Source organism: Zea mays, chromosome 1 (assembly GCF_902167145.1).
Source record: "Zea mays cultivar B73 chromosome 1, Zm-B73-REFERENCE-NAM-5.0, whole genome shotgun sequence".
NCBI classification, from domain to species: domain Eukaryota; kingdom Viridiplantae; phylum Streptophyta; class Magnoliopsida; order Poales; family Poaceae; genus Zea; species Zea mays.
In genome coordinates this window covers 252,013,483-252,084,901 of record NC_050096.1, presented here as the reverse complement: position 1 = coordinate 252,084,901, position 71,419 = coordinate 252,013,483, and the positions used below count along the sequence as shown (strand labels likewise).

The window sequence follows — 71,419 nt, the reverse complement described above, 5'->3', positions numbered from 1 at the left end:
GAGAGCACCTAGAGGGGGGGGTGAATAGGTGATCCTGTAAAACTTCAAAACTTAAGCCACAAAAACTTGTTAAGTGTTAGCACAAGTATGGCCAAGTAGCTAGAGAGGAGTCAAAACACAATAACCACAAGAAATCAATCACAGAGATGACACGGTGGTTATCCCGTGGTTCGGCCAAGTACAAAAACTTGCCTACTCCACGTTGTGGCGTCCCAACGGACGAGAGTTGCACTCAACTCCTCTCAAGTGATCCAATGATCAACTTGAATACCACGGTGTTCTTGCTTTTCTTTTCTCAATCCCGTTTGCGAGGAATCTCCACAACTTGGAGCCTCTCGCCCTTACAAAAAAATGTTCACAGAGAATCACAGAGCAAGGGAGGGATTAGCAACTCACACACGACACAAAGATCACAGCGAATACGCACACACAAGACCCAGACTTGAGCTCAAAAGACTAGCACACTAGAACGGAGCTCAAATCACTAGAATGTCGAACAAGTGCGTGAGATTGATGTGTGAGTGATCAAGAGTGCTCAAAGAATGCTTGGTGTACTCCTCCATGCGCCAAGGGGTCCCTTTTATAGCCCCAAGGCAGCTAGGAGCCGTTGGGAACAAATCTGGAAGGCCATCTTTGCCTTCTGTCTCGTGGCGCACCAGACAGTCCGGTGCACACCGGACACTGTCCGGTGCCCGATTTGTTTCCATAAACAGCGCATCCGACCGTTGCTGTCTGAGTCAGATCTGCGCACCGTTGGCGCACCGGACATGTCCGGTGCACACCGGACAGTCCGGTGCCCCTTCTCGACAGTTGGCTCGGCCACGTGTCGCGCGCCGATCGCGCGGCCGACCGTTGGCCCGGCCGACCGTTGGCTCACCGGACAGTCCGGTGAATTTTAGCCGAAGTCGCCGGAGAAAAACCCGAGAGCGGCTGGTTTGCTCCACGCTGGTCTGGCGCACCGGACACTGTCCGGTGCACACCGGACAGTCCGGTGCCCCAGCCCGAAACAGCCTTTGGCTGTACACAGCCACTCTCCACTTCTTTTCTTTTCTTCTTCTTCCTGTTTCTAACACTTAGACAAGATATTAGTACACAAAACCAATGTACTAAGGCTTAGAAACATACCTTTACTTGTGATTTGCACTTTGTTCAACCATGGGCACATTTAAGCACTTGTGTTGACATTCAATCACCAAAATACTTAGAAATGGCCCAAGGGCACATTTCCCTTTCACTTGCCCTTAACAAAGTTGGACAATCTCTTAGGAGGGGCACTAATTTTGACATTGTCTCCCCTTTGGAAGCCAATGCCATCCTTAATGCTCGGGCGTCTCCCATTATAAAGCATGCTACAAGCAAATTTAAATTTCTCATTTTCTAAGTTGTGCTCGGCAATTTTAGCATCTAATTTTGCTATATGATCATTTTGTTGTTTAATTAAAGCCATATGATCATGAATAGCATTAACATCAACATCTCTACATCTAGTACAAATAGATACATGCTCAACAATAGATGTAGAGGGTTTGCAATAATTAAGTTCAACAATCTTAGCATGAAGAATATCATTTTTATCTCTAAGATTGGAAATGGTAGCATTGCAAACATCTAGTTCTTTAGCCTTAGCAATTAAATTTTCATTTTCTACTCTAAGGCTAGCAAGAGAAATGTTTAATTCTTCAATCCTAGCAAGCAAATCATTATTATCTCTAGGATTGGGAATTGAAACATTATAAACATGTGAATCAACCTTAGCATTTAAACTAGCATTTTCATGTCTAAGGTTGTCAATCATCTCACGGCAAGTGCTTAGCTCACTAGATAATTTTTCACATTTCTCAATTTCTAGAGCATAAGCCTTTTTAACCTTAACATGTTTCTTGTTTTCTTTAATTAGACAATCCTCTTGGGAATCCAAAAGATCATCCTTTTCATGAATAGCACTGACTAATTCATTTAATTTTTCCTTTTGAGCTATGTTAAGGTTGGCAAAAAGGGAACGCAAACTATCCTCCTCATCACTAGCATTATCATCACTAGAAGATTCATATTTAGTGGAGGAGTTAGATTTAACCTTTTTCTTTTTGCCGTCCTTTGCCATGAGGCACTTGTGGCCGACGTTGGGGAAGAGAAGTCCCTTGGTGACGGCGATGTTGGCGGCGTCCTCATCGTCGGAGGAGTCACTTGAGCTTTCGTCAGAGTCCCATTCCCGACAAACGTGGGCATCGCCGCCCTTCTTGTAGTATCTCTTCTTCTCCTTTCTTCTCCCCTTCTTGTCGTCGCCTCGGTCACTGTCACTTGATATAGGACATTTAGCAATAAAATGACCGGGCTTACCACATTTGTAGCAAACCTTCTTGGAGCGGGACTTGTAGTCTTTCCCCCTCCTTTGCTTGAGGATTTGGCGGAAGCTCTTGATGACGAGCGCCATTTCCTCATTGTCGAGCTTGGAGGCGTCTATTGGTTGTCGACTTGGTGTAGCCTCCTCCTTCTTTTCTTCCGTCGCCTTGAATGCGACGGGTTGAGCTTCGGATGTGGTGGGTTCGTCAAGCTCGTTGATCTTTCTCGAGCCTTCGATCATGCACTCAAAACTTACAAAATGCCCGATAACTTCCTCGGGGGTCATTTTAGTATATCTAGGATTACCACAAATTAATTGAACTTGAGTATGGTTAAGGAAAATAAGTGATCTTAGAATAACCTTAACCACCTCGTGGTCGTCCCACTTTATGCTCCCGAGGTTGCGCACTTGGTTCACCAAGGTCTTGAGCCGGTTGTACATATGTTGTGGCTCTTCCCCTTTGCGAAGCCGGAACCGACCGAGCTCCCCCTCGATCGTTTCCCGCTTGGTGATCTTTGTGAGCTCATCTCCCTCGTGCGCGGTTTTGAGCACATCCCAAACCTCCTTGGCGCTCTTCAACCCTTGAACTTTGTTATACTCCTCTCTACTTAAAGAGGCGAGGAGTATCGTTGTTGCTTGAGAGTTGAAGTGCTCGATTTGGGCCACCTCATCCTCATCATAATCCTTATCCCCTACCGATGGTACCTGTGCACCAAACTCAACAACATCCCATATACTTTTGTGGAGTGAGGTTAGATGAAATCGCATTAAATCACTCCACCTAGCATAATCTTCACCATCAAAAGTTGGTGGTTTGCCTAATGGGACGGAAAGTAAAGGTGCATGTTTAGAAATGCGAGGGTAGTGTAGGGGGATCTTACTAAACTTCTTACGCTCTTGGCGTTTAGAAGTTACGGAGGGCGCGTCGGAGCCGGAGGTCGATGTTGATGAAGTGTCGGTCTCGTAGTAGACCACCTTCCTCATCCTCTTTTGTTTGTCTCCGCTCCGATGCGGCTTGTGGGAAGAAGATTTTTCCTTCTTCTCTTTGTGGTGAGAAGAAGATTTCTTCTCCTTCCCTTTGTTGGAGGAGCTCTTCTTCTTCTCCCTCCGTTTGGTGCGGGACTCTTCCGATGAAGTGCTCCCGTTGCTTGTAGTGGGCTTTTCGCCGATCTCCATCTCCTTCTTGGCGTGATCTCCCGACATCACTTCGAGCGGTTAGGCTCTAATGAAGCACCGGGCTCTGATACCAATTGATAGTCGCCTAGAGGGGGGGTGAATAGGGCAAAACTGAAATTTACAAATATAAACACAACTACAAGCCGGGTTAGCGTTAGTAATAAAGAAACGAGTCCGCGAGAGAGGGCGCAAAACAAATCCCAAGCGAATAAGCAAGTGAGACACGGAGATTTGTTTTACCGAGGTTCGGTTCTTGCAAACCTACTCCCCGTTGAGGAGGCCACAAAGGCCGGGTCTCTTTCAACCCTTCCCTCTCTCAAACGATCCACGGATCGAGTGAGCTTTCTTTTCTCAATCACTTGGAACACAAAGTTCCCACAAGGATCACCACAAGTTTGGTGTCTCTTGCCTCAATTACAAGTGAGTTTGATTGCAAAGAAATGATCAAGAAAGAAGAAAGCAATCCAAGCGCAAGAGCTCGAAAGAACACAAGCAAATCACTCTCTCTAGTCACTATGGCGTTGTGTGGAATTTGGAGAGGATTTGATCTCTTTGGTGTGTCTAGAATTGAATGCTAGAGCTCTTGTAGTAGTTGGGAAGTGGAAAACTTGGATGCAATGAATGGTGGGGTGGTTGGGGTATTTATAGCCCCAACCACCAAATGTGGCCGTTGGGAACCTGTCTGTTTGATGGCGCACCGGACAGTCCGGTGCACACCGGACAGTCCGGTGCCCCCTGCCACGTCATCACTGCCGTTGGATTCTAGCCGTTGGAGCTTCTGTCTTGTGGGCCCGCCTGGGTGTCCGGTGCACACCGGACATGCACTGTTCCTTGTCCGGTGTGCCGGAGTGGGCGCGCCTGACATCTGCGCGCGCAGAGCGCGCATTAAATGCGCGGCAGAGAGCCGTTGGCGCGGAGATAGCCGTTGCTTCGGAGTCGCACCGGACAGTCCGGTGAATTTTAGCGGACTAGCCGTTGGAGTTTTCCCGAAGCTGGCGAGTTCCTGAGGCTGACCTTCCTTGGCGCACCGGACACTGTCCGGTGTACACCGGACAGTCCGGTGATTTATAGCGGAGTCGCCTCTGAAATTCCCGAAGGTGGCAAGTTGGCGTTGGAGTCCTCTGGTGCACCGGACACTGTCCGGTGTACACCGGACAGTCCGGTGCTCCCAGACCAGAGGGCCTTCGGTTCCCACTTTGCTCCTTTGTTGAATCCAAAACTTGATCTTTCTATTGGCTGAGTGTGAACCTTTTATACCTGTATAATCTATACACTTGGGCAAACTAGTTAGTCCAATAAATTTGTGTTGGGCAATTCAACCACCAAAATTAATTAGGGACTAGGTGTAAGCCTAATTCCCTTTCACTCCCCCTACGACACGGGGCTGGGTCCCACACGTCATACAGGCTGACCCGAAACGGAAGAAGCCAAACCGCCGCACACGGAGCATGTAACCGCCTCGCGGTTACAAGCACTCCTCCATCCTCGCCGAAACCAGCGGTCGAAAGGGCGGACTGCCATGCAGGTGGCGTGCAACCACCGCGGGAGTGCACCCCTTCGGCTTCGTCGCATCCAGCATGGATGCCCAGGCCCATACGTCATGTAACCGGCGCGCCGGTTACTACGTGTAAGAAACCGCACCGCCACTTGCACCAATGTCGCGCCTTCTCGACTGCGGAACCGGTACCGCGAGTCGAGGCAACCCTGCGCATGGCCCAACAGTGCCAATCGAGCACCACGATCACGGGTTAGTCAGCCGCGGGAGGAGGCGTGACGGTCGATATGGCCAAAAGTGGACCGGCAGTAATGGCGGCAGCAGACGAGCGGAAGCAACGGTCAAATCGCCTGCAGGCTCGCGTCCCCTCCTGAAGCGGCAGGGGAGCCCTCTCCCACGGCGTGAAGACGACGCGCCCGTGTTCCGTTCCTCAAACGGCTCGCGCACGCGGCCGCCTCGCGAACCGCCCGTCTCGTCGCATTAACTCCGCGGTAAGGCAAGCAACACCTTTGGCAGGCGAAGCGGGCGTTGTTTCACCTCCGCCATGATGACCGCGTCAAAAAGGTGTGCCATGCCATTTAAATTCATATCCTTTTCCTCTTCCCCTTTCTCTCTCTTGCTACAGGGACCGGGAAAGGGGATATTTCGATAGGGATCCTTCTCCGCGAAGGAAGCGGGCCCCGAGCCCTCCTACTGATGAGGGGTTCGAAGGCTGGCCCCTCGGAAGGGTTCGAAAGCCACCCCAGAGCACTCGGGCTTCAAGCTCATTACTGATCAGGGGTTTGAAGGCTGGCCCCTCGGAAGGGTTCGACAGCCGCCCCAGAGCAATCGGGCTCCACGCCCACTGCTGATCAGGGGTTCGAAGGCTGGCCCCTCGGAAGGGTTCGACAGCCGCCCAGAGCACGCAGAGCGAGGGATGACTCTAGGAATGTCCGTTACACGGCCGAGGCTCGGGCTACGCTCCCGAGGTACCCTAGGACATTTTCGAGACCAACAGGAGCGAATTTGTAACGGAATCCCACCAGAGGGAGGCATCGAGCCCTCGGACCCTATGAAACGGGTCCGAGTCCGGCAAATCACCTGCAGGTACTTTTGGAGCGCGCCTCTGGGCCACTAGCCGACCCTTATCAAACGGGGAACGGGCGTCAACTCGGATCAAACGTTAGCAACTCAATAGAGACACCATGTTCGGCGCCCTCCGAGGGCAACATGGCGCTTTCCCCCCTTCCTCCTTGCGGAAAGGCGACGAAGGGGCATATAATAAAAGTCGAGACATTCTTTGATCGTCCTCTCGCTCCGCGCAGAGGCTCGGGGGCTGCTCCCGCAACCCGGCTACGGCCAAACCGTTAACAGCGTCAACAAACCAGCCTAAAAACTCGGAACCCGACCATACACCCGGGCTACAATCAGGTCGCATGAGGGAACAACCAGGCCGACCAAGGCATCACGAAAGGCATTAAGACCTCAGAGGAGTCAAACCACTCCTCCGAGGCCTCGGGAGCAACACCCGGCGGGTGCGCTCGCGCGCACCCACCGGAACAAAGTGTAACCGAGAAAGACCGGTCCCCTCGCAAAAAAGTGCGGCAAAGCCTCCAAGCGAGTACCAACACTCCCTTTGAGGCTCGAGGGCTACTGTCGGGTACCGTAATTAGGGGTACCCCCAACACTCCTATACATGGCTGGTAACCACCATCAGCACAAGCTGCAGAGACTGATGGGCACGATTCAGGTCAAGGCTTCGTCTACCCAAGGGAAGCGATCTCGCCTCGCCCGAGCCCAGCCTCGGGCAGGAACTGAAGTCCCGGACGAAGTTACGTCTCGCCCGAGGGCCTCCTCAGGCAGTGGCCACACCCTCGGCACGCCCGATGCCCAACTCGGGCAGGCTTCGTCGAGAAGCAACCTTGGCCAAATCGCCTCTCCAATCGACCGTGTCGCAGGCGCATTCAATGCGAGGATCGCCTGACACCTTATCCTGACACGCGTGCCTCAGTCGTCAAGGTCGAAGTGACCGCAGTCACTTCGCCCTTTCACTGACCGACCTGACAGGAAAACAGTGTCGCTCGCTCCGCTCCGACTGTTGTGCCACCCACCAGGGTGAGGCTGACAACAGCCAAGTTCAGCCTCAGGCGCAACAGGAAGCTCCGCCTCGCCCGACCTTAGGCCTTGGCCTCGGAAGGAGGTCTCCGCCTCGCCCGACCCCAGGGCTCGGCCTCAACCTCGGCCTCGGAAGGTGGTCTAAACCTCGCCCGACACCAGGACTCGGCCTCAACCTCGGCCTCGGGAGGAATCGCGTCCTCGTCCGACCTCGGCCTCGGCCTCAGGAGGAGTCCCCGCCTCGCCCGACCTAGGGCTCGGACCGACCGCGCCGCGGGGGATACATCATTACCCTACCCCTAGCTAGCTCAGGCTACAGGGGAACAAGACCGGCGTCCCATCTGGCTCGCCCCGGTAACAAGTAATGATGGTTCCCAGCGTGCGTCCATGACGACGACGGTTCTCAGCCCCCTACGGAAGCAGGGAAACATCAGCAAGATCCCAGCAGCACCGACAGTTGTGCTTCTACAGGGCTCAAGCACTTCTCCGACGGCCACGATACCGCGTACACAAGGCTCTAGCACCTCTCCGACAGCCACGTTGGCATGTACACAGGGCCCAGGCACCTCTCTGCCAAACACGTTAGCGCCTAGCTACACCCCCCATTGTACACCTGGACCCTCTCCTTGCATTTATAAAAGGAAGGTCCAGGGCCTTCATGCGAGAGGGTCACGCGGGAGAACGGGCTGACGAACAGGCTCACTCTCTCTCTCTCTCTCTCTCTCTCTCTCGCGAACGCTTGTAACCCCTACTGCAAGCACACACCCCTGGCGCGGGGTAACACGAGCCGCGTTTTCCCCCTTGTGTTCCATCTCGCACCAACCCATCTGGGCTGGGACGCACAGCGACAAATTTACTCGTCGGTCCAGGGACCCCCCGGGTCGAAACGTCGACAGGTTCGTATGGATGGGGATAGGGACCCATTTCTCGTTCTTATTACCCACATACTCGCCCCGTGAACTTCTCTTCATCTAAATTAGACAATTAATATGTTAAGACGATACTAAAAATACATACATAGTTTATTATAAAATAGTAAACTAAATTCTAAAGTAGATATATCTTGTAATTTTAAATTTTGTTTCTATAGGACATCAACAAAATACAATTAAATTCATAAAATATTCTAGTGTGTTGGGGCGAAGGCGAAGACGCCACCCTTCGTTGAATGCTTTCGCCAACCTCGCTGCACCAATGGAGGCAAGACGACTGGCAGATTTACCCTTCGTCCCACGCGTCGCCGGACGAAGACCTGCGACGAGGTCGTCGCATCCTGCGACCTCTTCCAACATGGAGGCCCACGTGTGATCCGGCCCATTGTAACAGGCCCTACGTGGCCGCTGTGCATTATGGGCCTAATTTGTAAAGGTCTCCCTGTAATTACAGTCTGTAACCCTGCTTTATGTGAATATTCCGGGGATAACCTAGGTGCCTGAGGGCACATGCGTCCTTAACACTGGACGCTGCGCACTCAGATACCTATAAATACCCCCGCACAGTGCCCTTGAGAGGCGAGATTAACAGAGCTATTGCCATCTCGAGCAAAAACCCTGTTTATGTTGCTTCACTCCCCCGTTGGATCAACTTGCTCGGGAGAACAAGTTCCAACATTTGGCGCCCACCGTTCGTGCTACGAAAAAACCACCAGCGATGGCACCCAAGAAAGCTAGCTCGAAGGCTGACGAGGCTGCGAAGGCAGCACTGCTGGCCGAGAAAAAGGGCAAGGCCCTCGCCCTCGTCAACACCACCCACCAAGAGGCCACCGAAGACGACGCTCTCAGCAAGAGGCAGCGCAACGAACAACCCACTCTCGAAGGCAGTCTCCGCACCTGCAGCTCTGGAGGACAACCGCAACTTCCCCCAGGCTTCGCTCCACCGGAGGGTGCGGACGTCATCGAGGACGGCGAAGTCATCGGTGTCTCAGCAGAAGAGCAGCTACAACTGCGTGCCTTGCGCATCAAGAACCGCAATCTCCAGAAGCAAAAAGAGATACTTGAGGCCAAGCGCCAACGTGTGTCTGCACAAGCCAAGGTGCGGCAGATGATACGCGACGAAGAGCAGAAGGCTCAAGAGCTCGAACAAGAGATCGCGCTAATGCAGCGCGAAGGCCACCTCGGCCTGCAACACGGCCCACCCCTGCAACAGCACGCACAAGTCGAAGACCTACACTTCCCCCAGCGCGGCCACGCCATCCCACACGCCGCGACATTCCAAGGTGTCAACTACCTCGATAAGCGAAGTCCCCTGGCACCACACCTGCAAGTGACACCTTGGCCCACCAACTTCCGGGCAGGGACCTATCCCAAGTACAACGGCAGCACTGACCCAACACAGTACATCATGAGTTATCAGGTCGCCGTTGCATCTTCCGGAGGGGACGACGCCACAATGGCCAAGTCATTCATCATCGCCCTCGAAGGCCCAGCCCTCACCTGGTACACCAGGTTGCCCCAGTTGTCCATCGACTCCTGGAGAAGCCTCCGGGACAAATTCCTGCTCAACTTCCAAGGGTACCGCCCAGACACCGACGCCTTGGCTGAACTTTCACTCTGCAAGCAGCTGGAAAAAGAGACTCTGCGGGAGTACTACCGCAAGTTTCTGACCCTCAAGTCACAACTGCCTTCGGTCGATGACCAAATCGCCATCCACTACGCCATCAGTGGCCTTCGGGCCGGCGTCCTTTACAGCCACTGCATCAGGGATCCACCCAAGAACCTCCAGGAGTTGTATCAGCTATTTGAAAAATATGCCAGATCTGAAGAGCTCCACCAGCGCAAAGTCGAGTCTCAGAGGAAACCCAAAGACACTCCACAGTCCAGCCGCACGTGGACGAGGCCTTCGCAGCCAGACTCTGGTCGGGACGGCCGCAATCAGCAGCAAGTGCACAACATCACCAACCAGCACCCCGCTGGCGAGGCCCCTCGCCGCCAGGAATATCCCCTTAGGGCCGCGGGAACGGAACTCGTGGTCGGGACCAGGGACGTGCGCAGCAGCCGCGCCGATTTTACTGCCTGTTCCACGGCGAAGACTGTGCCCACCAAACCAGAGACTGCCCAGAGACGAAGGCCACCAGAGACAGGATGGCACGGGCGCAACCAGCCGACAACCCTAGAGTTGTCGCGCACACATATCAGCAACCCCCTCCGCCATACATCCACGGCCCCGCTCCGCATCCACCGCACCACGCATACCAACACCACCAGGAAGTACAAATCGTACCTCCCCCACCCCCACCTCCACACCAGCAACAACAAAACATCCACCACCCCCATGCCCCAAAGCAAGAGGACTTCGCCGATCAGCCGTATCGCGGAGTCATTCATATGATCACTGGGGGGTCCAGCGCCGACTTCGACACGAAGCGGTAGAAGCGGGACCACTACCGCAACATCAACCACGTCGCCATCACCGGTCCGGTCGTACATACGAAGTGGTCCCATGTGTCGCTAACCTTTGACGCACGAGACGTCGATCTGCACAGTGCCCCCCACATCGACGCCATGGTTATCAACTGCAGCGTGGCAGGCTGGGACCTCCACAAAGTCCTAGTCGACAATGGCAGCCAAGCAGACATCATTTTCCTCCATGCCTTCGACCGCATGGGCATAAGCCACAGCCTGCTCAAGCCTTCGGACAACTCACTGTATGGCTTCGGCGGCAAGGGCACGTTTCCCATCGGCAAAATAGAGTTGCCTCTCTCCTTCGGTGTAGCACCCAATGCCCGAAGTGAGCAAGTGACTTTCGACATCGTCGACATGGTGTACTCGTACAACGCCATAATGGGTCGGGGCTCCATCAACAAGTTCGAGGCTGTCATTCATGGACTCTACCTGTGCATGAAGATCCCAGGTCCGCAAGGCGCCATCACAGTCTACGGCAACCAGCAGACTGCGCGCAACATAGAAAGAGACTTTGTTCCCGGGCAAAGGAACGTACACTGCCTCACGGCCCAGCGCGAGGTCCCCGAATCTGCCAGCCCAACCGCCAGAGAACATGACAAAGCACAGCTGCAGAGCAACGACGGAACCAAAACTGTCCCCCTTGACAAGGCGACACCCAAGCAAACGGTCACCATCAGCGAAGACCTCACTTCGCATGACGAGGAGAAACTCCTCTGATGTTTGTCCAAGAACAAAGACGTCTTCGCCTGGTCCGCCCTCGACCTGGTCGGGGTCAGTCGCTCCATCATCGAGCACAGCTTGGGAATCGACCCCTCGGTGAGACCGAAAAAACAGCGGCTCCGCAAAATGTCTGATGAGAAGACAGAAGCCGCCAAGACCGAGGTAAATCGCCTCCTGGAGGCCAAATTTATCGAGCCAGTGACCTACCCCACATGGCTCGCCAACGTTGTGATGGTGCAGAAAAAGAGCGGCAAATGGCGGATGTGCATCGATTTCACCAGTCTCAACAAGGCCTGCCCAAAGGACAACTTCCCGTTGCCTCGGATCGACAAAATAGTCGATAGCGTGGCCGAGTGCGAAGTCATGTCACTCCTCGACTGCTTCTCCGGCTACCATCAAATATACATGAAGGAGGAGGACAAGGCCAGCACCAGCTTCATAACACCCTTCGGCACGTATTGCTTCATCAGAATGCCGGAGGGACTCAAGAACGCCGGGTCCACTTTCTCCCGACTTACCAAAACGGTGCTCGAGGGGCAAGTCGGCAGAAATATATTCACTTATGTGGACGACATCGTCGTAGCCAGCAGAAGCAAGGAGGACCATCTTGCTGACCTCGCCGAAACGTTTGCGAACATGCGGGACACACGACTTCGCCTAAACCCCGAAAAGTGCGTCTTCGGCGTTCGCCAGGGGAAAATATTGGGCTACCTGGTGTCACACCGCGGAATCGAGGCCAACCCAACCAAAATTCAGGCCATCATCAACATGACACCCCCGCAGTCAGCCAGAGACGTCCAACGCCTGACAGGCAGATTGGCCGCCCTCAACAGATTCATCTCCAAATCCGCAGAGCGAAGTCTCCCCTTCCTCAAAACTCTCCGCGGCGCAAAAGACTTCGCTTGGGGACCAGAGCAGGCGGCGGCCTTCGCCTCATTGAAACAGTACCTGTCGGATTGGCGGTTCTTACAAGCCCCGACTCTTCGCTACCCCTGTTGCTCTATGTTGCGGCTTCGCCACATGCGGTCAGCGCGGCACTGGTTCAAGAGCAGACAGTAGAGGGCATGATCAGGCAATGTCCAGTTTATTACATCTCCGAAGTGCTCACACCATCAAAATGTAATATGACGGAACTGGAAAACATTGTCTATGCAGTTGTTATGGCTTCGCGCAAATTGCGCTACTATTTTGAAGCATTCAAGGTCCGGGTCACCTCAGATAGGGGACTCGGCGAATTGTTTAGAAACCCGGAGGCATCAGTCTGGATTGCCAAATGGGTGACCGAACTCTCCGACTACCACATCACATTCGAGCCCAGGACAGCCATCAAGTCACAAGTTCTGGCAGACTTCGTCGTCGACTGGACAGGGCCAATAACACAGCCGGACCCGTCCGCAGAGAAGGTTTGGACAATCCATTGCGACGACGCATGGTGCCACGCGGGGGCAGGCGCTGCTGCAGTCATCACCTCACCCACCAGGGTCAAGCACAGATACGCGGCACGCCTCAACTTTGCTCTGGAATCTGACAGATGCACTAACAACATATCAGAATACGAAGCTGTCATCCTCGGCCTCCGCAAACTAAGGGCCCTTGGTGTCACTACCTGCATTATCAGAACAGACTCCAAGGTAGTCGCCGGCCAAGTCGAGAGAGACTACGCAGCGAAGGACCCTGCACTTATGCAATACCTCGCGGCTATCCGTAGTCTCGAGAGACAATTCAAAGGTTTCACCTTGCAGCATGTGGATCGAGCCAAGAATGAGGAGGCCGATGCATTGGCCAAGGCTGCCGCCAGAGGCGAGTCCCTGCCCTCCGACGTGTTCTACCATGTTATCGGCACACCAGCCGTCCGCAGCCCCGAAGGGCTCCAAATAACCAATGACAGCGAGGGCCACCGCATAGTCAACCTTATTATGACCGAAGACTGGCGGGCACCAATAACCCTGTTTCTACAGGGGTACTACCATCCAACCGACATCAACGAGGCCAAGCGCCTCAAACATCGAAGCCAGGACTTCACACTAATTGAAGGCCAGCTTTACAAGAAGGGGGTCAGTCAACCCATGCTCAAATGTGTCACCGAGACCGAAGGCGTCCAAATCCTACGCGAAGTCCACAGCGGGACTTGCGGCTCTCACGCAGGGCCAAGGGCCCTAGCCGCAAAGGTGATCCGTCAAGGTTTCTACTGGCCCGCAATGATCTGCGCCGCAAATCGGGTCACAAGGTCCTGCGAAGCCTGCCAAAAGTTTTCTCCTCGATCAGGAAGCCCTTCACAATTCACGAAACTAATCGCCCACACATGGCCTCTCCAGCGCTGGGGCCTGGACATTGTCGGGCCCCTGCCCACAGCTCAGGGGAACCTCAAGTTCACCTTCGTCGTTGTCGAGTATTTTACCAAATGGATCGTGGCGAGGGCTGTATCCACAATAACATCAAAGACTGCACAAAAATTCTTCTGGCAAAACATTGTTTGCCGCTTCGGAGTCCCGTCCGAACTCACAGTTGACAACGGCACACAATTTGACAGCCAAGACTTCAAGGATTTCTGTTTCTCCATTGGCACCAAGCTTGCCTTCACCTCAGTATACCACCCGCAGTCCAACGGAGTTGTGGAACACGCAAATGGAAAAATTTTCACAGCTGTCAAGAAGATGCTCCTCGACGATAAAAAGGGCAAGTGGGCCGATTTGTTACCTGAAGCGGTCTGGGCACTAAACACGACTGAGTGCAGGGCGACTGGGTTCACCCCTTTCCGCCTTCTATATGGATCAGAGGCCATGACCCCACAAGAAATAAAACACGGGTCCCCATGGACAGTCTCGTCAGCTGTCCCCGACGTGGACGAGCCCACTTCGAAGGATCTCATCGACGGAGACCGCGTCTTCGCCCTACAGGCTCTAAACAAATACCAAGCCCAAACAAAAGCATGGCGTGACCACACAGTCATCCCGAGGGAATTCAGCGAAGGAGACCTCGTACTCGTCCAGACAGCTCGGACAGAGTCCCGGGGCAAGCTGGAGCCCAAGTGGGAGGACCCTTTTATCGTCAAGACGAAGGCGTCCCCCAGCGCGTACAGGCTCGCAACGCCAGCCAGCAAGGACTTGGAGCATTCTTGGAACATTGATAATCTCCGCAAATTTTTTGTTTGACTCCTCAGGGCCAGCTCGCCCTTGTAATTCGCAAAACAATTTTATTCTGGCCCGCACTCTTTTCCTCCCGGGGGTGAGGTTTTTAACGAGGCAGAGCCATGTAATATACAATCGAAAAATCCCCCGCAAAAATCTACGTCGAAAAAAGACCGCGTCGACGGTCTTCGACATTCGACCAATACAAAGTCATCGCGAGGGGCAGCGCTAGCTACCCTCGCGTGCGACACTCCGCGCAAAAGTCGCCTAAGGGTGCAGCCGGACTAGCACAACAAGTGCGCAAAATCGAAGTCTTCTCCGAAAAACTATCCATGCAAAAGTCGCCTAAGGGTGCAGCCGGACTAGCACAACAAGTGCGCAAAATCGAAGTCTTCTCCGAAAGACTATCCGTGCAAAAGTCGCCTAAGGGTGCATCCGGACTAGCACAACAAGTGCGCAAAATCGAAGTCTTCTCCGAAAGACTATCCGTGCAAAAGTCGTCTAAGGGTGCAGCTGGACTAGCACAACACGTGCGCAAAATCGAAGTCATCCTCAAAAGACTATCCGTGCAAAAGTCGCCTAAGGGTGCAGCCGGATTAATTCAACAAGCGCGCCAAAACGCAAGCGCATTACGTCCATGCACAAGTCTACACCAAGAAACTATCTGCGCACAGACCAGCTACAGGCGCAACCAGACCAACATAATAAATGCGCCCGACCAAGCGCACAACGTCCCTATAGACATAGCCGAATGCGCGAAGGCACACGGCCTCATCATACAAACTATAGTAACATACTTACAGCGAGTGCACCACACCTCACATCGGTTCAACCTTCGGAATGATTCTCATCTCCCTATAGTTAAATAACATTATCCTAAGCTCCTCACACTCAAAAAGACTTCGCAACTCCCCCTCACCTACACTCGCAATGGTCGGCGAGGACAACAATTCCTGCTTGCCAGTCCTGCCCACACGAAGCCGACCGCCATCCACCTCACTCACTCTACGCTTCGCAACCGCCCTTCGCCGCCTACGCCCAGTACTCGGACCAGGCACAACTTCAGCATCCGCAGCACGCGGCGAAGCCTCCGCCGCCGCCACATCCAAGGCCGCAAAGTAATCCAAGTCCTCATCCGACGACTCTTCCGTCCACTCAACCGAACTCCCAGAGTCACCAAAATCAGAAAACTGAGAAGCAGACTCATCCGATTCATTTCCAGCATCCACGGTCGAAGCCGCCACAAAATTAGCAGTAGCGGTTGCGTGCGCAGACCCAAAATCTTGAACCTGCACAGCAACCAAGGTTCAGCAACATAGACAAAATTCTCTAACTACCCACACCCACTAAGCCACCTGCGAAAACCCAGCCGCCGTGGGATCCTCCGCTGCCGGCTCCGTCGCTGTCTTCGGGGGATCCTCAGCCCTCGGCACAGCGGTTGGCGACGAGCCACCACCGGACACAGTAGCCGTAGGGGCAGCGAGGGAGCCTTCGCTGGTTTCCGGGGGCGGCGCCGGGTCGACCTCGGCCTCGGCCGCCACCGGGTTTGCCTCCGCTTCGGGCCGCGCACTGTTCAAAGGTCCGAAGTCCTCCACGTTCTCGGCACGCGCCGCCTACAACACAGCACACCGATTCAGCAAGCCCACGTATAACCCTCATTCAACAACACTAAACAAAAGATAAACATTACCTGATCCCTCGCCCGGTCGGACCGCTCCCTAACCACCTCCCGACCGTAGGGGCCCCACATCCGGTCAAAGAGGGCTCCCGCGGAGTCCTTCACCACAGGGTCCTCGACCTTGTAAATCTCGCGCTCGAAATCTTCATCAGATCGGTCGAAGACCTCATAGTGACTGCACCCTTCGCGGGACAGCGCGTTCATCGCCCCTCCGCAGGTGACGAGGGAGGCAAAGGACATAAATCCCTCCACAATGGTCGGGAGCGCCAACAATTCCTCTTGCAGCCACTCGAGATAGCGAAGGCCTGACTCTCGGTCGGGCACTTCGAAGTCAGCGGTCCGCGCGCCCAGCTCGCGGTATGAGTCCATGAGCTGTTTGCGCGTCCGCTCAACTTCCGAGCGCGTTGAAGCCTCGGCCCTCTCCATGCGGGCCTACAGAGCATTGAACCGCGTCTCCCATTCCTCGGCGCACTGGCTGGCGAGACTACCCTCCACCCGCACCAAATTGGCCTCCGCCTGCGCCGACTGCGCCTTGGCGAGGGCCTGATTAGCCTCCCTCCTCTCCTCCACCAGCTGGCGCCGGAAGTCAGTCCTCTCGCCCTCCAGGGCGGCCACCTTCTCCGCCAGCTTGCGGCACTTGCTATCAGCGGCCGACTTTTCCCGGATGGCGTCAGCATGCTGCGCCCGAAGTCTCTCGACTTCGGCAGACACAACTACTGTAAGGGCCCCCGACGCCACGCGGTCCGCGAAGTCAGCCGCCTAAAAGACACACATAAGACCACAATCCCCACGAAAAGCGGTAAACACCGAAGTCTAGCTCAACTTACCTGACTTAGCCGCTGCGACGCCTCCCTCAGCCGGTGGGACACAGTGCCCGCTTCGTCCTTGATGGCAGTGAGCGCTAAAATCTCAACGCCAGCGCTGAGAGCGCTACTCTTCGCCCCAGGCACCGCGGCAGACACCGTGGTCGCCACCGCAGGCGGAACAACAACAAGTTGCCCCTCGCCCGATCCTGCAACATATAAACAGTCAAAAAAAAACTCAGGCCAACGACTTACCAACGAGATAATCGTCCACACTAATATTGGTGCCGAAATCGGCAACACGTTTCCCCGGCGAAGGCAATTCTCTGGCCTTCGTGGCTCTGGCCGATGCAGACTTGGTTCTGCCGGCGCCGGCTGCCTTCACGACCTCTGGCACCTTGCTGGACCCAGGGGCGGCCGACTTCGCCGCCAGCATCGGCTGGCTACCGCCGGGGGCGGCAGCCTTCGTAGTCCCCCGCGCCCTCTTCGGCCTAGCCTCGGGCAGCCTGATGACCGCCCGACGCTTCTGCGCAGCTTCCTGACGATCCTTGTCCATCACTGCCGACACAACAGCAGCAATATTCCGTCCATAAGGAAACACTCTCAAGTCACGAACCATGCGAGATGTAAAAAAGTCTTCGCTGGCCGCGCGGGGGATAGGAACGTTCTTAGGCCACCAACCCCCGGTAACCTTCAGCATCCGCGACGAAGACTCCCAGAGCTCGGGCGAAGACATCCTTCCCCCGGGGGCCGCGCATGTCCCCATCAACTCCATAGCAAAACTATCGGAGACCCCCAGTCCTCCCATCACAGTACCTAGCTTCCTCTTCTTAGTGGATGGGGCGGCCGCCGGCGCAGGGTCGTCTTCAGTCTCAGCCGCCGGTTTTTTCCCGCGGCGGTCGACAACGTCTTGCCGGGATAACCGCCATATGGCAGACGGTTCAACTCAAAGACCCTATTCAAGCGATCGTTGGATCCGCATATATCCCGACTACGCTGGGCCTCCGTCTTTGGCACGTAGCGACCAACAATCCGCACCGCCCCATCCTCCACCTCATGCACGAATGCGGCGGGATCCCGACCATGCAAATCCAGTGCGAAGGCAGGACTCCGCACTAGCATCCCACCGCGGGAAGGCATCTGGCGAGGGCATACTTCGCCCACCGCCCAGCCACGCGCCAAGGGCCATACTCCATACCCGACAAACTCCTCCACCAGATCGCGTCCGCTACTCATGCGGGCCGCGCACCGAAGGGCCCCTTCATTTTCATCCTCCTCTGCTACCTCAAACTGCGGGTACGCCGAGTAATAATGCGAGCACATCTCGGCCACGGGGAGCCCCGGTTGGTCCTCGACTGTGCCTTCGGCAACGTAGAACCAAAATTCCCACCAGTTGCCCCATTTATTGCGGGCGCAGGGAACCAACTCAACGACTTCCATCGAAGTCTTGCCGGTCTTCGGCGTAAATGTACAAGATCCAAATTGAGCAATCTTATCTCCGATTCTCCTTTTCTGCCAATGCAGACAATAATACTTCGCGAAGACTTCGACCGATGGCTGCCCGCCATACGAAGTCGTTGCCCAGACATATTTTGATAGAGCCACCACGGCATTCGGCGTCAGCTGGTGGACCTGGACATTGAATCTACGCAGAACTTCCCCCACAAATCGATGTGCGGGCAGACGAAGACCAGCGGTGAAAAAAGCCTCGAAGACGACCAACTCGCCTTCCGGCTCGGGGACCTCCTCTGTCCCCGGGACACGTGCCACTCCGCCGCCGAAATAACCAAGTTGTTGCATGTCCTGCACGTGAACCGAGGACATCCGCGACACGCCGTACTCCACTGTGTCGCCGGCGCGCAACTCCTCCGCCGCCACATTGCTCATCGTCTCCTCGGACGACGCGCCGGCCGGCGGCGGCGTATCGATAACAGAAGAGGAAGAGGACGGCATCGCTACGTACCGGCGGCGGCGGCGGGCGGTCTGCTTCACACGGGCCAGATCTCCGACGAGCAAAAGCAAGGAGGGCAGACGAGCAGCGGGCGATTTGAGAAGGAAATTAGGGTTTTCGTGGAGCGCGGAAAGATAAGGTTCAAAACGCGCCGCCCCCGCCCCCTTTTATACACAGGGCGCGGCGCTTCGGGAAACCCGCATTTCAACAGTACGACATCAATCAACGGTCATGTCAAAAACCCCCGCGGAACCACTTCGAGCGAGGGCAGCGTCTCCACCATCTAGCGACGTCTTCGGCACCAGATGACTTAGTCGAACTGGTCCCTCGGAGGGCAAATGTTGGGGCGAAGGCGAAGACGCCACCCTCGCTGAATGCTTTCGCCAACCTCGCTGCACCAACGGAGGCAAGACGACTGACAGATTTACCCTTCGTCCCACGCGTCGCCGGACGAAGACCTGCGATGAGGTCGTCGCATCCTGCGGCCTCGTCCAACATGGAGGCCCACGTGTGATCCGGCCCATTGTAACATGTCCTTCGTGGCCGCTGCGCATTACGGGCCTAATTTGTAAAGGTCTCCATGTAATTACAGTCTGTAACCCTGCTTTATGGGAATATTCCGGGGATAACCTAGGTGCCTGAGGGCACATGCGTCCTTAACACTGGACGCTGCGCACTCAGATACCTATAAATACCCCCGCACAGCGCCCTTGAGAGGCGAGATTAACAGAGCTATTGCCATCTCGAGCAAAAACCCTGTTTACGTTGCTTCACTCCCCCGTTGGATCAACTTGCTCGAGAGAACAAGTTCCAACATAGTGCATATCAAAAATTGCAAATAAGTTTCTTTTCTATAACAAGATAACCTCAAGTCTCCACATAAAAATGATAAAGTGAAGTATTGGTTCCGTTGGAAATTGGATTAGAGTGATTTCACGCTTAACTCACATAACAAGTGGAAGTGAAATAAAAAAAATGACAACAACTTGTGGATTTTATGGTCTAAACATTTTTAGGGTTATATGTAGATATATGTTATGCCTCCGTAAAATTTCATGAATTTCTGAGGCTATATGTAGACATACGTTGCGCTGCCTGAAAGATGTACTTGTTTCTTATTTCTCGAATGTATTTTGTACATGTTTTTCTCCTTTGCGTGTTCAAACTAGCTAGTTTATTTGTCTATATTTCGGCTCTATTTGGTTTCATTAGTCCTAGACTAAAGTTTAGTCGAGGGACTAATCTTTAATCCCTACCATGTTTGGTTCTAGAGACTAAACATAACCTAAACATAGTTAGGCCCTTTTTGGAATTGTAGTTTTTTTTTTGCAGTTTTAAAACAATACTATAGTATTTGATGATACTGTAGTATTGGAGCTCAAAAGGTGTTTGGTTTGCAAAGTCAAAACTCAGTTTTAAATACCATGGTTTACCCAAAACTGTGGTATTTTTGGAGTTTTCGAAACTCCACTCAGGACCTCAGTTTTCTTCTCTTCTCTACATATACTTTGTTTTTTCCAATAGAACCAAACAGATCTCAGTTTTGAGCAATACTGTAGTTTTACTGTGGTAAAGCAATACCGTAGTATTTATGTCATGTACAATTGTAACCTATGGTATTTCAAAACTACAGTATTTCAAAACTGCATTTCCAAACAGATCCTTAATATAGTATACAAAGACCCACCAGGAGGTCATTCTTTACCCACCAACAACATCACATACCTAGCAGTTTACTTAACCTTATCCTTATATTTAAACACCATTATGCGAACAATATACTTCATTCATTATTTTAAATTTATCACGGTTTAGTTTAAAATAAAACAACAAATATTCAAGAACGAAGTTAGTAGTATATAATGTAAAGTAGTGTTTTAGATAACCATATAGCTAAAATGATGGAAAATGTCTCAATAGACAGCGCAACAAGTTCAGATGTAGAGGCGCCTCTTGGGACAGGGATAATTGCTGCCATCATCTCCGTACAAGATACACAGTTCCACACGGCTGAGACTCGGCGGTGGCGGAGGCAACCGTTCCGTGAACCACTCGCGACCGACCTGGCCGCCCGTGATCCACAGGTCCTATCCTGTGCCGGCCGATTCGTGGCTTGTGGACGACACATCACTGCGTACGTCTACGTCCTGCTGCCGGCATCGGCGGCGACCACCGACCGGGGCCTTGCTGCTGCTGGAGTGCTGGCTGCCAATGGTAAAATGCTCGTCTCTGGCGACGGCTACAAAATAGGTGGGGGAAAAAAGGGGCCAATGCCTTGGTTTTCTTCCCGTTTCATACGTGCGGGCGGCTGCGGCTGTTGCTTTTCGTGGAGGTGTTGGCCTTCTTGTTCTCTTCCTGCTGGGAGGAATAGTGGCGTCTAGCTCGCCACCTCGTCGATGGCACTGGAAATCACTGGTTCAAAAGCATACGAACCAGACGCTGGGCTGGAGCTGACGAGGCAGCAGTGACCAACCGGAGAGTATTTATATCCCACACACTCCCACTGTTGTGCTTTTGCTCGCCTCCCGGAAGACGAAGAAGGGAAAAAAGAAGGCCAATCTTTTTTTTTTTCAAAATGGAAACTGGAGCCTGTTAGACGTTTCGGGCCTCCCATCTCCAAATGAGGTCTTCTATGCGGCCTTAGGCCCATATCGGCCCACCACACGAGGGAAGAGAGAGGGAACAGCCTATGTCGTTTTCTTTCCTGCTTCACTATTTATATTTTTCCCGTGTGGTTTATGTGACCAGTCTAGTACTACCAGTTTCGTATTTATTCCAACAAAAATTTTCTCGATAGTTGCATCGACGATTTTTCCACCCAACTCAATGGCATTTTTGTTTAATGTTGTAGCTTTATGGGACCCGCCGGCGGCAGCAGCAGCTGTAGCAAATTTTGGTCTTTTTTTTTTCTTTCTTGGAGACGTCCCTTCACCTTGGCTTGCACGGTACTTGTAGTAGAGTCTGACGTGATGCGATGCGACCCGGCAGCAGCCAGCAGCATTTGTTGCATATATACAGTAGTACCGAAATGGAGAAATGTACACCTTGTCGTCCCTCCGTCGACCTTCACATGTGCCGTTCATACATTCTCTCCTCTCGCAAGTTTCATGTGTGCGTCACGAGACTCGTGTACCACCAGCGTTGGAAAACCTCAAGTTGGAGATGCATGTCAGGTGTGCACACTGCAGAACAGTGAACTTACGTACTCTATGCGGCAAAAAAAGAGGGGGAAAGAATTGCATCCGTCTGCTAATAACCACCGACCGTATCCAGCCTTGCGGTTAAGCCAAGCGCTAGGTGGTGTTCAGTTGGAGGCTGGAACGTGAAGTACTCCGCGGGAACTCAAGTACTGAACTGAACCACATATCCGCAACCACAATGCCGGCGTCCGTACGTCCAGGGCTGATGAAGAGGGTTGGACGAACACAAGCCGACCGAACAGACGAAGTACTCCTCCTCGTGGTGGACTGTTTGATTTATATTTTTTGTGATGAGATTTTCTAGCGGCTGCGGAGAGAATCTAAGTACCATAAAAGTTATTACGTGTAGAGAAATATAAAATGTCTATAGAGTTTAGGAGAAGGTAAAAAATGATATTTTTCTACTATCATGATAATTCGACTGATTCTATATTTACGTTGATTTTGGACTTACTGTTCTCATAGAATAGGAACTTTTAAAAATGAAACATACAACGTCAATGTCGTGCAATCCTCCCTCACCCCCTCATTTAATGGGAATGTGTAGACCGTATTGTGTAGTCATTCATGACTCGTCCCGTTGTCAGCGACTCAGCGCAGCAGACTGCCCTAGATCTATCTACTCCGACGTCGCATTGCAATTTGCACCAGCCAGCCCAGCCGTGCAGTAACGTCGACCTACCCTGCACCTACCCGGGCTGGACGCTAGCTTCACTACTGTTATTACTGCGTTAACGGCCGTCGCAACGAACGTGCCACGAACGCACTGGCCGTACTCCTCTAGTCGGACCTCCGAGAAGAACGGGGAAACCAATAACAGTTTAGAGGTGCATGCGGCAATGGCTAGCGTCATCGGTCGATGATGAATTGATGGATGTGTCACGAGATAATGTCGAACACGTTACTGAGCGGGAACAGGACATGGAGTGGAGGAAATAAGACTGCTGAGAAGCTATCCATCCTAGCTGACGATCGACCTCTAGACTCTAGAGGAAGATGAAGCACTCCATAGCCAGCGCATGACGCGCCACCCACCCCACGTCCATGACGCGCCACCCACCCCACGTCCACGAACGCAGCTGCCCATGACGAACAGCGCATGCCACGAACAGCGCATGCCACGTCCACGAACAGCGCATGCCACGAACAGCGCATGACGAACAGCGCATGCCACGTCCACGAACAGCGCATGCCACGAACGCAGCTGCCCATGACGCGCCACCCACCCCACGTCCCCCCACCCCGGCGCCGCAGTTCGAATGGAAGCGGTGCAAAGCAAACGGAGAGTGGAATGCCGCAGCTAGGAAAGCAATGGTGCTGGTCTGGCCGTCTGGGCGGATGGGAGGTCCGGGTCAATGAGGTGGCGCTCAGCGATCAGTTGAATGCAGGCTGCATACTATGCATCTTCGTCGTGGGGTGGAGTTGGAGAGGATTGGATTGGATCGCAAACGCAAATTGAAGGCCTATAATCTCGGGGTCAACCACCTCGATTCCTCCCTTCTCTCTCCCCTCTCGATGCAGCCACTACACTGTGCTCGACTGCTCCTGCTCGGCTCATTAAACGGAGAGTCAATTCGCCGGCCACTGGCTGATATATCGAGCTGGCGATCCAGCAGCCGCGGCCGCTATCGCTAGCTTTTGGTTGCCTTGCTGCTGGGCCTTGCTTGGACCGCTGCTGCTGCGCTGTTCCCTCTCTATGAGACGAGACATTGGACCAAACTATCAAGTCTGTCCTCTATGTAATGGTTGGAGGTACGACAGCACTCCTAGTGCGGCCTCAAGCAGCTCTACTATCTAACTGCTATCTAACCTTTTATTTCAAACTTCAATTTTATACAATTTATAATACAAAACAGTATTTATACGGCTATTTATACAGTTTGTTGGTCTCACTCTAAGATAATTAGATATACTACTACTTGGTATGTTTCGATAGCTTCATGGTGCAAAGGTGGTCTAAACAAACTATCTAAATTTTGATCATATCTTTGAAATAAAAGCTCTATAATTTATGACAAAAAATATATAGTATGAAAATATCTTTCAACAAAAAAAAAACTAACAACACTTATTTGTTATCATAAATATCCATACTCTTTTATATAAAAACTCAACCAAAATTAAAATGGTTTAACTTAATAATATTATGTTAGAGTTGTGTTCTTTCTAGAATAGAGGCAGTAGCAACTTAAAATAAATACAAGCATGTCATGTGTGTTGCTATAGAATTTATGGATAACTTGGAATAAAATTAGACTACATATAATTACTTATTTAAAAAGAAAGCATTATAAATTAATATTAGTGAATTATATGACACGCTGATGTGGAGAACTAAGAGGATGTTTGGTAGCATTGTTATTTTACCGTTTTTATGTAATACCGTAGTATCGCAAAATACTACATTTTGGGAGGTCTATATGTAGAATATACTCATACCATGGATACATTAGGACGAGACGTCGTCAAAGCACCGGACCAAAAACAGTCTTGTCACATCTGTCCAAGTCATCCTGACCGAGTTGGATCCAACCAGATTACCCTAGCTAGATCGACCCTTAACCTAAAACAGTTCCACCAGGTCAACTCCCCGAACTAGTGAACTGTAATATCCTAGTTAAGAACTAACTATTTTTTAAATGCTCAGAGTTAACAAAAAAAGACATTTTGAACCGTTACTCGGATGGTTGACCGGAGACCGCAGATGCATAAAGCTTGTCGAGACGATTCCAATCGACTACTAGTTTGTCTTGTTTAGAGTCCAGATGAGTTTTTTCGAATGTTGGACGATCTGATTCATTGAATATTAGGGTCGGAAGAGTTTTCTTCTATTTGTACGATCAACAACCCTCATCTCTTCCCTGCTCTCCATCCCATGGTGCCTACGAAGAATTGGAGAGTGGGACATATCTAAATTTTGGCGAAGTGGAGGGAGAGAGGAGATAGCAGAAAAGGAGATCGTAGTCTTTCGGGTGACTAACCTACGTAATCCCTTTTCCTTTTTCGTTTTGATTCAGTTCTTGGTCGGTCAAAGAACCCTACTCGCGAAATCTCGATTTCATTTTCGTTCTCAGAGTGATGTTACAACAAGTTGTTGACGTTTTGATGGTTTCGGTACCTTTCATATGGGTACTTACTTGCATTTTTGTGCATAGGATTGAAGGAGTTATGAGGTTTGAAAGTCATATGTTGTTGCTATCACGTTAATAGCCTACGTCTGTAGTATTTCAGAGCATTTTTGGGGGCCTTTAGAGTCCGAATCAGGGTAAGTCATAATGGAAGAAGTTGTAGATGATCTTTTAAACTTTCTAATGAGTATTTATTTATATTTTTGGACGAGTATCGAGGGAGATATCATCTTCTGAAGTTACCTGTCTCTCGTTCTATCGGATTCGAGTTTCAGGGGTAATGTTCAGTTGTGAGCATCATTTTAAAATTACATAGAGGCCGAATCAGACTTCATTCCAATGGAATATTTTGTAGAAGGTTTGTTGCTCTTTCCACTGGATGCTTAATCACCCAGTTTGATCTAACCATTTCTGAGCTATGGATTTTCTAATACAGCAATGTTGTTCTCGATGACAATGATCATGTACTGAAGAATGGACATAAAAGACGGTGGAATTTGGTCTTTGTTTGAATACAAAAGTTGTATATTATATTTTAAAGATGCTCGTACAATGTTCATTTTCTGTTTTATCCGTTACAAAATTAAAAAATACAATAACTACAAGCTTTAGATGCTGTTTGGGTTTCTTTAGTGTTTTTTCGCTAGTTGCTGAAAAAGACCGTAGGCAGGATAATTAGAGTATCGATTTGTTATCATTGCTATTGTAGTTTTAATAATGGTATTAAAAAAAGCAAGTAATTGTTTTACTGTTTATCGAGTTATGATATTGGTTCGGCCGAATATCGATTTAGCCTTTAGAAGCACTATGTTGATAGTATTTAAATGTTGTATGTAAGTTTAGTCTGTCGAGTTCTATACACTGCCAATGCGTCATGTCTCACGTGTGAGTCAAAAGGTTTTTTCCGTGTACATGTGAGTTTTATATGTTGTCGGACTATTACAGCTGCAATCGAAGCGCAGTCGAATTAAGCCGTAGCAATCGGCAGCTTACAAACTGGCCCGAGCGGCGGGAGCAGGGAGGAATAGGATACGGCGACGCCGTCACTGTCCGGATGGCGTGGCTGGGGCGGCAAAGCCAAAGGTCCACCGGTGCGCCGTTTCCATTCGCTGCAACGGCTGATGATGCGTTTGACGCTTTGACGGACGGCGAAAACTAAAAGGCAAAAGCTGACGGACGGGACAGGTGACAAATCCACGCGGAGTCCGCTGAAATTTTGGTCGCCCCATGCCCGTTCTAGACGCCATGGACGATGCGGCGGCGGCGGCGGTAGATAGGCACGGCGGCTTCTAGACCGTCTCCGTTTTCTGCGCGTTGGCCGTCGGGGGAAGTACACAATAAACAAAGCAAGAGCAGAGGTCCAACTGGGCTGCTGCGTCCTCTGCCTCTTCTCCTTCCTGTCGTTCTGCGCTGCCCCGACCCCCGAGTGCCCCTGGTCTTGTCCAACTCTCCCTGCTGACCTCGGAGCGGAGCGGAGCGGAGCAAGCAGCCGCCAGGAGGGAAGGATCCATGGCCGGGAGATCGCGGTACGACAACCCCTTCGAGGAGGGCGGCGCCGACGAGGTCAACCCTTTCGCGGTAAGCCGTATGCCCGCGCAAACCCAGCTCGCTGAGCTCCACAGTTCATCCGGCTCTTCCTCCCCCCCCGTGCTTAGATTGATTGATTGATGTGCTTCGGGCGTTATCTGCTCGTTCCCTCCGTCCGCTTCCGGAGTTGCTTTGTTATACTGCTTGCTCTCCTGTTGCTGAGCTCCACTGCTTCTGCCGTGATCAAACTCTGCGCCAAGTTCAGTTTGCAACCAGAAGAGGGAAGCCAGAGAACAACATACAAAGACAAGAGGTCGGCTGGTGCTTGCAGAGAATAGACGATCACAGGCTCTGTCCGTGCAATTGAATTTAATCGTGGTGGACTTTCTTCTACGCAAACATGATCCTGATCGTGCAGGGAAAATCTGAGCAAAATCACCGGCCAAGGAGACGGATGAGTTTTTATAGTACCAATTCTTTTTTCTCCAACTGTGTGCACCAACCTGATAGGGAAAAGTGGGCCCGCCTTAACACTCATATGCCAGTGATGTTGTGAACTTGTGATTGGTTACCTTCAAATTTTTTTTCTTAAACTTGTGATCGGTTACCTTCTTTAAATTTTTTTTCTCATTTTTTCTTCTTAAAATTAAGTATCATTCTACTTATGAATGATGTTGTGCTTTACCACTCATGCATGCTGCTCTGTTCTCCAGGACCAAGCTAAGAGAGGAGGATCGACTGCTCAGTCCGGCTACTCTGGTGGCGCGTTCTACACGACGGTGAGTACGCAAATGCATGGAACGTTTCAGTGACCAAAAAGTAGAATGAAATGCTTTTGCTGGATTGATCATGCGAACGCAACACTGGGTTCACGCAGCAATCGCAACGCCCTGCTCCTCCTAGCACACGCCTTTCGCCTCTTCCTCCTGAACCTGCCGACTTCTACAACGACTTCGCTACCCCAGTGGATATCCCCATGGACACAAACAAGGTAGTTCATGCTATGTACTACTAGATGGATGCTGTTGCTTTAATTCTAGCGACATGGTAATCCTTCTTGCCTGGTTGTTCCATGCACGTAGGACATGAAGACAAGGGAGAAGGAGCTTCTGGCCAAGGAGGCCGAGCTGAACAGGCGTGAGAAGGTAGTAAACTGCATCCAATCCAATACAAGACACTAGCACCCTGTTCTTGACGGGTTTTTGTGGAAATTGTCTTTGGTCTAACATACTATGGCGCAAAACTTCTAGTAGAAATTGCTGCGTACCTTGTATATTGCACCAGTTTTGTTGGTTCCTCCGCTAAACCTGTCTCTGCTCCATGTAGGAAATAAAAAGGCGAGAGGATGCTGCGGCACGAGGTGGAGTCTCAGAGTTCATCGTCTGACGTCGCTTCGCTATTGTTTTTTGGGCATCATTTCCTCACATCGATAATAACATCATCGTCATCGTCATCCATGTTCTCTTGCAGCTGGTATCGTGTTGGAAGAGAAGAACTGGCCCCCGTTTTTCCCCATCATTCATAACGATATCGGCAACGAGATACCTGTCCATCTGCAAAGAACGCTGTACGTCGCGTTCGCGTCGCTCTTAGGTAATTTTTTTCCCTTTACCCTTCATCATCTGAAATGCCATAATGGCACCTTCATTATATTGCAAAAGGTATTGATGTGTACCCTGATATACGTCTGGTAGGGTTGGTCTTGTGCCTGTTTTGGAACATAATCTGCATTACTGCTGCCTGGGCAAAAGGGTCAGGTACGCGATAATAACCAGCCTATGTGGTTCACGGCCATGTTCATCTGTTGATGAAGAGGCGAGGGCAACTTAATTCATTGTCTAAAAGAAAGGATGTGTGCTGTTTTGTTCCTTGGTGCAGGTCCTAAGATATGGTTTCTCGCAATCATATACTTCATCCTCGGATGCCCCGGTGCATACTACCTTTGGTACCGGCCACTATACCGCGCAATGAGGTAAATGCGATGATACCCACAAGTCGTTTCCTCCCTACAAATAACATTTCACTCTCATATAAGTTTCTGTCTGCAACACATGTGTGCAGGAACGAGAGCGCTCTCAAGTTCGGATGGTTTTTCCTCTTCTACTTGGTGAGCTCCCAGTGACATTGCTGTATTAGAATGTGTTGCAGATAACCCGGACACAGGTTCATGCTCATGCTGATTGCTGACCCCACACAGATTCATATCGCCTTCTGCGCGTACGCAGCTGTTTCTCCTTCAATTCTCTTCGTGGGAAAATCGTTAACGTAAGTTGTAACTTTTTTTTGGCACTTCTCGCTATTGTTTCGACATCTTTATTTCTTAAGAAGTCCTGAACCTGAATTGTAATGCGATTTTCTTGCACCTGTCTACCCGTCATGCAGCGGGATTTTGCCAGCAATCAGCTTGATAGGCGACAGCGTCATTGTTGGGGTGAGTGAGTGAGTCTACCGCTATTATTCAGTCTGAATCCAGTAAATCAGAATTCCACAGGATAATAGTACCTATATTTCCTGCAAAGACAAATTGTACATACATCAAAAGCATCTCGCATGGCATGTTTTATGTGGACACGACAATAACTCCGTTCTTGGATGTTAAAACTATTTTGACAATCTCCAGATCTTCTACTTCATTGGCTTTGCATTGTTCTGCCTGGAGGCTTTGCTAAGCGTGTGGGTCATTCAGGTGAAGTTATTACTGCCTACCGCTTCATTGATCTCTCTTCTTGACACCTTCAGTTGGTTCTGAACTGTAAAAGCTCTGCATCCTGCAGCGCGTCTACCTGTACTTCCGAGGGAGCGGGAAAGAAGCGGAGATGAGGCGTGAAGCAGCACGCGGTGCAGCGAGGGCAGCGTTTTGATGAAAACCGTATATAGATGATATATATAGGCACGACTTACATACTGTTCATAATAGTTTGAAGTGCTTTAGGTCAAGAGGCATGTGTGTACAGTAGGGTTGGCGTCTTGTACATCTTTAAGGCCGGTTTGGTGAAACATGGAAATGGAATGAATCCATAAAGGAGAGATCCGTTGTTATTCAAAATTAAATAACAAGGATCTCTTCTCCATGGGTCCCATCCATTTTCCTCTCCACCAAACCAGCCCTGAGTTCCTATCGCCACGGTGTTTTGAGCCCTCCAGATTGATCAATCGTGGTACATATGACAGTGTTAGTATATGGAGTAAATACACATGGACGGGTAAACCTAGCTAGACTCTTTGTTCCATATGTGCATTTTTGTGTCACCGCCTTGTATCAATTATTTATAGACGTAATGAAGTTGTAATGATGTTCTCACTCGAGATTTTTGAGTGGGGAAATTGCAAAAGCATACTTATGTCAAGGGAGTTGTACTCATACCCACACTCCAAATTAAAGAGCTTTCGTTTTTCTCTCTCTCTAAATTCTCTTTTCTCTATTATATGTTCAGTTGGAAATTGACCAATGGTTTTGTGAAGAGCTCCAATATTCCGTAGATGATGATTATGTGGCCCGTAATTGCATCTGCTAGAAGCATGTCGCCCGAGTGATCCAGAGAGCGCCGCTGGCATCGACTGCCCACTCCCACACCTAAAAGGGTACTCGGGTTGATTTCAGCATGCATCTACACACTTCCAATCAGTCACAGCTAAAGCTACAGGCACTGCACCAGTACCACCACCACTAGCTTATAAAACCAGGCGCCGAGCTCACAGGCTCACAGCACACGGATGACAACAAATTCGTAGGCTCACACATCATCCACCATGGACGAGACGACAGGAGACCTCGGATGGCGGCAAGGGTGGCCGGACGGCGGTGGCGGCGGCATGCCGCCGCAGGGGCCGGTTCTACACTACACGACGGTTCACTTATAGCGACTTACGGTTGGTTGCTAAAACGGCCTTCAGCGACCTACGGTTGGTCGCTAAAAACTTTTAGCGACCCATAAGGATGGTCGCTGTAAGTGCCGTCGCTAAAGGCTTTAGCGACCGACCGTCCATTGCTAATATTGTACATTTAGCGACCAAATGTGGGTTGCTGTACTATACATTTAGCAACCAACCGTAAGTCGTCAAACTATACATTTAGCAACCAACAGAAAGTCGTCCTTTTTACAGTTGTTATTAATAATAATATACATTTAATTAAGCACCACAAATCACAGATTTTTATACACAAATCATAAAGACATACACAGTTAATCATAATACCACAATCATAGATGATAGCATTGAAATTTGTCCACCTATCAACTTGATGATAGCAATTTCTACAATAATAATAATGAATACAACTGTCAAAGCAACATATATTATGGATGTATAACTTAGTGAATCTGCAAGAGCAAAATGAAAAGAAACACATATTGTCAAATATACATTCATGAACTAAATATCCACTAACTATCTACATCCTGTAATAAACCTGGTATGCCCTTCTCCCTGCTTCCCCTCTCGCTAGATGACTCCGCTGCTCCAGAATCCACTCTCTCTCTCTCTCTCTCTCTCTTTTGTGGTCCTGTCGCTACCCTGCCGCCCCACTCGCTGCCATGGCACTCCAGCCATGAAAATGGGCAGCCTACTGGATCTTAGCATCTTGTCGTCGCTGCTCACTTCCGCTCCACCTGGTATGTCGTCCTTCTCCCTACTTCCCCTCTCGCTAGACGACTCCGCTGCTCCAGAATGGGTGGTATTAGTCACATTATTGAGGTAACTGACCTGTACATCTGAAACCAGTGGCTCATATCATCAATGTTTCTGCATAAAACAAATTTCTTATAGTTAGAAAATAACATGGGTCATGATAAATACTTATAAGCTGTAATATCATGACGAAGGAACTCTCGGATATAGACAAACAACAGTTGAAAACTTATAAGCTGTAATATGAAACCATTTAAGGGCAAGTTCAGGTTACACTACCGACTCAAGTTGTACAAAATAATAATGTCTAGGAGCAAAATAGTTCTCAAGAGTTTCCTATCAAATGTTGGCGAAGAATTATCTATCAGACAATACTCCATTCCTTTTATCCAATGCCTGCAAATAAAAGAGGAAAACACATTAACTTAGCTTTATGTGATTTTAGAAATTGGATAGTTCATTCACGTCACATACCCTATTTTATAAGCTTCACAGTTTTGGGTGGGGGCAGCTGGTTGTCAGAAAAGATAGAGATTGTTGCCGGTCGCTTTTCACCTCAAAGAAAAGAAAAATCCCTTTGTTGCTTTGGGTTGGGTCCCAATGCTCTCTTATGAACCTGATCCTTGACCTCATCCATGGTCTCCATTTTAGAAATTGGATGCCAGCGGCCATTAGAGTTTATTTGGACTATGAGATAGTGATCGGTACCCGAAACCTAATGTCAGTGTAACACTGTACCTGAAAAGGTTTCTGCTGCTCACTGCTCAACTCGTGTGATATGGATCCTAGTGGTACAGTCAGTGCAAGTGCACCAGAAATCAGCTTGGATTTCTACAATTTGCTTCCTGTGTCAGAAGCTAGCTGTAGTGAACATGAGCAAGTAGTGATCACGGTGGACTGACACTGACACATCTGTTTCCTGTTAGAACGGTATGGCGATCTCAAGAACTCGAATCCAACAGGCTTGTACGTACTTACTCCTTGAGGCAATTTATTTGCAACAGAAGGAGTTTCAGCACCAAGTTCAAAGATACATAGTAGATATGCCACATTAATTTGACGCAGGAGGGGTTCAACTTCAACAGAAAGGTGTCACCCTTTAATTAGTTGAGTAAACAGACTGAGAGATTTTAAGTCAATGTTAACACAAACAAAACAGTCCACATGTCCACGGATTTTTCAGGTTCTCCACCGACAAATGTAGCACTGGAGTTTGGAAGTTTATATAGCTATGAATTTTAATAACATATATCCAGAATTTCAGCATAGATTCATCTTCTGCTCGCCCACTACTGTTCAACTGGGATATAAGGCAGCCTTAAGGGCTAAGGAACGATGGCGTTAACATTGTCTGAGAGGCCTCAAGCAGGAATACCATCTAAGGCCAGACTTCAGGCAAATGTTTGGCTTTCTGTAGTGAGACTTCTTTGAATAACAGGGAGTACTATCTCCCTCTTAGCCTTCGGCAAAGCCAAATCCATAATTATAGATATAACATGTAATTTATCAGCAACAAAAAAAGTTTTCAAATAAAAAATACAAAATCCTTTCAGAAACTTGGAAGCATACTTGTTGTACTGCAAATGTGGACCAACTGAACCATAAACAACCATCTGCAGGTGCTGCAGAAGTGTATCAATCAGCATTCCTCTAGTCTACTAAATATGAAGCTACAGAAATATTCAGACACGGATAATCTGATCTGGTATAAATATTCAGATTCTATTATTTATAGACTGCCTGTGTGCTCAAAGCTTTGACATTATCTCAAGTCCTCAAGACCAACTACAAATAAATATGGAATCACTGAATCACTGATCTGTGCTACACTGCTACTATGGAATCACTGAAATCTGAATCAGCAGGAAGTCAGGAACAAGTTACCGGGAGGAACCGAGAAAGTTGATCTGTTGTTGCTGGCTGGAGGAAGCCGAGCAGCTGAGCAGCAGCAGCAGATGGGCGCGTGGCCGATTGGCTGCGTCGTCCTCGTCCACTCGTCCGCGTGGAAGCAAGCAAGCAGCAGATGGGCGCGTGGCCGGCTGGCTGCGTCGTCCTCATCCACTCGTCCGCGTGGAAGCAAGCAGCAGCAGCCAGCAGGGAGCACCGGCACAGGAGCAGGCAGCGCGCTGCGGCCTGCGAGCGACGGAGCGAGCGGCCGGCAGCAAGCGGAAATGGGGCACGGGCGCACGACCGCACGGGGACTCTGGGAGCACTGCAGTCTGCAGGGCGCGGAGCAGGGATGCAGCACAGTCCGGGGACGGCGCGGAGGGAGGCACGGCCACGGAGCCGAGCGCGCGGCGTGCGGCGTGCCTGCAGGCGAGCGGCGGCGGCGGAAGTGGGAAACGATCCCGGGTCGCACTGAAGCTAGGGTTTCGTTTGTTTGTTTAGTAGGCCTTTAGATGGGCTTTGGTGAGTAAATAAGAAACACAAAAATCACGTACCCCTATAGCGACCCACCATCAGTCACACATTTACCTCTATAGCGACCGACCATAAGTCGTTAAATTTCTAGACTTTTAGCGACCCACAAACCGTCGCTATAAACGCATTTAGCGACCAACCGTCAGTCCATAACTTTTAGCGACCAACCGTCGGTCCCAAATAAGGGTCGCTAAAGATCAACGGTCGTGTAGTGCTAGCACTTGCGAGCATCGTTGCCTTCTTCCTCTACCTGACATGGCAGATCGACGAGTACGAGGAGCAGCTCCGCAGGCGCGCGCAGGCCGGGCTCTGGGTGCTCCTGCTGCTCGGGCTCCTCGCGCTGGTCGTGCTCGCGCACCACGTGCTGTTTGATGCCGAGCCGGCCGTGTCCTTGTGGCGGCGCCTGCAGCTTGAAGCAGGTGGCGCGTGGGACACGGACCGCGGCAGCGGCGGCACGTCGCCGTGGGCTGTCGCGGCGGCGGTGGCGCTCCTGCTGGTGTTGGCGTCGCACAAATCGTCCTTCCAGGTGTTCCGGCCGCCGTTCTACCACAAGTAGCGCGCACTAGCTCGAGTGCAGCTGTGCAGGCCATGGTAAATAATACTCCTTCCGTCCCAGGATATAAGACGTAACTACTTTTTATTCTTGTCCCACAATATAAGGCGTGCTCTCTCTATGCATACGTATATCGATGCAGTGGTATAGAGACAATTAAATGCATTTCTTGGTCTTTGAACCAGAGGTGGTTACGCCTTATATCCTGAGACGGAGGGAGTAGTAGGAAGGTTCTGTGAAGAGCCTTTGAGTTGTACAGTTACTGTGCTGTATCATTGGCAATGGGTAAATATCCACCGGTTATTGCTACATCATAATAATACCCACGACACAAAAATAACTCTATCGGATCACCCATATACACTGTTGGGTATGAATTTACTCTCATACCCATGCGGGTATGAGTCACCCATCGGGTCACCCGTACCCACAAAAATTAAACATCTATCAAAATATTATATCATACAAATGTCAAGTATATTCATCTAAATACCATTACAAAATTTATAACATCATTTAACCATCCATTCAACACACCAAAGGTAATTGGATAAAGTAGTAACAGTAGGATAATACTACATAGCACATTACATGTTCCATTACATGATCATTAAATTGTCGTTAAGCCTTCTATGATATTATGGCCTAAAAGGTTGTTAAATAGTAAAAAAGTTGGATGACTAAAGTCCAAGTTCATGCTTGGGCTAAGTTTATATTGGGTATTTTAGACCCACGGGTTAACGGGTATGGGTGAAGACGGAACGTTCTAATACCCGTTTACCCATTGTGTGAAGATTTTTGCCTAATAACAGACACACGAGTAGAATATTTAGCCCACATACGTACCTTAATGGAGTAAATACTCATCGGATATCGGGTCGCGGGTACCTATTACCATCTCTATATCATCGGCTCTGCTTGTTTTTGACACTGCCTTATGCTATTAATAGGTTTCTAGAACTGCCACATCGTATATTTAGATGTATATTTAGATGCTAATTCATATGTTTAGAAGCTACAAGTATATTAAATATAGTTTAATTATAAAACTAATTACACATATAAGAACTAAACGATAAGACGAATCTATTAAGTCCATTTAGTTTATGATCCGTCCATGCAATAATGAACATTTACTAATCATAGATTAATTAGGTTTAATAAATTTACCATGTTGTTTAATATCCATTTATATAACTAGTTTTATGTGGAGACTTCAATGTTTAAAATAGCGAGCTATGCAAAATAGCAGCATCATTTTTTCGAGACTATAAGGCTATTGCGCGGCTATAGCGCAGCTATAGCAAATAACGGATTTATAAAAAACATAATAATATGCATAATTTATGCAAAACATGTATGGAAGTCAAGATATTTGACTAAGACCACTATGTTTCCAAAGGCTTTAGGAGACTAGAGACAGTACACAATACATGATTCATGGAATTAAAGTATTTAGCATTTTAATAACATAGTTAGCCACTAGATAGGGAGCAACACAACATGATGATTAATAGGTTTACTTAGTTCTAAATGATAGAGTAGTAAAGAATTTACTATCTCTAACATGGTAGCAACACAATAAAATGATTTAGTACATACCACAAAAAAATTACTAATGCAATCTATTGATCAAGCTTAGAGTCATCTGAATAAGAAGAATGAGCATTAAGGACTATTGATCCATGTCAATATCATCTGCATCATCTTATTATGTATAAAGCAAGTTTAGGTTGTTATGTATGAAGCAAGTTTAGGTTGTTATGTATGAAGCAAGTTCAGGTTGATCTTCATTATAATAATTAATATCATTGAGCTTACTCATCCTTCCTCGTTATATTCATTATTTTTTGGTCCGCCATGAAAAATAGAAATAACGTGGCTATTTAGCGCTAAAGCTACGACATTTAACGGGGCTAAATCGGACTATAGCGGTTGTAGCTAAAATAGCGTCTAAAAGTGAAATATCGTAGCTTCAGGTCGCCGCTATAGCCCGCTATTTTAAACCTTGGGAGACTTGAGGTTATATTTTTATAAAATGTTTATTAGTCTTGGTAACTTATTTGTATTTTGATGGTTTTATGCAAAATAAATTAATAATACGCACAATCTAAAAATAAGATTTATGAACTTTTACAAAAATGTGATATATACATATATAACGCTAAAAAATATTTAGATTCAAGGAGTGGATAAATAATTATAACCATGATATATGTAGAATGATATCTTATACACTATCCGACAAAAAATTCGTTATCGACAATATCTGTGTCCGAGTTCTATATTCAACACATAGTTATCCGTATCCAAGAACATTTGTATTCGTATCAAAGCTATCTGTATTCAAATTCAAATCCAAATAAAAATATAAAAACAAATATGGTTTCAGTAATATCCGTCCGTAGGTCACCAGGAGCTAACACCAGATTATGGAGGCACGTAGATACATCCAACAACCCACATTGCAATTTCTAATTGCAAGCAACACAAATAGAATTATCAATAAAACTTAAGTCAAATTCATCTGTAACAACGCAAACTAGAAAGCACGTGATCGAATCAATTAAAAGTACAGCGTTGAACTGGTGATGGCAACAGAAGTAAAACATCTACTCAATCGCATGAAAGAAGTACAACATTTGCAGCATTCACAAACGTGAAGTCATTCATGCTGGATAAGAGTAGCTTGTCAAAATATTGCCTACATAATCAAAACCTGGTTGCCACAATTTATCAACTTGAAAGCACAATATAACACATTCCTTTTATTTAACATTGTTGCCTGGCCACAGAAATAGGCAAGAACTCCCATCCCAGCCACCTATGTCTGTCCTGATGCCGCCTGTAACAACATTTGCAGCATCAGTTTTTTTGTAACACTTAGATTTTATATATCATTCTCACTGTAAAGCGTAAAAAAACAAAAAATAGCAAGCATTCGGATTCTGCATTAGCAACAGTTAACCTAACATATGATACATTGGTAGTGGGATCACCCACGCATTTGGTGCAGATGGCAGTGATAAACAGCCTAATTTTAGTGACACAGATAGGGCTGGGAGAAAAATAGACCATGCCAAACTAACCACAGCGTACTGAAACTTATTGATTTTTCAGTGGTCGGTGTTCGGTGTGGTGCGGTTCGGAGTGTGGTGTGGTTCATGAGCATCAGAAACCAAATCAAATCACTGAGATCCCCAAACAAACTGAGCATGCAGTGTGCTGGCCATAGGCCCAATTTACACACCATAACCACATCGCTCCTGACCTCGCACGCCGTGGGTTGTTATCCAGTTATCCACCTTCCCCGTTCTAACCCAGGCAGTGAGGCAAGGGAGCAAGCTGGTGGCCATGACGAGCACGCAATGGCATGAACCACCGTGGATGCACAGGCGGCCGAGTCAAGTGTGCAAGTTGATGGTCACCACTGGCATGTGGCATGCTAAGCTTCCACAGGTCCAAATGCAAGCATAGGACCACAGCCATCATGCCCAGTTCACACGCAAGCAGCCAAAGGCATGCGTCCAGGCTTTCATGCTGAGCTTGCTCGGTTGTGTATATCAATCTCTCCCCAGATCTGATCTGGGCCCCATTTCCTAATTGTTTTCCCTGATTTTCTTATCATTTGCTGCCATATTATCATTTCTTCAGAGAACAACGAAGACCACTGAATAAGCAAAATACTAAAGTGAGCAGTGCTTTAGTTTGTGGTGACTTTTTTTGCTCAAAGAAACAATAAACCTAATGCCTAGACCTAACCACAGATGCAACCTTTGCCTTCACGTTCTAGTTATCAAAGTGTCAGGATCTAATCGACTACTATAGACAACACTATACAAGTGTTAGTATAACTGATTAAATTTTAAAGAATTACCTCAATCTTGTCTTCCTTCTTTCCACCAAAAAACTTGAAACCACCATAAAAAAGAGCCCCCCACATAGAGAGGCTTGCTAGAACAAACTGCATGAGGGAAACATAGTTATGAGAAAAAATCTTCATAGTCTAATTAATTACAAAAGGAGCTCATGTTCATTTGGAGCTGCTATATATAAACAGATCAAAGCACAATACTATAACCATGATTAAAAACACATGAAAAGCAGATACCGAGAACAAAAATATATGATATCTCATAGAAAATAAAATGGCCCACCTTGTGTGGGAGCTTTCAGCACTGAGTGCACAGAAAATTAATACATGTCTCATATATAAAACCACATCACTGTAGACACTGCATATAAAGACAATTCTTAATGACTGCCAGAGGGATGAAGGTCCTCACAATGTACACCAGAGAATTTATTTATATCTATTGGAACAGTGCATCAAAGGTCCAGTTTTCATATTAGAAAACTAGAATATATTCAAGATAGCAGGATACATTGATATGAGTCAGCTATTGTTTGCCGCTGTTATAATTTGTAAAGTGTAATTCAAGAATCATTAGGTACTAGATGGTGAGGAAAGAAAAGGGGAGGGATAATATGAGGTTTGGATTTGGGACAATCCTTCAACATCGGGATTGTATGAGGAAGCATGGTTAGTGGCAAACCAACAAGATTCAGTGGCTGCTGACTGCTGAGACTGACTTGACCTCATCCATTGGCCACGTGGCCTCATTGACCAGGCCCTAACTGTAGCCAGGTCACCTTGACTGGTTTTTGAAACACTTCCTGCCAACATATTTTTGCTAGAGGCATGCATGTTGGGCAATTGCAGCCAGTAAAATTTACTTATATGAAGTGCTTTACATGAAGCAAGGTATGTTCAAAGAAGGATCAGGAAGAAACTTGATGACATGATTCAAATGAGAACAAGCTATAGGGTCCAACAGCTCCAGTTTTAAAGACGAAGTATTGTAGATAACAATCATGTATCCAGTGCCAGTCAATTTTTCAAGAACTTGGCTCCAAAGTGCATATGGGAAGGCAAAAAAAATATTTTGATGACCGGCAACCTAGAGATGTAGGTAAACCTGTAATCTTACTACAAGACCATAAATATTGGAACTAGTTACCAACTTATGTGGTTTCCGCCCAGAAGACATTCCACAGTTTCACTTAAGCATCCAAATGAATTCAAGAGCTCAGTGACTGACATGATGAAAATTTAACATAATCGTTTCGCATGTTGTACGGCTAATACTAACATGATGATCATCAAGACCTCAATGTAGTTAGCTTCAATGACTTAAAACAAGATATTCGAGGGTAAACTCACGTGCTCTTCCTTCCACTTGCTCGGGCTCAACGGATCTTTCCACAAGGGCACCTTCGCAGGTCCATGGCCGTCTGGCAAGCACACAAAACGAATCCATCAGCATTCAGCAAGGTAAGCTATCAATCAAAACGACATAACGCCACAGAAACAACAAATAAAGGGTGCCGACTGTTTAACTAAAGGTTCTTATGTGCAACCCAACAGTCCGACCGCATTGAGCCTAGGCTACGTAAATGAACACACGGAACCCAAAACTAAATCAAAATCGCATGAAAGAATATGGCGAGAATGATCCAGCAATGGTCGCAATCAACGAGCCGATCCAAACGACCTGCGCCCGCAATTCCTAGATCTGGGGAAAGGGTAGCGAAGGTGTACGTACCTGCGGCACCGGCAAGGCCGCGGCGAGAGATTAGGCGGGCGAGGGGGCACGAGGACGAGGAGGAAGAGGCCGCCGCAACGAAACGAGACGTCATGGTCATGGCGACGAAATCGTTTCCGCAGTGGCGCAGCGGTTGTCTCTCGCTTTGGTAGTTTGGTTCTGGGGTGCAGGTCGGCCAATTTTTTTTTTTTTTTTTTTTTGCATTTTAGCTATTTTTCTGTATTTTATTTACAAATATAACTTTGTCAGTTTCATCTTAAAAAATAGACCTCTAGCTCAGCGCCAATGACATTGGCGTCCAGCTAAAACAGGCCGGCGCTAATCATATTGGCGCCTAGATCCTGGTGAAGTGGCGCCTACGTGACAGGGGTAGGCGCTATAGATCTTGGTGCATACCCTTGTAAACCGTACGTCGACGTGTATAGGAGGTAGGTGTCAAGATCTATGACACCTACCCCTTTAAATCAGGGCCCGACCGTTTCCTTGGCATTTTTCTTCCCAGCGCTGCCCTTCGTTGTGGCTCCATCGTCGCCCGCCGTCACCCCGCGCCACCATCGGCCCACCTCGCCCTGCGCAGTCGACCGTCCCCGCCTGCGCCGTCGGCCCGCGCCACCCACCGCGGGCTCGCCCCTGCCATCGCGCCGCCCTCGGCACTGCGGCTCGGCCGGCCACGCGCGCCGGAGTCGGCGTCCCTGTGAGGCCCTCCCCGTCGTCTCGCTCCCCGCCAGCCACGACCGGCCCTGAGGGGATGCGGCGGGTGCGGCCGCTCCGGGCCCCTCTGGCCACCGGACGTTAGCACTTTTTCTCCGCTAAGCATATCTACTCTAGACATAAATACGCAAGAGCGATGCACTATCGATCAGTTTCGTTTAGATTGTTAAACTAATGTCTCAATTACTTATCTAATATTCACTTCGTTCCAAAATAGTATTTGTTTTAACTCTTGATTTTTATGTCTATATTCAACTAGATGACGAGGAATCAACTAGAGAAGCAAAATAAATTCTATTTTGATACAGAGAGAATATTATTTACTATACACATGATGGTTGCATCGACGAAGAGAAGATTTTTAAAATTAAAATATTTTCTAACTATTTAAGGTCAACAATGACTTAAGAGAGGCTAAATGGTTTGGCGATTATATGTATCTAAAAGAAGTTGTTGGATGAGATTGATCTTAATGGTATAAGCGATGATTTGTATCACAAATTGTTAGAAGATATTATTAATGACATCAGATAACAAGTATATGTTTTTGCTATATTTTATATTTGTCATCTTATAAACTTGAAAATAGTGCATAATAATTTGTATACGTTGAATATTATATATATTGTGTGTGGATGGGGTCTCCATTTCGGATTTCGCACCAGGCCCCTAAAAAGTCAAGAACGGCCCTGCCGCCAGCGCCCTCTCTGTCGTCTCCCTCCCCGCCGGTCACCGTCCCCATCGGCGCCCTCCCCGCTGGTCGCCGTCCCCGCCTGCGCCACCCCTTATGTATTATTTTTAGTATTTAGTATTTCAGTTAGTTCTTAGTTAGTTATTTAGTATTAGTTAGTACTTTGTTAGGTATTTCATATTTTAATTTGTCATTTAGTTAGTAATCTAGTTATTAATTTAGGTACTTAGTTAGGGTTTAATACTAGGTTGAATGTGATAAACGCGAGTTTCACTGATAGTGGTAAACATGAGTTTGATTGAATGTGATAAATGTGGATTTGAATAAGGTGATGGGCGTCGCCATGTGTTTAATGCGATATGAATTTGTAGGTTTTATTAACCTCCACGTACAAGGGAGGTGCTGTCCAAATTTTATACTTAGTAATATGTTATTATTTGGTTAATATTTAGTTATTAGTTCGTTATTAGTTAGTAGATGAACAATGTTTAATTCATGTTTTAAATAGATGGATAATTTTTTGAGCATATATCATGGAGGCAATGTCGAAGAAGATCCCTATGGAAATGCTAAGTTCATTAACATGCGACATGTGCCCGTGCTATTCGTTGGTAGACCCTCCTTGAGTGATGTGTTTACAAAGGCTAAACAAAAGCTAGGTTACCATGAAGATGATGACATTGCGGTTGACAGAGTGCTTAACATTGGTCATCCACCAAATGTCATAAGACGAGTCATTCCGATTGATTCTCAACTAGACTAGGAGAATTATGTTACTTCGTCTATGAAGACCCAGTTGCAACTCATGAAGGTTGTGGTGTGGCGGGTTGTAGTAGACCGTCCCCCTGAAGACTATAATCGTGTTGTGGATGACGTGTCAACTGTGCCTGATGCTCAATCTAGCCCCAATTTGATCCCATTAAGTCAGCCAGGAGATCACCTGCAGATAGTTTCTCTTGCGTGTATCCCTTTGGCACATACCAATTACAGTAAGTTTCATTGGCATCACATCTTCATTTTAGACCATGAGCACTTTTCTCATTCCATTGTCGTGGGACTGATGATCTTGTACATCGGTACATGTTGCAGGAGAGACCGTTGCTCTTGTGGTTGATTCTACGACCGTGGCATGTGGATGCTTCGGTGATGAATTTATTGCCTCCAACGGTCTTGAATTTAGAAATGAAGATGAGCCATATGCCTTTGCTATGGCTGCTGATTCAGATGATGATCGTCCGGCTGGTGAACTGAAAGTCGCCTAGAGGTGGGTGAATAGGCGAAACCTGAAATTTATAAACTTAAACACACACTAAGGCCGAGGTTAGCTTTAGAATTAAATCCAAGTGCGGAAGATTGTTTCTCTTGCTATGAGTTGCTCAATTAACGCGGATGACATTTGGGAGCAAACTCAAATCAATATTAGCAAGGAAACTTTAGAGAGAGGAAATGGGGAAAACAAATCAAATGGAAATCAACACAAGTGAACGCGGTGATTTGTTTTACCGAGGTTCAGTTCCAAAGAACCTAGTCCCCGTTGAGGAGGCCACAAAGGTCGGGTCTATTCTAACCATTTCCCTCTCTCAAACGGTCACTTAGACCAGATGAGCCTTCTCCTTAATCAATCGGGTCACTAAGACCCCGCAAGGACCACCACACACTTAGGTGCTCTTTCTAGCTTTATAAAGGACATAAGAATAAGAATGGGGAAGGAGAAAGACAATCCAAGCAACAAGAGCACAAATGAACACAAAAACTCTCTCTCTCTCAAGTCACTAAGTGGTTGAGTTGATTTTGGAACTTGGAGAGGATTTGATCTTTAGAATGTGTCTTGGAGTGAATGTTATTGCTCTTGTATTGAGTGGGAACTTCAGAAAACTAGGATGCCATTGAAGGAGGTGGTTGGGGTATTTATAGCATCCAACCACTTCCTAGCCGTTGGATGAGTTTGCTGGCGATGGGCACACCAGACAGTTCGGTGGCGCACCGGACAGTCACTGTTCACTGTCCGGTGCGCGCCACGTCAGCACGCCCATTGGGGTTTGGAGCGAGTTGACTGTTCGAGCCTTTGTCCTGTAGTTGCATCCGACAGTCCGGTGCCACACCGGACATGTCCGGTGCGCTCTGACTTTTCTGCTCTGACTCTGTCGCGCAATGTTCAGTTTACTTTTGCAGACGACTATTGCGCTAGTTAACCGTTTCTCCGCTGACTCACCGGACATGTCCAGTGCACACCAGACAGTCCGAAAATTATAGCGGAGCGTGCCCTGTGAATTCCCGAGAGTGGCTAGTTCGCTGCTTGCTTGGCCTAGTGCACCGAACACTGTCCGGTGCGCCACAGACAACACACTATCAAGTCCTTCGCTCCAATTTTGATTGTGTTCCCAACTGAATTTCTTTGTTGGTTTGTGTTGAACCTTATGCACTTGAGATAAATGACATCTAGGCAAACTAGTCCACGTGGTTTGTGATGGACATCAACCACCAAAATCGATTATAGGAAATGGTTAAGCCCATTTCCCTTTCATGAACTCACAGAGAGTGATATTGAGATGTTGCAACGTGTTATTCCAGACCACCGGGATCCAAGAGTGCATGAGTTCAGTGATCTTAGTCTTTCTCATGAGGCAAATGCAGAAGGAAGGGATGATGAGCTGGTAGATGCTCCTGAGGATGGTCCTAGCATGATGATTGAAAAGGGTCGGGTCTTCAAGGACTTGACTGCCTTGAAGAGGTGGTTGCAGCATTGTGTAGTCTTACGTAAGAGGCCATATAGAGTCCTTCATTCGTACGAGAAGCGTCGTTACACGGTTGTATGCGACAAGGATAACTATGCATGGAGGGTCTGTGCTAGGATACAAAAGATCACCGCAAAATGGAAGATAACAAAAGTAGTGGGGCCACACACCTGTGCTGAACATGAGTTAACGATGAAGCATCGCCAATTGATATCTACCCTTATTGGGAAGCGGCTTATGGGAATACTGCAGTCGAAACCAAATATGAAGGTTAGGACAATCATGAGGATTGTGGAGAATGTGTATGTGAAAGGGAAATAGGCTTACACCTTTTCCTAAATTGATTTTGGTGGTTGAATTGCCCAACACAAATAATTGGACTAACTAGTTTGCTCTAGTCTATAAGTTTTACAGGTGCCAAAGGTTCACAACAAGCCAATAAAAAGACCAAAGATGGGTTCAAATAAAGAGAGCTTAAGACATCCCAAAGGCACCCTGGTCTGGCGCACCGGACTGTCTGGTGTGCCACCGGACAGTGTCCGATGCACCAGGGAACTTGATGCTGAACTCGCTACCTTTGGGAAATGGGAGGCTGCTCCGCTATAATTTACCGGACTGTCCGATGAAGCACCGGACAGTGTCCGGTGTCACACCGGACTGTCCGGTGTCACACCGGACTGCCCGGTGTGCCAGCGGAGCAACGGCTACTTCGCACGCAACGGTCGACTGCAACACATTTAATGCGCTACAGTGCGCGCTAGAGTCAGAGCACGCGCAGAAGGGGCACCAGACAGTCTACAGGACCTGTCCGGTGCACCACCGGACAGCCCAGAGGCCCCACCGTCAGAGCTCCAACGGTCAGAACCCAACGGCTGACTGACGTGGCTGGCGCACCGAACAGTGTCCGGTGGCGCACCGGACTGTCCGGTGCGCCATGCTACAGACAGCCTCCCAATGACCACTTTTGGTGGTTGGGGTTATAAATACCCCCAACCACCCCACATTCAATTGCATCCAAGTTTTCTACCTTCAACACATTACAAGAGCTACAACATTCAATTCTAGACACAACCAAAGAGATCAAATCCTCTCCCAAGTCCGGAATCACTCCAAATCAAATAGTGACTAGAGAGAGCGACATTTGTGTTCATTTGAGCTCTTGCGCTTGGATTGCTTCTTTTTCTCATTCTTTCTTGTGATCAACTCAATTGTAACCGAGGCAAGAGACACCAATTGTGTGGTGGTCCTTGCGGGGACTTTGTGTCCCGTTTGATTGAGAAGAGAAGCTCACTCGGTCTAAGTGACCGTTTGAGAGAGGGAAAGGGTTGAAAGAGACCCGGTCTTTGTGACCACCTCAACAGGGAGTAGGTTTGCAAGAACCGAACCTCGGTAAAACAAATCCTTGTGTCTCACTCTTTATTTGCTTGCGATTTGTTTTTGCCCTCTCTCTCTCAGACTCGTTCATATTTCTAACGCTAACCTGGCTTGTAGTTGTGCTTAAGTTTATTAATTTCAGATTCGCCCTATTCACCCCCCTCTAGGCGACTTTCAATTGTTATCAAAGCCCGGTGCTTCATTAGAGCCTAACCGCTCGAAGTGATGTCGGGAGCATCCGCCAAGAGGGAGATCGGGACCGGCGAAAAGCCCGCCACAAGCCATGGGAAGGCTCCATCCGGGGAGTCCGCCAACAAGGTGAAGGGATCCCCTTCACACGATAAGTCGCGTCGGAGCGGCGACAAGAAGAAGAAGATGAAGAAGGTGGTCTACTACGAGACCGACTCTTCGTCGACATCCACCTCTGGCTCCGACACGCCGTCCGTAACTTCTAAGCGCCATGAGCGCAAGAAGTTTAGTAAGATCCCCCTACGCTACCCTCGCATTTCCAAACGTACTCCATTACTTTCCGTCCCATTAGGCAAACCACCTATGTTTGATGGTGAAGATTATAATATGTGGAGTGATAAAATGAGGCATCATCTAACCTCACTCCACGCTAGCATTTGGGATGTTGTTGAGATTGGAGTACATGTACCATCACCAGGGGATGAAGACTATGATTCGGACGAGGTCACCCAAATCCGACACTTCAACTCTCAAGCCACCACTATACTCCTCACCTCTCTAAGTCGAGAGGAGTATAACAAGGTGCAAGGATTAAAGAGCGCAAAGGAGATTTGGGACGTGCTCAAGACCGCGCACGAAGGAGATGAGGTGACTAAAATCACCAAGCAGGAGACGATCGAGGGGGAGCTCGGTCGGTTCCGACTCAACCAAGGCGAGGACCCACAATCCATGTACAACCGCTTGAAGACCTTGGTGAACCAAGTGCGCAACCTCGGGAGCACCAAATGGGATGACCATGAGATGGTCAAGGTTATTCTAAGATCCCTCATTTTCTTTAACCCTACGCAAGTTCAATTAATTCGAGGTGATCCTAGATACACGCTAATGTCTCCCGAGGAGGTCACAGGTAAATTTATGAGCTTTGAGCTAATGATCAAAGGCTCTAAAAAGATCATCGAGCAAGGCGACTCCTCCACGCCCGAAGCACAACCCGTTGCATTCAAAGCAACAGAGGAGAAGAAAGAAGATTCTACTCCAAGTAGAATCCCCATCGACGCCTCCAAGCTCGACAATGAGGAGATGACACTCATCATCAAGAGCTTCCGTCAAATCCCTAAACAAAGGAAGGGGAAAGATTACAAGCCCCATTCCAAGAAGGTGTGCTACAAGTGTGGTAAGCCTGGTCATTTCATTGCTAAATGTCCATTATCTAGTGATAGTGACAGGGGCGACGACAAGAAGGGAAAGAGGAGAGAAAAGAAGAGATACTACAAGAAGAAGGGCGGCGATGCCCATGTGTGCCACGAGTGGGACTCCGACGAGAGATCCACCGACTCCTCCTCCGACGAGGATGCCGTCAACATCGCCGTCACCAAAGGACTCCTCTTCCCCAACGTCGGCCACAAGTGCCTCATGGAAAAAGACGGCAAAAGGAAGAAGGTAAAATCAAAATCCTCCACTAAATATGAAACCTCTAGTGATGAGGATAACTCTTGTGATGAGGAGGATAATTTGCGCACCCTTTTTGCCAACCTAAACATGCAACAAAAGGAAAAATTAAATGAATTAATTAGTGCTATTCATGAGAAGGACGAACTCTTGGACTCTCAAGAGGACTTCCTAATTAAAGAAAACAAGAAGCATGTTAAGGTTAAGAATGCTTACGCTCTAGAAGTAGTGAAATGTGAAAAACTATCTAGTGAGCTAAGCACTTGCCATGATATTATTGCCAACCTTAGAAATGAAAATGCTAAAATAATTGCTAAGGTTGATTCAAATGTTTGTGATGTTTCAATTCCCAATCTTAAAGATGATAATGTTAGTTTACTTGCTAAGATTGAAGAATTGAATGTCTCTCTTGCTAGCCTTAAGATTGAAAATGAAAAATTAATTGCTAAGGCTAAAGACTTAGATGTTTGCAATATTACCATTTCTAATCTTAGAAGTGAAAATGACATATTACATGCTAAGATTGTTGAATTAAAATCTTGCAAACCCTCTACATCTACCGTTGAGCATGTTTCCATTTGTACTAGATGTAGAGACATTAATGTTGATGCTATTCATGATCACCTAGCTTTAATTAAGAAACAAAATGATCACATAGCTCAACTTAATGCCAAAATTAATGAGCATGACTTAGAAAATGAAAAATTTAAATTTGCTAGAAGCATGCTCTATAGTGGGAGACGCCCTGGCATCAAGGATGGCATTGGATTCCAAAAGGGAGACAATGTCAAACTTAACGCCTCTCCTAAAAGATTGTCTAACTTTGTTAAGGGTAAGGCTCCCATGCCTCAGGATAATAAGGGTCACATTTTGTATCCTGCCGGTTATCCCGAGCACAAAATTAGGAGAATTCACTCTAGGAAGTCTCACTCTGGCCCTAATCATGCTTTTATATATAAGGGTGAGACATCTAGCTCTATGCAATCAACCCGTGCTAAATTGCCTAAGAAGAAAACTCCTTTTGCATCAAATGATTCTAACATTTCATTTAAAACTTTTGATGCATCTTATGTTTTAACTAACAAATTCGGCAAAGTAGTTGCCAAATATATTGGGGGCAAACACAAGGGGTCAAAGACTTGTGTTTGGGTACCCAAAGTTCTTGTATCTAATGTTAAAGGACCCAAAACCGTTTAGGTACCTAAAATCAAGAACTAAATTTGTTTTGTAGGTTTATGCATCCAGGGGCTCAAGTTGGATCATCGATAGCGGGTGCACAAACCACATGACAGGGGAGAAGAAGATGTTCTCCTCCTACGAGAAAAATCAAGATCCCCAACGAGCTATCACATTCGGGGATGGAAATCAAGGTTTGGTCAAAGGATTGGGTAAAATTGCTATATCTCCTGACCACTCCATTTCAAATGTTTTTCTTGTAGATTCTTTAGATTATAACTTGCTTTCAGTTTCGCAATTATGTAAAATGGGCTACACCTGTCTTTTTACGGATGTAGGTGTTACTGTCTTTAGAAGAAGTGATGATTCAATAGCATTTAAGGGAGTGTTAGAGGGTCAGCTATACTTAGTAGATTTTGATAGAGCTGAACTCGACACTTGCTTAATTGCTAAGACTAACATGGGCTGGCTCTGGCATCGTCGACTAGCACATGTTGGAATGAAGAATCTTCACAAGCTTCTAAAGGGAGAACACATTTTGGGACTAACAAATGTTCATTTTGAGAAAGACAGGGTATGTAGCGCATGTCAGGCAGGGAAGCAAGTTGGTGTTCATCATCCACACAAGAACATCATGACGACTGACAGGCCACTCGAGCTCATACACATGGACCTATTCGGCCCGATAGCTTACATAAGCATCGGCGGGAGTAAGTACTGTCTAGTTATTGTGGATGACTATTCTCGCTTTACTTGGGTGTTCTTTTTGCAGGAAAAATCTCATACCCAAGAGACCTTAAAGGGATTCTTGAGACAGGCTCAAAACGAGTTCGGCTTAAGGATAAAGAAAATAGGAAGCGATAACGGAACAGAGTTTAAGAACTCACAAATCGAAGGCTTCCTTGAGGAGGAGGGCATCAAGCATGAGTTCTCTTCTCCCTACACGCCACAACAAAATGGTGTAGTGGAGAGGAAGAATAGAACTCTATTGGACATGGCAAGAACCATGCTTGATGAGTACAAGATTTCGGATCGGTTTTGGGCCGAGGCAGTCAACACCGCTTGCTACACCATCAACCGGTTGTATCTACGCTGAATCCTTAAAAAGACATCATACGAACTCCTAACCGGTAAAAAGCCCAATGTTTCATATTTTAGAGTCTTTGGTAGCAAATGCTTTATTCTTGTTAAAAGAGGTAGAAAATCTAAATTTGCTCCTAAGGCTGTAGAAGGCTTTTTACTAGGATATGATTCAAACACAAGGGCATATAGAGTCTTTAACAAGTCCTCTGGACTAGTTGAAGTTTCTTGTGACATTGTGTTCGATGAGACTAACGGCTCTCAAGTAGAGCAAGTTGATCTTGATGAGCTAGATGATGAAGAGGCTCCGTGCGTCGCGCTAAGGAACATGTCCATTGGGGATGTGTGTCCTAAGGAATTCGAAGAGCCACCACAAGCACAAGATCAACCATCTTCCTCCATGCAAGCATCTCCACCAACTCAAGATGAGGATGGGGCTCAAAATGATGAAGAAGAAGATCAAGGAGATGAGCCACCTCAAGAGGATAGCAATGATCAAGGGGGAGATGCCCATGATCAAGATGAGGAAGATGAACAAGTTCCAAGACCGCCACACCCACGAGTCCACCAAGCAATTCAACGAGATCACCCCGTGAACACCATCCTCAGCGACATTCAAAAGGGGGTAACTACTCGATCCCGTGTTGCTCATTTTTGTGAACATTACTCTTTTGTTTCCTCTATTGAGCCACACAGGATAGAGGAAGCACTTCAAGATTCGTATTGGGTGGTGGCGATGCAAGAGGAGCTCAACAATTTCACAAGGAACGAGGTATGTCATTTAGTTCCACGTCCTAGCCAAAATGTTGTAGGAACCAAGTGGGTCTTCCGCAACAAGCAAGATGAGCATGGTGTGGTGACAAGGAACAAAGCCCGACTTGTGGCCAAGGGATATTCACAAGTCGAAGGTTTGGATTTCGGTGAAACCTATGCACCCGTAGCTAGGCTTGAGTCAATTCGCATTTCACTTGCCTATGCTACTTACCATGGCTTTAAGCTTTACCAAATGGACGTGAAAAGTGCCTTCCTCAATGGACCAATCAAGGAAGAGGTCTATGTTGAGCAACCTCCCGGTTTTGAAGATAGTGAGTACCCTAACTATGTATATGAACTCTCTAAGGCGCTTTATGGGCTCAAGCAAGCCCTAAGAGCATGGTATGAATGCCTAAGAGATTTTCTTATCACTAATGGATTCAAAGTCGGAAAGGCCGATCCTACTTTATTTACTAAAACTCTTGACAATGATTTGTTTGTATGCCAAATTTATGTTGATGATATTATATTTGGGTCTACTAACGAATCTACGTGTGAGGAATTTAGTAGGATCATGACACAGAAATTTGAGATGTCGATGATGGGGGAGTTGAAGTACTTCTTGGGATTTCAAGTGAAGCAACTCCAAGAGGGCACCTTCATTAGCCAAACGAAATATATTCAAGACATTCTAAACAAGTTTGGGATGAAGGATGCCAAGCCCATCAAGACACCTATGGGAACCAATGGGCATCTCGACCTCGACACGGGAGGTAAATCCGTAGATCAAAAGGTATACCGGTCGATGATAGGTTCTTTACTCTATTTATGTGCTTCACAACCGGATATCATGCTTTCCGTATGCATGTGTGCAAGATTCCAAGCCGACCCTAAGGAAGCTCACCTTACGGCCGTAAAACGAATCTTGAGATATTTAGTTTATACTCCTAAGTTTGGGCTTTGGTGCCTTAAGGGATCCACATTCGATTTAATTGGTTATTCGGGCGGGTGTAAAATTAATAGAAAGAGCACATCGGGGACTTGCTAGTTCTTGGGAAGGTCTCTGGTGTCTTGGGCTTCAAAGAAGCAAAATTCCGTAGCTCTTTCTACCGCCGAAGCCGAGTATATTGCCGCAGGCCATTGTTGCGTGCAATTACTTTGGATGAGGCAAACCCTTAGGGACTATGGTTACAAATTAACCAAAGTTCCTCTTCTATGTGATAATGAGAGTGCAATCTGAAAGGGAATTAGGCTTACACCTATTTCCTAAATAATTTTGGTGGTTAAATTGCCCAACACAAATAATTGGACTAACTAGTTTGCTCTAGTGTATAAGTTATACAGGTGCCAAAAGTTCACATTTAGCCAATAAAAAGACCAAGAAATGGGTTCAACAAAAAGAGCAAGGGATAACCGAAGACAGCCCTGGTCTGGCGCACCGGACTGTCCGGTGCACCAGGGGACTCCAATCCAAACTTCGCACCTTCGGGAATCTTCAGAGGTGCTTCGCTATAATTCACCGGACATGTCCGGTGCTGCCGGCGTTTCGAGACCGGGGGTCCCTGGGCTGACGAGTGAAATGTCGCCGCGTGCCCCAGCCCAGATGGGTCGGCGCGAGGCCGAGCGCGAAGGGGGGAGAAAGGTGGCCGGAGACGGGCGTGAGAGAGGTGGAAATCACGTGGCCTTCGTGTTCGTCCCGCGCCCAGGTCAGGTGCGCTTGCAGTAGAGGGTTACAAGCGTCCACGCGGGTGAGGGAGCGAGCGGCCTTACGCGAGCGCCTGTCTCGTCCTCGTCCCCGCGCGGCCAACCCTCTCTAAGAGGGCCCTGGTCCTTCCTTTTATAGGCACAAGGAGAGGATCCAGGTGTACAATGGGGGGTGTAGCAGAGTGCTACGTGTCTAGCGGAGGAGAGCTAGCGCCCTAAGTACACGCCATCGTGGTGGCCGGAGAGGTTTTGGCGCCCGGTTCATGTGGTGTCGTGGCCGTCGGAGGAGCGCTGGAGCCTGGGGGAAGGACAGCTGTCGGAGCTATCGAGTCCTCGCTGACGTCCTCGTGCTTCCGTAAGGGGGCTGAGAGCCGCCGTCGTCACAGAGTGTGCGGGGCGCCATCATTGCCTATCTGGCGGAGTGAGCCAGATGGGACACTGGTCTTATTCCCCGTGGCCTGAGTCAGCTTGGGGGTAGGGTGATGATGGCGCCTCCTGTTGATGTGGCTGGTCTGCGCCCTAGGTTGGGCGATGTGGAGGCTCCTCCGAGGTCGAGGTCGAGTCTGTCTTCCGTGGCCGAGGTCGAGTCCGAGCCCCTGGGGCGGGCGAGGCGGAGACCGTCAGCTGAGGCCAGGGCTGAGTCTGAGCCCTGGGGTCGGGTGGAGCGGTGTTCGTCGTCTTCCGGGGCTTAGCCCAAGTCCGAGCCCTGGGTCGGGCGGAGCGGAGTTCGCCGTCTTCCGGGGCTTAGCCCGAGTCCGAGCCCTGGGTCGGGCGGCGCGGAGTTCGCCGTCTTCCGGGGCTTAGCCCGAGTCCGAGCCCTGGGTCGGGCGGAGCGGAGTTCGCCGTCTTCTGGGGCTTAGCCCGTGTCCGAGCCCTGGGTCGGGCGAAGCGGAGCTTCCTACGGTGCCTAAGGCCGGGTCTGACTGCCTGTCAGCCTCACTCTGTCAAGTGGCACTGCAGTCGGTACGACGCAGGCAGCGCTGTCCTTCTGTCAGGCCGGTCAGTGGAGCGGCGAAGTGACTACGGTCACTTCGGCTCTGTCGACTGTAGGGCGCGCGTCAGGATAAAGGTGTCAGGCTACCTTTGCATTAAATGCTCCTGCGATTTGGTCGGTTGGCGCGGCGATTTGGTCAGGGTTGCTTCTTGGCGAAGACAGGGCCTCGGGCGAGCCAGAAGTATGTTCGTCGCTGGAGGGGGCCCTCGGGCGAGGCGGAGATCCTTCGGGGTCGGCTGCCCTTGCCCGAGGCTAGGCTCGGGCGAGGCGTGATCGAGTCCCTCGAATGGACCGATCCCTGACTTAATCGCACCCATCAGGCCTTTGCAGCTTTGTGCTGATGGGGGTTACCAGCTGAGAATTAGGAGTCTTGAGGGTACCCCTAATTATGGTCCCCGACAGTAGCCCCCGAGCCTCGAAGGGAGTGTTAACACTCGCTTGAAGGCTTTTGTCGCACTGTTTTGCAAGGGGACCAGCCTTTCTCGGTTGCGTTTTGTTCCGGTGGGTGCGCACGAGCTCACCCGCTGGGTGTAGCCTCCGAGGCCTCGGAGGAGTGGTTTGACTCCTCCGAGGTCTTAATGCCTCGCGCAATGCTTTGGCTGGTCTGGTCGTTCCCTCATGCGAGCTGGCCGTAGCCCGGGTGCACGGTCGGGTCCCAAGTTCTCGGGCTGGTATGTTGACGCTGTCAACGGTTTGGCTGGAGCCGGGTTTGCGAGAGCAGCCCCCGAGCCTCTGCACAGGGCGAGAGGACGGTCAGGGAAAGACTCGACTTTTTTACATACGCCCCTACGTCGCCTTTCCGCAAGGAGGAGGGGGGGGGGGGGGGGGGGGAAAGCGCAATGTTGCCCTCGGAGGGCGCCGAACATGGTGTCTCTGGTGAGCTGCTGGCGGGTAATCCGAGTGGACGTCCGTGTCCCATTCGCTAGGGGTCGGCTAGAGGCCCAGAGGCGCGCCCAAAAGTACCTGCGGGTGATCTGCCGGACCCGGTCCCCTGTCGACGGGGTCCAAGGGCTCGATGCCTCCCTCTGATGGGATTCCGTTACAAGATCGTTCCCGCTGGTCTCGGAAATGTCCTAGGGTACCTCGGGAGCACAGCCCGAGCCTTGGTTATGTATCGAATGTACCCATGGTCATCCCTCGCTCTGTGTCTGAGGCGGCTGTGAACCCTTCGGGGGCCAGCCTTCGAACCCCTGATCAAAAGTGGGCACGGAGCCCGAGTAGCCTGAGGCGGTCGTTGAACCCTTCCGAGGGGCCGGCCTTCGAACCTCTGACCAGTAGTGGGTGTGGAGCCCACGCGCTCTGAGGCGGCTGTTGAACCCTTCGAGGGGCCAGCCTTCGAACCTCTGATCAGTAGGGAGGCTCGGAGCCTGGTTCCTTCACAGAGAAGGATCCTTTTCGAGGTATCCCCCTTTCCCGGTCCCTATTGTAAGAGAGAGAAAGACGAAAAAGGAAAAGGATACGAAATCGAATGACGTGGCGTACCTCTTTTGACGCGGTCATTATGGTGAAGGTGAAGCGTCGCATGCTTCTCCTGCCAGAGGCACCGCCTGTCCCGCCGCGGAGTTAATGCGACGAGGCGAGCGGTTCGTGGGGCGGCCGTTGCGCGTGCACGAGCCGTTCGAGGAACGGAACACGGGCGTGTCGTCTTCACGCCGTGAGAGAGGGCTCTCTCGCTGCCCGCGGATGGGACGTAAGCTTGGCTGACGACGTGACCGCTGCTCCTGCCCGCCTGCCACCGCCATTACTGCCGGCCCATTTTTGGCCGTATTGACCATCGCGCCAGGCTGGCACTGCTGGGTCGTGCGTAGGGTTGCCTCGAGTCGCGGTACTGGTTCCGCAGTCGAGGAGGCGTGGCAGTGGCACGAGTGGCGGTGCAGTTGCTCGTACATAGCATCCGGCGCACCGGTTGCATGACGCGTGGGCCTGGGCTTCCATGATGGGCGCGCTGGAAGTCGGAGAGGTGCGCCCACTTGGCGCGGTTGCATGCCGCCTGCATGGCTGCCTGCCCTTTCACCCGCTGGTCTGGGCGAAAGTGGAGGGACGCTTGTAACCGCTGGATGGTTGCATGCACCGCGCGCGGCGGTTTGGCTTCTTCCGCCCTAGGCCGGCTTGCATGACGCGTGGGGCCCAGCCCCCGCGCTGTAGGGGAGGACCTTGGAGCGTGCTAGAGAAGACTCAGCCCGTGACGGCTGGGGACACAAGTAGGGAGAGTCGCCTTTAAAAGGAGGGTGACCCACTTGAAAGGCGACCATGTCTTCGCGCTCCCTTATGCATCGTGTCTTTCCACCTTCCGAGCCCCCGGATGGGGGATGCCCGCAGTCCTTCCGCCTTGTCGTTGGAGGAACGCAACTCCGTGGGAGTTGGTACCTTTCAGCCATTGTTCGGCTTCAAGGATTTTCATCATGCAGCCCGACTGCACCCCTCCACCGGTGGTCACCCAAGACGGTGACCTCCAGTTTGATGGCGGGGGAAAGCAAGACGGGCTGCGGCCTCTGCCCCTCCCTCAGCCTCAAGGATTTTCATCACCAGTGCTGGGGAGGGGAGAGTGTCGAGTTGGGGTCGGCCCCTGCGTGGGCGGTGGCCCGCTCCTTCCCTTAGTGATTGGGGGGAAGGGCGGTTGCTGTCCATGGCGCTGGCAGCTGCCGCGTGCCCGGCTCTCGGACCCGAGTGGCTTCAGAGCCGCTCTCGGCGCCGGCTTCCTCCACGGCAGCTGGAAGAGGTTCTTCCGCCGACGAGATAGCCGGGGCTGCCTACGGACCGACCTCCAACTCTACGGCCTTCTGCCCGTCCTTGCCTCACGAGTTTGGGCATGGGCGGGGGCCTCCTGGCAGCAGCATCCGCCCTGAGGTCATCGCTGCCGCTGTTTGGCCCCTCGGAGCAGAAGTCGTCGTCGTCGCCGCTGCTGGAGCGGGTGATGGCGTGCCGTTCGTCGGTCTTCTGTTGCTCCGCAGGCCCCCCCCCATCGAGTGGGGTTGTTCACACCTGTGGAGGTGGAACCGGAGTTCCGTTTGTAATGGCACTTTGAATGCCAGCGTTTTTGTTCATTGTGGCTGTCGAGGCCTGAACATGTATGTATTTTTGGCACGGAGCCGTGTTTTCTCCTCATTTTCGAGCACTAAGACTCGCCAATTGGTTACCCGAACCGCTTCACCAAGCGCGAGTCGCCCCGTGTAAAGGTGACGAGTGAGGTATCTGTATCCCGGAGGCGTAGGAGTCCCTCAGCTCGGTCAGCCTTGTTGTCCGAGGCTTCTCTTGCTTAGTTAAAGGAACCCCTCGGCCGCTCTTCGATGAGCCGAGGCCAGGGGTAGCGGTGTCAGCATGGACAGAGGCGGAGTTGGCTCGAAAAGAAGACTTGGTCGGCCGGAGCCTGGCTGGGTCGTCTGTTAGCGGGACTGACGCCGGAGTTGTCCTGCCGAGGCCTCGGGCCGGGCTGATGTCTTCGGGGGACAGCTGGCCGAGGCCTCGGGGTGACCAGCCGAGCCACCTGCTCGGGCTGGATTCTCGGAGAAAACCCTGGCGGCGATGGCCCGGGCGAGATGATGATGTCGTCCTTCAGAGTGGAGATCCTCAGACCGCGTCACCGTCCGAGGCTAGGTCGGACCTCGCCGAAGGTGTAGCCGACGCCGAGGATGCTGCTGCTCCCTTCAACCGTCAAGATCCGAGCCTGCAGGATCAGATTATCTTGTAGTGCGTGTTTTCTGCGGCCGCCGAGGCCCAAACACACCCTCGCCGTGTTGTAAAGCTGCGCTTCTTTTCCTCTTGTTTCGAGTATCTGGACTTTTTCGTCGGTAACAGAATTGTCTGTGCGAGCGAGAGTTGCTTTTCACGGAAGGTGATGAGTGAGGTATCCATATCCCGGAGGCGTAGGAATCCCTCGACTCGGTCGGCCTTGCCGCTTACGCGCGCTCTTGCCTGTCCATGGGGTTCTGTCACTGACTCTGTCGAGAAGGCCTGAAGAACCGCTTCGGCAGAGGAGCTTTCGAACGTGAAGACTTGTTCGGTCCGCGGAATCACTTATCCGAGCGTGAGTTACTTATCGCAGAAGGTGATGAGTGAGGTATCCGTATCCCAGAGGCGTAGGAGTCCCTCGGCTCGGTCAGCCTTGGCTGCTTACGTGTACTCCACCGTTTTCAGGATCCACTTTCGAAGTAGTCGAAAAGCACGAAAGACATTCTGGCAGAAAGGATCTTTTTTCGAGGAAAAAATTCAACACAGAGGGGGTTCCCCCCCTTTTAGCCCCCGAGGGAGGGTCGGGCTTTGCCGAGGCAAGGCTGACCCTTCCTTGATGACTAAACTTTGCATGGGAGCGAGGTATATGAACAACTTGAAAACATCTTAAGGGTAGAAGCGACGTAGCTGTTGGATGTTCCAAGCGTTGTTGTAGACCTCGCCTTGGCTGTTGGCCAGCTTGTATGTTCCGGGCTTCAGAACTCTGACGATGATGAACGGCCCTTCCCAGGGAGGCGTGAGCTTGTGTCGCCCTCGGGCGTCTTGTCGCAGCCGAAGCACCAGGTCGCCCACCTGGAGGTCTCGGGACCGGACCCCTCGGGCGTGGTAGCGTCGCAGGGACTGCTGGTACCGTGCCGAGTGTAGTAAGGCCTTGTCCCGAGCCTCTTCCAGTTGGTCTAGCGAGTCTGCTCGACTAGCTTGGTTGCTTTGGTCGGCGTAGGCCTTCGTCCTCGGGGAACCATATTCTAAGTCTGTGGGCAAGATGGCCTCGGCCCCATAGACTAGAAAGAACGGCGTGAATCCCGTGGCTCGGCTCGGTGTCGTCCTCATACTCCAGACCATCGAGGGGAGTTCCTTCATCCATCGCTTGCCGAACTTGTTGAGGTCGTTGTAGACCCGAGGCTTGAGTCCTTGTAGAATCATGCCGTTGGCACGCTCTACTTGCCCATTCGTCATGGGGTGAGCCACGGCGGCCTAGTCCACCCGGATGTGGTGATCCTCGCAGAAGTCCAGGAACTTCCTGCTGGTGAACTGGGTGCCGTTGTCGGTGATGATGGAGTTCGGGACCTCGAAACGATGGATGATGTTGGTGAAGAATGCCACCGCCTGTTCGGACCTGATGCTGTTTAGGGGTTGGACCTCGATCCACTTCGAGAATTTGTCGATGGCGACCAACAGGTGCGTGTAGCCCCCGGGTGCCTTCTGCAAGGGGCCGACGAGGTCCAGACCCCACACCGCAAAAGGCCAAGTGATGGGTATCGTCTGCAGAGCCTGAGCAGGCAGGTGGGTCTGCCTTGCGTAGAACTGACACCCTTCGCAGGTGCGGACAATTCTAGTGGCATCGGCCACCGCCGTCGGCCAGTAGAAACCTTGCCGGAAGGCGTTCCCGACAAGGGCTCGAGGTGCCGCGTGATGGCCGCAAGCCCCCGAGTGTATCTCTCGTAGGAGTTCCTGACCTTCGGTGATGGAAATGCATCGCTGGAGGATACCTGAGGGGCTACGGTGGTAGAGCTCCTTCCCATCTCCCAGCAAGACGAACGACTTGGCGTGTCGCGCCAACCGCCGAGCTTCGGCTCGGTCGAGGGGCAGCTCTCCTCGGTGGAGATATTGCAGGTACGGGGTCTGCCAGTTTTGATTAGGCGTGACCCCGCTTCGCTTCTCCTCGACGCGCAGTGCCTCACCCTCGGGGGCCGAGGGTGCCTCGGGCTGAACCGAGGATGCCTCGGGCCGAGCTGAGGGTGCCTCGGGCTGGGCTAAGGGTACCTCGGGCTCGGGCGTGTCGTCGATCTTGACGGAGGGTTGATGCAGGTCTCGGGAGAAGACATCCGGGGGAACCGTTGTTCGCCCCGAGGCTATTTTAGCCAGCTCGTCCGCAGTCTCGTTGTGGCGTCGGGCGATGTGGTTGAGCTTGAGCCCGTAGAACTTGTCTTCCAGGCGCCGAACCTCATCGCAGTAGGCCTCCATCTTCGGGTCGCGGCAATGGGAGTTCTTCATGACTTGGTCGATGACGAGCTGCGAATCACCGCGAGCGTCGAGTTGTCGGACCCCTAGCTCGATGGCGATCCACAACCCGTTGACCAGAGCCTCGTACTCGGCCACATTGTTGGACGCCGGAAAATGGAGGCGTAGCACGTAGCGTAGGTGCTTCCCGAGGGGTGAGATGAAGAGTAGGCCCGCGCCGGCTCCTGTCTTCATCAGCGACCCGTCGAAGAACATAGTCCAGAGTTCCGGCTGGATCGGAGCCGTTGGGAGCTGGGTGTCGACCCATTCAGCCACGAAGTCCGCCAAGACCTAGGACTTGATGGCCTTCCGAGGGGAGAACGGGATTGTTTCGCCCATGATTTCCACCGCCCACTTTGCGATTCTACCCTAGGCCTCTCGACACTGGATGATCTCCCCCAGGGGGAAGGATGACACCACAGTTACCGGATGAGACTCGAAGTAGTGTCGCAACTTTCGCCGCGTCAGGATCACCGCGTACAACAGCTTCTGAACTTGTGGGTAGCGGGTTTTGGTCTCGGACAGTACCTCGCTGATGAAGTAGACTAGCCTCTGGACGGACAATGTATGCCCCTCTTCTCGTCTCTCAACCACAATCGCGGCGCTAACCACCTGAGTGGTCGCGGCGACGTAGATCAAGAGGGCTTCTCCGGCAGCTGGGGGCACCAAGATAGGTGTATTCGTGAGGAGCGCCTTCAGGTTCCCGAGGGCTTCCTCGGCCTCAGGGGTCCAAGTGAAGCACTCGGCCTTCCTTAAGAGGCGGTACAGAGGCAGACCTCTTTCGCCGAGGCGTGAGATGAAGCGGCTCAGAGCCGCAAGACATCCCATGACCCTCTGCACGCCCTTCAAGTCCTTGATGGGCCCCATGCTGGTGATGGCTGCGATCTTCTCCGGGTTGGCTTCGATGCCCCGCTCGGAGACGATGAACCCCAAGAGCATGCCTCAGGGAACCCCGAAGACACACTTTTCGGGATTGAGCTTCATGCCTTTCGCCTTGAGACATCGGAATGTCACTTCAAGGTCGGAAAGGAGGTCTGAGGCTTTCCTCATCTTGACTATGATGTCATCGACGTAGGCCTCGACCGTCCGGCCAATGTGTTCGCCGAACACATGGTTCATGCACCGCTGGTACGTCGCACCCGCATTCCTCAAGCCGAACGACATGGTGACATAGCAGTACATGCCGAAGGGCGTGATGAAAGAAGTTGCGAGCTGGTCGGACTCCTTCATCTTGATTTGGTGATACCCTGAGTAGGCATCGAGGAAAGACAGGGTTTCACACCCAGTAGTGGAATCCACGATTTGATCGATGCGAGGCAGAGGGTAGGGAACCTTCGGACATGCTTTTTTTTAGACCAGTGTAGTCTACACACATCCACCATTTCCCTCCTTTCTTTCTCAGAAGCACAGGGTTGGCAAGCCATTCGGGATGGAATACCTCTTTGATGAACCCTGCCGCCATTAGCTTGTGGATCTCCTCGCCTATGCTCTGCGCTTTTCTTCGTCGAATCAGCGCAGAGCCTGCTTGACGGGTCGGGCTCCGGCTCGGATATCCAGCGAGTGCTCGGTGACATCCCTCGGTATGCCGGGCATATCCGAGGGACTCCACGCGAAGACGTCGGCGTTCGCGCGGAGAAAGTCGACGAGCACTGCTTCCTATTTGGGGTCGAGCTTGGAGCCGATCCGGACCTGCTTGGAGGCATCGCCGCTGGGGTCGAGGGGGACGAACTTAACCGTCTCCGCTGGCTCGAAGTTGCCGGCATGACGCTTCACGTCCGGCACCTCCTTAGAGAGGCTCTCCAGGTCGGCGATGAGGGCCTCGGATTCGGAGAGGGCCTCGGCGTACTCCACGCACTCGACGTCGCATTCGAACGCGTGTCGGTATGTGGGGCCGACGGTGATGACCCCGTTGGGGCCCGACATCTTGAGCTTGAGGTAGGTGTAGTTGGGGACGGCCATGAACTTCGCGTAGCATGGCCTCCCTAGTACCGCGTGGTAGGTTCCTCGGAACCCGACCATCTCGAACGTAAGGGTCTCCCTTTGGAAGTTGGAGGGCGTTCCGAAGCAGACGGGAAGGTCGAGTTGTCCAAGGGGCTGGACGCGCTTCCCGGGAATGATCCCGTGGAAAGGCGCAGCGCCTACCCGGACCGAGGACAGATCGACACGCAGGAGCCTGAGGGTCTCGGCGTAGATGATGTTGAGGCTGCTGCCTCCGTCCATGAGGACCTTGGTGAGCCTGACGTCGCCGATGACCGGGTCGACGACGAGCGGGTATTTCCCTGGGCTCGGCACGTGGTCGGGGTGGTCGGCTTGGTCGAAGGTGATGGGCTTGTCGGACCAGTCTAGGTAGACTGGCGCCGCCACCTTCACCGAACAGACCTCCCAACACTCTTGCTTGTGGTGCCGAGCCGAGGCGTTCGCCGCTTGCCCACCGTAGATCATGAAGCAGTCGCGGACCTCGGGGAACTCTCGTGCCTGGTGATCTTCCTTCTTATCGTCGTCGCGGGCCCTGCCACCCTCCGCGGGTGGCCCGGCCCTGTGGAAGTGACGCCAAAGCATGATGCACTCCTCAAGGGTGTGCTTGACGGGCCCCTGATGATAGGGGCACGGCTCCTTGAGCATCTTGTCGAAGAGATTGGCACCTCCGGGGGGTTTCCGAGGGTTCTTGTACTCGGCGGCGGCGACAAGGTCCGCGTCGACGGCGTCGCGTTTCGCTTGCGACTTCTTCTTGCCCTTTTTCTTGGCGCCGCACTGAGTTGACGCCTCGGGGGCATCTTCCGGTGGGCGGCCCTGGGGCTGCTTGTCGTTCCGGAAGATAGCCTCAACCGCCTCCTGGCCAGAGGCGAACCTGGTGGCGATGTCCATTAGCTCGCTCGCCCTGGTGGGGGTCTTGCGACCCAGCTTGCTCACCAGGTCGCGGCAAGTGGTGCCGGCGAGGAACGCGCCGATGACATCCGAGTCGGTGATGTTGGGCAGCTCGGTGCGCTGCTTCGAGAATCGCCGGATGTAGTCTCGGAGAGACTCTCCCGGCTGCTGCCGGTAGCTTCGGAGGTCCCAGGAGTTTCCAGGGCGCACGTACGTGCCCTGGAAATTGCCGGCGAAGGCCTGGACCAGGTCGTCCTAGTTGGAGATCTGCCCCGGAGGCAGGTGCTCCAACCAGGCGCAAGCGGTGTCGGAGACGAACAGGGGGAGGTTGCGGATGATGAGGTTGTCATCGTCCATTCCACCCAGTTGGCAGGCCAGCCGGTAGTCCGCGAGCCACAGTTCCGGTCTCGTCTCCCCCGAGTACTTTGTGATAGTAGTCGGGGGTCGGAACCGGGTCGGGAACGGCGCCCGACGTATGGCGCGACTGAAAGCCTGTGGATCGGGTGGTTCGAGCGAGGGACTCCGATCCTCCCCGCTGTCGTAGCGCCCCCCACGCCTGGGGTGGTAGCCTCGGCGCACCCTCTCGTCGAGGTGGGCCCGACGGTCACGGTGATGGTGCTCGCTGCCGAGGCGACCCGGGGCCGCAGGCGCTGTGTTGCGCATGCGCCCGGTGTGGACCGAGGCTTCCCGCATGAATCGGGAAGTCACGACATGATGTTCCAAGGGGTACCCCTGCCTCCGGGAGGCGGAGCTCTCGGCCCGTCGGACCGCGGCGCCCTCCAGGAGATTCTTGAGCTCTCCCTGGATTCGCCGCCACTCGGTGGTTGATGGCTCTGGCATCGCACGGAGAAGCATTGCTGCTGCAGCCAGGTTCTGGCCGACCCCACTGGAAGCGGGAGGCGGCCTCATCCTGGCATCATCGGTGATGCGGTGCTGGAAGCCCTCTTGGTCGACGGGCGGTGATGAAGTCACGTCAGGGACTGACTGCACTGTCGTCTCTGGTACGAGGGTGACGCCCAGCAAGCCTTTCGCGAGCGTGCTGGCGTCGTTCGTTTGCTTGGAATTGGCGCGTTGCGGGGAGACGGCGCTCGTCTTCGTCTCAAACGCGAGGTCGATGCCCGACGCACCCCCCGTTGAGGTGCCGGCGCTGTCGACTCGCTCGACAGCCGACGAGGCGCTGCCTCTCGCTTGGCCTTGGTTGCCCCGCCTCCTCCTCCGTCGGCGGGGGAGAGGACGGGGTGAGCTCGAATGTTGTTATTCCAGCACGCGGGGAAGATGTCGTCGATTCCGCCGCCGGCGGGCGGGCTGTCGGCCGCCGTTGCTGCTGTCGCACGGCGGGGGAAGGAGTATCATGTCGTAGCTGTCGTCGAGGGACATGAACTCAAGACTCCCGAAACGGAGCACCGTCCCGGGTTGGAGAGGTTGCTGGAGACTGCCCATCTGGAGCTTGACGGGAAGATGTTCGTCAACACGCAGCAGGCCCCTACCTGGCGCGCCAACTGTCGGCGTTTTGAGACCGGGGGGGTCCCTGGGCCGACGAGTGAAATGTCGCCGCATGCCCCAGCCCAGATGGGTCGGCGCGAGGCCGAGCGCGAAGGGGGGAGAAAGGTGGCCGGAGACGGGCGTGAGAGAGGTGGAAATCCCGCGGCCTTCGTGTTCGTCCCGCGCCCAGGTCAGGTGCGCTTGCAGTAGGGGGTTACAAGCGTCCACGCGGGTGAGGGAGCGAGCGGCCTTACGCGAGCGCCTGTCTCGTCCTCGTCCCCGCGCGGCCAACCCTCTCTAAGAGGGCCCTGGTCCTTCCTTTTATAGGCGCAAGGAGAGGATCCAGGTGTACAATGGGGGGTGTAGCAGAGTGCTACGTGTCTAGCGGAGGAGAGCTAGCGCCCTAAGTACACGCCATCGTGGCGGCCGGAGAGGTTTTGGCGCTCGGTTCGTGTGGTGTCGTGGCCGTCGGAGGAGCGCTGGAGCCTGGGGGAAGGACAGCTGTCGGAGCTGTCAAGTCCTCGCTGACGTCCTCGTGCTTCCGTAAGGGGGCTGAGAGCCGCCGTCGTCATAGAGTGTGCGGGGCGCCATCATTGCCTATCTGGCGGAGCGAGCCAGATGGGACGCCGGTCTTGTTCCCCGTGGCCTGAGTCAGCTTGGGGTAGGGTGATGCTGGCACCTCCTGTTGATGTGGCTGGTCTGCGCCCTAGGTTGGCCGATGTGGAGGCTCCTCCGAGGTCGAGGTCGAGTCTGTCTTCCGTGGCCGAGGTCGAGTCCGAGCCCCTGGGTCGGGCGAGGCGGAGACCGTCAGCTGAGGACAGGGCTGAGTCCGAGCCCTGGGGTCGGGCGGAGCGGTGTTCGTCGTCTTCTGGGGCTGAGCCCAAGTCCGAGCCCTGGGTCGGGCGGAGCGGAGTTCGCCGTCTTCCGGGGCTTAGCCCGAGTCCGAGCCCTGGGTCGGGCGGAGCGGAGTTCGCCGTCTTCCGGGGCTTAGCCCGAGTCTGAGCCTTGGGTCGGGCGGAGCAGAGTTCGCCGTCTTCCGGGGCTTAGCCCGAGTCCGAGCCCTGGGTCGGGCGAAGCGGAGCTTCCTACGGTGCCTGAGGCCGGGCCTGACTGCCTGTCAGCCTCACTTTGTCAAGTGGCACTGTAGTCGGTACGGCGCAGGCAGCGCTGTCCTTCTGTCAGGCCGGTCAGTGGAGCGGCGAAGTGACTGCGGTCACTTCGGCTCTGTCGACTGTAGGGCGCACGTCAGGATAAAGGTGTCAGGCTACCTTTGCATTAAATGCTCCTGCGATTTGGTCGGTTGGCGCGGCGATTTGGTCAGGGTTGCTTCTTGGCGAAGACAGAGCCTCGGGCGAGCCGGAAGTATGTTCGTCGCTGGAGGGGGCCCTCGGGCGAGGCGGAGATCCTCCGGGGTCGGCTGCCCTTGCCCGAGGCTAGGCTCGGGCGAGGCGTGATCGAGTCCCTCGAATGGACCGATCCCTGACTTAATCGCACCCATCAGGCCTTTGCAGCTTTGTGCTGATGGGGGTTACCAGCTGAGAATTAGGAGTCTTGAGGGTACCCCTAATTATGGTCCCCGACAGGTGCACACCAGACAGTGTCCGGTGCTCCAGAGGAGAGCGACTCTGAACTCGCCAGCTTCGGATTTCTGCTCTGCTATAATTCACCGGACATGTCCGATGCACACCGGACTGTCCGGTGAGCCAGCGGAGCAACAACTACTTCTTGCCAACGGTCGTCTGCAACGCATTAAATGCGCGCCAGCGCGCGCAGAGGAGCAGAGCACGCGCGGGTGGCACACTGGACAGTCTACAGGACTTGTCCGGTGCACCACCGGACAGCCAGGCGGGCCCAAACGTCAGTGCTCCAACGGTCGGAACCCAACGGCCTGGTGACATGGCTGGCGCACCGGACTGTTTGGTGCGCCATGCGACAGCAGCCTCTACCAAACGGCTAGTTTGGTGGTTGGGGTTATAAATACCCCCAACCACCCCACATTCAAGTCATCCAAGTTTTCACACTTCCAACCACTTACAAGAGCTAGGCATTCAATACAAGACACACCCAAGTGATCAAATCCTCTCCCAATTCCACCCAAAGCTTTAGTGACTAGTGAGAGAGATTTGTTGTGTTCTTTTGAGCTCTTGCGCTTGGATTGCTTCTTTTCTTTCTCAATCTTTCTTGAGATCAAACTCATTTGTAATTGAGGCAAGAGACACCAATTATGTGGTGGTCCTTGCGGGAACTTTGTGTTCCAATTGTTTGAGAAGAAGAAGCTCACTCGGTCCGAGGGACCGTTTGAGAGAGGGAAAGGGTTGAAAGAGACCCGGTCTTTGTGACCACCTCAACGGGAAGTAGGTTTGCAAGAACCGAACCTCGGTAAAACAAATCCGCATGTCACACTCTTTATTCGCTTACGATTTGTTTTGCACCCTCTCTCTCGGGCTCGATTATATTTCTAACGCTAACCTAGCTTGTAGTTGTGATTAACTTTGTAAATTTCAGTTTCGCCCTATTCACCCCCCTCTAGGCGACTTTCAATTGGTATCGGAGCCCGGTGCTTCATTAGAGCCTAACCGCTCGAAGTGATGTCGGGAGATCACGCCAAGAGGGAGATGGAGACCGGCGACAAGCCCACTACAAGTCATGGGAAGGCTTCATCGGAAGAGTCCCGCAACAAAAAGAAAGGGAAGGAAAAAAATCCTCTTCCCACAAGTCGCATCGGAGTGGCGACAAGAAAAAGAAGATGAGGAAGGTGGTCTACTACGAGATCGATACTTCATCACCTTCTACCTCTGGCTCCGACGCGCCCTCCATAACTTCTAAGCGCCATGAGCGCAAGAAGTTTAGTAAGATCCCCTTACACTACCCTCGCATTTCTAGACATACTCCATTACTTTCCGTTCCATTAGGCAAACCGCCAACCTTTGACGGTGAAGATTATGCTAGGTGGAGTGATTTAATAAAATTTCATCTAACCTCACTCCACAAAAGTATATGTAATGTTGTTGAGTTTGGAGCACAGGTACCATCCGTAGGGGATGAGGATTATGATGAGGACGAGGTGGCCCAAATCGAGCACTTCAACTCCCAAGCCACAACCATACTCCTCGCTTCTCTAAGTAGAGAGGAGTACAACAAGGTGCAAGGATTAAAGAGCGCCAAGGAAGTTTGGGACGTGCTCAAGACCGCGCACGAAGGAGACGAGCTAACCAAGATCACCAAGCGGGAAAAGATTGAGGGGGAGCTCGGTCGCTTCCGGCTTCACAAAGGGGAAGAGCCACAAGACATGTACAACCGGCTCAAAACCTTGGTGAACCAAGTGCGCAACCTCGGGAGCAAAAAGTGGGATGACCACGAGATGGTTAAGGTTATTCTTAAATCACTTATTTTCCTTAACCCTACTCAAGTTCAATTAATTCGTGGTAATCCTAGATACACACTAATGACTCCCGAGGAAGTAATCGGAAATTTTGTGAGCTTTGAGTACATGATCAAGGGCTCAAAGAAAATCAATGAGCTAGATGATCTCTCCACATCCGAAGCACAACCGGTCGCATTTAAGGCGACGGAGGAGAAGAAGGAGGAGTCTACACCAAGTAGACAACCAATCGATGCCTCAAAGCTCGACAACGAGGAAATGGCGCTCGTCATCAAGAGCTTCCGCCAAATCCTCAAGCAAAGGAGGGGGAAAGATTACAAGCCCCGCTCCAAGAAGGATTGCTACAAGTGTGGTAAGCCCGGTCACTTTATAGCAAAATGTCCTATTTCTAGTGACAGTGACAGGGGCGACGACAAGAAGGGGAGAAGAAAGGAGAAGAAGAAATATTACAAGAAGAAGGGTGGCGACGCCCATGTATGCCGCGAATGGGACTCGGACGAGAGCTCCTCCGACTCCTCCTCCGACGAGGACGCCGCCAACATCGCCATCAACAAAGGCCTTCTCTTCCCCAATGTCGGCCACAAGTGCCTCATGGCGAAGGACGGCAAAAAGAAGAAGGTTAAATCCAAATCCTCCACTAGATATGAGTCTTCTAGCGATGATAATGCTAGTGATGAGGAAGATAATTTGCGTACACTTTTTGCCAACCTAAACATGCAACAAAAGGAAAAGTTAAATGGATTAATTAGTGCTATCCATGAGAAGGATGATCTCTTGGATTCCCAAGAGGACTTCCTTATTAAAGAGAACAAGAAGCATGTTAAGGTTAAAAATGCTTATGCTCTAGAAGTTGAAAAGTGTGAAAAATTATCTAGTGAGCTAAGCACTTTCCATGAGACTATTGACAACCTTAGAAATGAAAATGCTAACTTGTTAGCTAAGGTTGATTCAAATGCTTGTAATGTTTCAATTCCCAATCTTAGAAATGATAATGGTGATTTGCTTGCTAAGATTGAAGAATTGAACATCTCTCTTGCTAGCCTTAGGATTGAGAATGAAAAATTGCTTACTAAGGCTAAAGAACTAGATGTTTGCAATGTTACAATTTCCGATCTTAGAGATAAAAATGATATATTGCATGCTAAGATTGTTGAACTTAATTCTTGCAAACCCTCTACATCTATCGTTGAACATACTTCTATTTGCACTAGATGTAGAGATGTTGATATTGATGCTATTCATGATCATATGGCTTTAATTAAACGACAAAATGATCATATAGCAAAATTAGATGCTAAAATTGCCGAGCATAAACTTGAAAATGAAAAATTTAAATTTGCTCGTAGTATGCTTTATAGTGGGAGACGCCCTGGCATCAAGGATGACATTGGCTTCCAAAAGGGGGACAATGTCAAACTTAATGCTCCTCCTAAGAAATTGTCCAACTTTGTTAAGGGCAAGGCTCCCATGCCTCAGGATAACGAGGGTTACATTTTGTACCCTGCCGGTTATCCTGAGAGCAAAATTAGGAGAATTCATTCTAGGAAGTCTCACTCTGGCCCTAACCATGCTTTTATGTATAAGGGTGAGACATCTAGTTCTAGGCAACCAACCCGTGCTAAGTTGCCTAAAAGGAAAACTCCTAGTGCATCAAATGATCATGACATTTCATTTAAAACTTTTGATGCATCATATGTGTTAACTAACAAATCCGACAAGGTAGTTGCCAAATATGTTGGGGGCAAGCACAAGGGGTCAAAGACTTGTGTTTGGGTACCCAAAGTTCTTGTGTCTAATGCCAAAGGACCCAAAACCATTTGGGTACCTAAAGTCAAGAACTAAACTTGTTTTGTAGGTTTATGCATCCGGGGGCTCAAGTTGGATAATCGACAGCGGGTGCACAAACCACATGACAGGGGAGAAGAAAATGTTCTCCTCCTATGAGAAAAACCAAGATCCCCAAAGAGCGATCACATTCGGGGATGGAAATCAAGGTTTGGTCAAAGGATTGGGTAAAATTGCTATATCTCCTGACCATTCTATTTCCAATGTTTTTCTTGTAGATTCATTAGATTACAATTTGCTTTCCGTTTCTCAATTATGTCAAATGGGCTACAACTGTCTTTTTACTGATGTAGGTGTCACTGTCTTTAGAAGAAGTGATGATTCAATAGCATTTAAGGGAGTGTTAGAGGGTCAACTATACTTGGTAGATTTTGATAGAGCTGAACTCGACACTTGCTTAATTGCTAAGACTAACATGGGTTGGCTCTGGCACCGCCGACTAGCCCATGTTGGGATGAAGAATCTTCATAAGCTTCTAAAGGGAGAGCACATTTTAGGATTAACAAATGTTCATTTTGAGAAAGACAGGGTTTGTAGCGCATGCCAAGCAGGGAAGCAAGTTGGTGCCCATCATCCACATAAGAACATCATGACGACTGACAGGCCACTGGAACTCCTACACATGGACCTATTCGGCTCGATAGCTTACATAAGCATCGACGGGAGTAAGTACTGTCTAGTTATTGTGGATGATTATTCTCGCTTCACTTGGGTGTTCTTTTTGCAGGAAAAATCTCATACCCAAGAGACCTTGAAGGGATTCTTGAGACGGGCTCAAAATGAGTTCGGCTTAAGGATCAAGAAAATTAGAAGCGACAACGGGACGGAGTTCAAGAACTCACAAATTGAAGGCTTCCTTGAGGAGGAGGGTATCAAGCATGAGTTCTCTTCTCCCTACACGCCACAACAAAATGGTGTAGTGGAGAGGAAGAATAGAACTCTATTGGACATGGCAAGAACCATGCTTGATGAGTACAAAACTTCGGATCGGTTTTGGGCCGAGGCGGTCAACACCGCCTGCTACGCCATCAACCGGTTGTATCTACACCGAATCCTCAAGAAGACATCATACGAACTCCTAACCAGTAAAAAGCCCAATATTTCATATTTTAGAGTCTTTGGTAGCAAATGTTTTATTCTTGTTAAAAGAAGTAGAAAATTTAAATTTGCTCCTAAGACTGTAGAAGGCTTTTTACTAGGATATGATTCAAACACAAGGGCATATAGAGTCTTTAACAAGTCCTCGGGACTAGTTGAAGTTTCTTGTGACGTTGTGTTTGATGAGACTAACGGCTCTCAAGTAGAGCAAGTTGATCTTGATGAGATAGGTGATGAAGAGGCTCCGTGCATCGCGCTAAGGAACATGTCCATTGGGGATGTGTGTCCTAAGGAATCCGAAGAGCCTCCAAGTGCACAAGATCAACCATCCTCCTCCACGCAAGCCTCTCCACCAACTCAAAATGAGGATGAAGCTCAAAATGATGAAGTAGAAGATCAAAGAGATGAGCCACCTCAAGATAACGGCAATGATCAAGGGGAAGATGCAAATGATCAAGACAAGGAGGATGTAGAACCAAGACCGCCACACCCAAGAGTCCACCAAGCAATCCAATGAGATCACCCCGTCGACACCATCCTCGGCGATATACATAAGGGGGTAACCACTAGATCTCGTGTTGCTCATTTTTGTGAACATTGCTCTTTTGTTTCCTCTATTGAGCCACACAGGGTAGAGGAAGCACTTCAAGATTCGGATTGGGTAGTGGCGATGCAAGAGGAGCTCAACAACTTCACTAGGAACGAGGTATGGCATTTGGTTCCACGTCCTAATCAAAATGTTGTAGGAACCAAGTGGGTCTTCTGCAACAAGCAAGATGAGCATGGTGTGGTGACAAGGAACAAAGCCCGACTTGTGGCCAAAGGATACTCCCAAGTCAAAGGTTTGGATTTCGGTGAAACCTATGCACCCGTAGCTAGGCTTGAGTCAATTCGTATATTATTGGCCTATGCTACTTACCATGGCTTCAAGCTTTATCAAATGGACGTGAAGAGTGTCTTCCTCAATGGACCAATCAAGGAAGAGGTCTATGTTGAGCAACCTCCCGGCTTTGAAGATAGTGAGTACCCTAACCATGTGTATAAACTCTCTAAGGCGCTTTATGGGCTCAAGCAAGCCCCAAGAGCATGGTATGAATGCCTTAGAGATTTTCTTATCACTAATGGCTTCAAAGTTGGAAAGGTCGATCCTACTTTATTCACTAAAACTCTTGAAAATGACTCGTTTGTATGCCAAATTTATGTTGATGATATTATATTTGGGTGTACTAACGAGTCTACATGTGAAGAATTTAGTAGGATTATGACACAAAAATTCGAGATGTCTATGATGGGGGAGTTGAAGTATTTCTTAGGATTTCAAGTAAAGCAACTCCAAGAGGGCACCTTCCTTAGCCAAACAAAGTATACTCAAGATATTCTAAGCAAGTTTGGGATGAAGGATGCCAAACCCATCAAGACACCCATGGGAACCAATGGGCATCTCGACCTCGACACGGAAGGTAAATCCGTGGATCAAAAGGTATACCGGTCGATGATAGGTTCTTTACTCTATTTATGTGCATCTCGACCGGATATTATGCTTTCCGTATGCATGTGTGCAAGATTCCAAGCCGACCCTAAGGAAGCTCACCTTACGGCCGTAAAACGAATCTTGAGATATTTAGTTTATACTCCTATGTTTGGGCTTTGGTATCCTAGGGGATCCACTTTTGATTTAATTGGTTATTCGGATGCCGATTGGGTAGGGTGTAAGATTAATAGAAAGAGCACATCGGGGACTTGCCAGTTCTTGGGAAGATCCTTGGTGTCTTGGGCTTCAAAGAAGCAAAATTCCGTAGCTCTTTCTACCGCCGAAGCCGAGTACATTGCCGCAGGCCATTGTTGCCCGCAACTACTTTGGATGAGGCAAACCCTTAGGGACTATGGTTACAAATTAACCAAAGTTCCTCTTCTATGTGATAATGAGAGTGCAATCTGCATGGCGGATAATCCCGTTGAGCATAGCCGCACTAAACACATAGCCATTCGGTATCATTTCTTAAGGGATCACCAACAAAAGGGAGATATCGAGATTGCATATTTTAATACAAAAGATCAATTAGCCGATATCTTTACCAAGCCACTTGATGA

General features: G+C 50.3%; 2 protein-coding genes across 2 annotated transcripts; one reads left to right on the top strand and one right to left on the bottom strand.

The window, feature by feature from the left end:
* The first annotated feature begins 26,312 nt into the window (after nt 1-26,312).
* On the top strand, nt 26,313-29,804 carry LOC100284090 (SC3 protein). The gene is made up of 13 exons (NM_001156988.2): nt 26,313-26,693; nt 27,356-27,421; nt 27,520-27,633; nt 27,725-27,787; nt 27,969-28,002; nt 28,113-28,235; nt 28,337-28,399; nt 28,521-28,614; nt 28,704-28,749; nt 28,840-28,907; nt 29,025-29,073; nt 29,263-29,328; nt 29,417-29,804. Exons 1-13 carry the CDS (start codon nt 26,625-26,627, stop codon nt 29,501-29,503), a joined length of 942 nt encoding a protein of 313 aa, NP_001150460.2. The 5' UTR covers nt 26,313-26,624; the 3' UTR covers nt 29,504-29,804.
* Nucleotides 29,805-36,788: 6,984 nt separating this feature from the next.
* LOC103643629 (uncharacterized) lies at nt 36,789-40,028 on the bottom strand. Its single transcript, NM_001301616.2, has 4 exons — nt 39,852-40,028; nt 39,470-39,540; nt 38,123-38,209; nt 36,789-37,090 (listed from the first exon to the last, which is right to left on the bottom strand). Exons 1-4 carry the CDS (start codon nt 39,949-39,951, stop codon nt 37,070-37,072), a joined length of 279 nt encoding a protein of 92 aa, NP_001288545.1. The 5' UTR covers nt 39,952-40,028; the 3' UTR covers nt 36,789-37,069.
* Nucleotides 40,029-71,419: the final 31,391 nt, after the last annotated feature.

Bases quoted from the DNA above. Each gene is read 5' to 3' on its own strand.
- LOC100284090 (NM_001156988.2), top strand. From the start codon at position 26,625: ATGGCCGGGAGATCGCGGTACGACAACCCCTTCGAGGAGGGCGGCGCC. The intron at 26,694-27,355 runs GTAAGCCGTATG...TCTGTTCTCCAG, and splicing joins ACGAGGTCAACCCTTTCGCG to GACCAAGCTAAGAGAGGAGG. The intron at 28,750-28,839 runs GTGAGCTCCCAG...GACCCCACACAG, and splicing joins GGTTTTTCCTCTTCTACTTG to ATTCATATCGCCTTCTGCGC.
- LOC103643629 (NM_001301616.2), bottom strand. From the start codon at position 39,951: ATGACCATGACGTCTCGTTTCGTTGCGGCGGCCTCTTCCTCCTCGTCC. The intron at 39,541-39,851 runs GTACGTACACCT...TGTGCTTGCCAG, and splicing joins CGGCCTTGCCGGTGCCGCAG to ACGGCCATGGACCTGCGAAG. The intron at 38,210-39,469 runs GTGAGTTTACCC...TCCCTCATGCAG, and splicing joins GCAAGTGGAAGGAAGAGCAC to TTTGTTCTAGCAAGCCTCTC.